The following is a 71,498-nucleotide window of genomic DNA, read 5'->3' as shown; positions in this document are numbered from 1 at the left end:
TCATTCAACTTTCACCGGCATTGTTGACGTTTCCGGTAGGAAACCCGGGATAAAATGTAGCCTATAGCCTTCCTCGATAAATAGACTATCTAACAGTGAAATAATTATTCAAATCGGTTCAGTAGTTTCTGAGATTAGCGCGTTTAAACAAACAAACAAACAAAACAAACTCTTCAGCTTTATAATATTAGTATAGATTAGTATAGATATTATTCATAACATATAATTTTTCCGTGCAAGTATTCATAAAATAAATAAATTAAAAACGAGTCGTTTGCTCAGAAAGAAGAGCCTTATAGAAAAACCTGCCACTGCGACGCACACAAAAATTAAAACAATGAAAATTCGATATCGCAGAAGCGAAATCTTTATTCCAATATTAATTGTAACAAAAATAAATACGTTATCTACAACAATGGATCTATTTTATATTTACATGAAAAATAGTCAAAATGTACCTACTCCTTATGTCTATAGTTTTAAAGACCATTTTCTAATGGTCCCTTTTACATCTGACTCCTCGATCAAAGGTGAAGGTATAACATCACAAATAAAACCATGTATTCATGTCTTTAAGAGGAAAATTTCAAGACAGGGTCTTATTTTGTCCAAACTCAAACTCATTTTGCGAGTTACAGAGTTGAAGTGATGGTACTTAGGACATTCTATATTTTTGAAGTGAAAGTCCTCAAAAAAGGTACAACTTTGAGACACAGGACCAAAGGATTTGAAAATTATTTAGTGATGCTTGAAATGTCCCATAATAATGAATGCATATTTAATTTGAATTGAAAAGAAAGAATTAAATCTAGAAGGACACGACGCACGCGCAGCCTGCGCATGCGCCATCACATCGTCTATGAAGCGGACGTAGGATTCACGATATTTATTTGTGGTTTACGGCTTACTCATCAGCACTCTTTAATGAGATTGTGTCCATGAATCCTGTTAATCATAGAAATATATCAATATTTATTGGAATTTAATAACAATGTCTGAAATTACATATAACATTACAGTGAATACATGGCTTTATACAAACGTTTTGTAATTTATAAATAAGATACCTATAACCTTACTTAGTAGTATTCACCTCCAGAATGGTCGGTCAAAATGTTCCTCAGTTGAGATTGGAAGATATCCTGACCACAAAACAAGTGGACAAAATTATAAATAAGTTGCTGAATAGTGGTCAAGAATGGAGTGTAGTCAGCTCAGACGTCAGGCAGGCTGCGGACGGTCTTACTGGATTTCTAGCAGACCATTTAAGGGTGACGATGCATCTGAAGTCTGGAGATCAAGAGGAGACTATAAGGCTGTTCCTGAAGCGGCTCCCCGTCAACAATCAGCCTAAAGCAGACTTTATTAGCAGCAGTAACTATTTCAAGCGAGAAAAATTTGGCTGTCGACTTTTAGACGAAATAAGGGTGATGAATGGTTCGTATTTCTCAAATTTTGTTGTCTTTCTACTTACGTTTATAAAAATTAAACTAATTTATCATTTCTTGTTACCAGATCCCCATCCATGGTGCCCTCAACCACTAGTGTACAGCGATACTCTTATTGTAATGGACGACCTCAGCCCTCTGGGCTATACAGTCCGCCCACAACTGGACACCTTGGACCTTCCACACGCACTCGCCACCGTCTCATCCATCGCTCGCTTCCACGCAGCCACCTCTAACTACGAGACCAGAAAACGCTTCACCGATGACAAAGCCTGGACCTTCGCCAAAGAATACCCACAAGTCTGCGACGAGCCAACATACAAAGACTCCCCATGGCTCCGTTGCGCAGCGAAACTAACCTATAATTTCCTCAAAATATTCTCCAAGAAATACAACAGCATTCCTAACCTAGAATCATTATTATTGAAGCGGTATGTCGAGGCTTGCAACAGTCTTCAAGAGTACGAGGGTACGCTCAACACTTTGATACATAAGGACTTATGGATGAGTAACATCATGTTCCGTTATGAAAAGGGCGCGCCAGTCAATGCTGTCATCATAGACTATCAACTGTTACGGTACGGCCCCCCAGCGTTCGACCTGAATGTGTTTCTGTACCTCACGACTACGAGACAATTCAGAGAGCAATACGAGAAGAAGGTCCTGTCATATTATTTTTCCGAATTCATCCGTAGTCTTGAGAACACCACCAAAGAAAGACTTGAAATTTTAGGTTATGACGAAGCGGAATTTTTGAGATGGTGCGAAAAGAGTAGGTTATTCGGAGCGATGATGGCAATAACAAACTTCCCGTATGTACTCATGGATGCTAAGACTGCTCAGAAGGCGTTTGACGACCCGGAGACGTACGAAAAATATCGCGATGTAGACAGGACAGAGCCCGTCGTGGCATTCTGCTACAAAAACGATGTTTACCGTGACAGGCAAATCGAAATCTCGGAGGAATTCGTCGAACGTTTCGTGGAAAATCCATTATTTGTTTAATTTTTCTTTTTCAAGATCCTGGTTTTCAATCAGGTCACTGTTTAAAAGTAACTTATTAAAAAACATACAATAGGCCGACAAGAAAAGTCAGAGACAGTGTTTTCATTCAAAAATACGTCATTTTTACCCACGACGGAACGGACGGATATTTATTTCAACGACACTTGTAACTCTCTTTGTAGACTTGCTATATATATATTGTTAATTAAAAGTGAATAAATAAAAATATGCCACGATCGTAAGATAATATGAGTGACATAAGTTGTTGTCTTATTTCATCAGTACACTACCTACATACCTACTTCAGCAGATAACTACAGGGTGCTAGTTGATATGCATAATATTATTTTAAGAAAGTTGGACTTTATGGTTTTGCTCTGAAGGCAGTGAATCTAATTAAGATATTGGTAGTCCGTTCCAAATATACATACCTTTCCTTCGAAAAATTACAAACAATGACTAGCTAGGATACTATCGGATATTTTTTTTCTACATCGGAAATTACTGGCCCTTTTGGCAACGAGATTTACTTATAGGACTAATATAAGCAAAATACCACTAGGACCACTCCATCTGTTTCCCTTAGATGTCGTAAAAGGCGACTAAGGGATAGCTCACAAACTTTTGGATTCTTTTTTTAGGCGATCGGCAAGCAACCTGTCACTATTTGAATGTCAATTCTATCATCAAACCGAATAGGTGAACGTGGCCTATCAGTCTTTTCAAGACTTTTGGCTTTGTCTACCCCACAAAAGACATAGACGTAACCAGATCATACTTTTAATTAAATTTCATAGTGGGGGTCGTACGTACTTACCAGGTTTATGTTCTGTTGAGTTTTCTAATATTCTGTAAATAGTTGTATTAAGTAGATAAGATCTGAAGTTATACTACTCTGTCAAGAAAGTAGCAGGAAAAGATCAATTATACACAAACTGTTTGTTATTCATCCAAATTTATTTTATCACCTTCAAAATATGCTCCTTTAGAAACGATACACTTACGCCAACGAATAATCCAATCATCAAAACATTTTTTAAACGCTGTTTCCGGAATTGAGGTCAGTTCTCGCCGCGAATTCTCTTTTATGTCTTCTACCGATTGAAAACGGGTGCCACGAAGTGGTAATTTGAGTTTAGGAAAAAGAAAAAAGTCGGCTGGAGCCATATCTGGTGAATATGGTGGTTGCTCGATGGTATTTGTTGAGTGTTTGGTTAAAAATTCGTTCACAATGATGGCCTTGTGCGAAGGTGCATTATCATGGTGCAAAATCCAAGAATTTTCTTTCCACAAATCTGGCCTTTTTCGTCGGATTTGCTCTCTTAAACGCCGCATAACACTCAAATAATATTCCTTATTTACCGTTTGACCTTCCGGCAAGAATTCCGAGTGCACAACACCGCGATAGTCAAAGAAAACAGTCAACATGACTTTGACTTTTGAACGACTTTGGCGTGGTTTTTTCGGTTTCGGTTCAGTTGGAAGGCGCCACTCCGAAGCTTGTTGACTAGTTTGCATGTCAAACTCGTAAACCCACGTCTCGTCACCAGTAACAATGCGTTTCATGAATGTTGGGTCGGAATTGACTCGTTCTAGCATGTCCTCAGCGACTCTCATGCGATTGAGTTTTTGAAAAAAATTCAGGTCTTTTGGGACTAGCCGAGCGGCAACATGTTTCATACCCAAATTATTAGTTAAAATGGTACGGATCGACTCGTGAGATACAGAAAGTTCGGTGGCTATCTCTCTCAAAGTTGAATGAGGATTTTCAGTCACTATTTCCTTCACTTTTGCGATGTTAACTTCAGTTGCAGACGTTGATGGCCTACCAGAGCGAGGCAAATCTTCCATCACATCTCGACCGCTTTTGAACGCTTTGTACCACTCATAAGCACGAGTTTTTGATAAAGTCGATTCACCGTAAGCCTTCTGTAACATTTTCAGTGACTCCGAACACGATATTCCATTGGCAATGCAAAATTTAAGACAAACTCTTTGTTCGATGTTTTTATCCATTATGAAATTAGCAATACACACTAGATATGATATAACTAAAAATAGCACTGTATTTAATGTAAACAACAGATGCAACTCAAACTCCGCGCCAAAATGGAAAACAGTTGTGCCAATCTAACAACAACAAAAAAAACAAAAATTTGAATTTGGAACCATAAATAAATAATCCATTCCCGATACTTTTCTGACTGAATGTATATGTCAAATAATTAAATAAAATGGTCAAGTGTGAGCTGAACAAGAGTTGCAGGTACAATACATGTTTGTTTTGTTAGCGCACTGGCAGCTTATAAAAAAAAGTTAATTTTTAAAAGATGATTGTCAATTGTTTTTTTTTTTCACATTACCCACACAAAAGTTAAGAGAAGTTAGAATTCGCGTTTTTATTTTATGTTTATTTCAATGTCTTAAGTTTTATTTTACAATATATTACCTTTACAAATAATAGTGAGTTTTTAATTAACCATTTGGTCCATCCGGAACCGGATGAACTGTGAGTAAAAGTGCAAAGTAGTGGTAGTAGGTGTTGGTTACAGACTTAGCGGAATTCGTGAGTAAAAACACTTATTTTCTAGTTGAAAGACTGCAAATATTGTTTCAATCTTACAATTCACAAGGACCTTTTCAGTAAAATCAGTTATAAAAATTAAAGTGAGCAAGAACTTTGTACAATATTGAACTGTTTTAACTTAATTTCTAGAAGTGATATTGGACTTGTATTTTGTTTATTCCCAAACTTTGATGCCGTGTAGTGAACATTTTTAAGAACATTTTTGCTATCTTCTCTCTTTACATATCTACTTACTTAATTTGTGAAATTTATACATCATGGCTGATAAGAAAACTAAACAATATGTTACACAAATTATTCAAAATTCAATTAAGATTGAAAAGTTACTTACGAATTCGAAAAAATGTGCTATAGACAAACGAACAAGAGGGTTTTTAGATTCACGTATGGAGGCGTTACAGGATTATTGGACTAATTATACTAAGATTTATGATACTCTTTCTGGTCTTGTAGACGTTGAAATTTTAGAATCGGAACATGGCTTAGACTTGGAGAAAAACTTCGAGCAAACTGAAGAATGTTATTTGGAGTTATTATCTTGGCTTAAGGATAAGTTATATGAATTTAAACTTGATCAAGGTGAAACCTCGAATTCTCACACTCACTCTGAAAGTCCTAAGATGAGGCCAAAGCTCCCACCGATTTCAATACCTCAATTTTCAGGCGATTATGACCAGTGGATGAGTTTTAGAGACTTATTTCGCTCACTGATTCATGATAACAATCGTTTGACTAAAATCGAAAAACATCATTATCTTAAGTCTAGTCTATCCGGAGAAGCCGAACAACTGCTGAAAAACTACTCGCTTACTGAAGCTAACTACGATGATGCTTGGAAAAAATTGAATGATCGATATGAAAACAAAAGAATGATTGTCAACAATATCCTCACTCGATTTTTGAGTCAAAGGACATTGACCTCAGAGTCCGCAAAGGGTATAAAAGATCTTTTGGATACCTCAAGTCAATGTCTCACGTCCCTCACAAACTTGAATGTCGATTCCTGGAATGCAATAATCGTGCACATATTAGTCTCAAAGTTAGACCTTGAAACTCACAAGCTTTGGGAACAATCTTTAGAAAATTCCACATGCATTCCAACATATGAGGATTTAATCAGTTTTCTCGAAAAACGATTCCGAGCTATGGAAATGGTGAATATAGCACAACCTCCACTAAGAAGCACTCCAAAACCCGTTCAACATAAAGTAACTAACGTCAAAAGCTTTGCCACTGAAATTGATACTAGTTGTACTTACTGCTCACAGAACCATTATATTTGCCACTGTAAAGATTTTGCCTCTCTCCCTGTTACTGAACGTCATGTATTTATAAAGGGAAACAACTTATGCTTTAACTGCCTAGTGAAAGGACATTCAGTATTTAACTGCAGACAGAGTACAGTTTGCAAAAGGTGCAGACGACGTCATCATACTTTACTACATCTCACCGCACCTAAGGATGAGACGTCAATTGAACCTGATAAAGAGAAAGATACCCCAAGCTGCACCCCAGAAAACAGCACTACGCAGAAAACCTCCTGCAATATAAGTGTTATCCTGAAAGCTGAAGCAAACGATTCCCTGGTTATTCTACCTACTGCTATAATTAATGTTGAGTCACAGAACAGCGGTACTCACTCGTTAAGAGCTCTGATTGATCAGGGGTCTCAAGGTTCATTTATCTCCGAAGCAGCTGTGAAGTTGTTGAAACTTAACCGTACTCCAATTACAGGCAAAATCTCAGGAATCTCTAATACATCAGTGGTAACTTCAAAATCTATGGTCTCACTTACAGTCCATTCAACAAAAGATCACACATCAACCTTTAAGGTTAATGCCTATGTTTTAAAGAAACTCACTTCCTTGTTGCCTTCACGGGAATTGCCACAAGATACTTGGCCTTCATCTATGCAGTTGGATCTCGCTGATCCAAACTTTCACAAGCCAGGGTCTATAGATGTTCTTCTCGGTGCCGACGTGCATGCACACATTCTCCTAGAAGGCTTACACAAGTGTAATTCTCTTATCGCACTTAACTCTCGCCTTGGTTGGTTAATATCAGGCAGAGTTTCACAAACTGATTCAACAGCATACGAACATATAGTCGCTATGCATACTAAAGTTGAGAAGGATCAGTTACTCAGAAGATCCTGGGAGATAGAAGAGAAATTACCTCACAAAAACCCGACGACTAAATTAGAAAAACAATGTGAAGAACCCTTCAAATATACTCACACTCGACATGATGTCGAGCGATACGTCGTGCGGTTACCACCAATCCAACTGAAGAATGATCCACCCACAAGCCTTGATGTTATCAAACCTCTTGCTTTCAGTCGCTTACAACAGAAGTATAAACGTTTTACACATAAGTCTGATTTCAAGAAAGAATATAACAGATTCTTCAAACAGTTTGAATCACAAGGTCGTATGATGATGGTTCCTGAAAAGGAATTAGATGCACATAAGGTAAACTACTTACCTCACCATACTGTCCTTAGGCCGACGAGTCTAAGTACCAAGCTATAGCAAGTCTTAATATCTATTCCAAGTAGTATTCGACGGAAATGCTGCACCTGAAAAAGGAAAATCACTAAACGATGAAGTTACTATTGGATGTTCTCTTCAAAAATACACTTTTGGCTCGTGGTGGATTTCCATTAGAAAATGGTCTTCGAACACTAAAGTGTTGTATCTCAGAGTCTTGGCAGATGATTATCAAGTAAAGAGTCCGCCTTGTGACTGCAAAATCTAAGTTTGCCCCGGTAAAACCAATTTCTATTCCACGCCTAAAACTCTGTGGTGCATTACTCTTAGCTAAACTTGCCAACATGTATAAGACTGTTATAAATACAGATAAATAAATATATTTACACCTGTATAGATTTTACCATAATTTTGTCATGGTTGCGTAAAACACCAAACCAGTTGACTACATTCATTGTAAACCGCATATTTAAAGTTTTGTCACTCATATATAGTGGCACTACCAATGGCATCACGTTGGTTCTACAATATCGCTGATATCACATCACATGGACTATATTCCAGTGAATTTCAATAGTGAAAATTATGGTGAAATGGCACTCAAATTTAATACGATGAAAGTGAAATTAAATATATTTTTGTCGACATTCCTTTATTACCATTAGAAGCATAACACTAAAATCTTATCCAATGTTAATTGTATCGAAAATAATGTAATTTATTATTTAAATAGATTCTCAACCTACCCTTAACGTTTACAAGTTACTGCATATTGTTGTCGATTTTTTTATATTAATATATAGGATTATATAAATGTATAATTAATAAATTAAACATTTACTGAACCTGTTTATTTGACTACGAAGGAACTTTATGATGCTTTTAATCGTTGTATCAAAATGTCACAATCCATTTTCTTTGGAAATGAGATCTTTAAGTTGTTATCAGCTAACCAGGTTGAAAAACTTAGTATTAATATTTACGCTTAATCAATTTATTGTCGAAAGTATTGTTCGTGTAGAAGTTCATCTACTTTATGTATATATTCTAAAGCATATGAAAATCCGTATACCCTTAAGTAATTATTGCACTTGTTTTTGAACTTATTGTTACAAATGCTTATTTGAAATGTCTGCAAATGGGACATCAACGAACTTTCAATTATACGATAGTACACGACTGCCACTAGGAAAATTGCTTTTGGGACATCTTTCAAAAGCACTCAGGGTTAGATGGCATAACAAATGTTGTAACATTAAAGTACAAAGATAGTTTTCACGAGACCAATCGTAAAATTATGCCCTTTGCCCTAAGATGAGCCTAAAAGTCAGTAGTTTTATATTTTCTTTGTTAATTTCACGTTAGATTTTTTATTTTCTTTGTTTACACAATTTTAAGGACTTAAGTCGTCCTTGGCCGCCGGAATGTTTGTTTTGTTAGCGCACTGGCAGCTTATAAAAAAAAGTTAATTTTTAAAAGATGATTGTCAATTGTTTTTTTTTTTCACATTACCCACACAAAAGTTAAGAGAAGTTAGAATTCACGTTTTTATTTTATGTTTATTTCAATGTCTTAAGTTTTATTTTACAATATATTACCTTTACAAATAATAGTGAGTTTTTAATTAACCAATACACATCAGATTAGTCACGTCGGATTTTTAATATTTAAACACACATAATATATTAATAGTGCCGTGTGGTTCCCGGCACCAATACAAAAAAGAATAGGACCACCCCATCTCTTTCCCGTCCATGTCGTAAAAGGCGACTATGGGATAGGCTTACAAACTTAGGATTCTTTTTTAGGCGATGGGCTAGCAACCTGTCACTATTTGAATCTCAATTCTATCATTAAGCCAAATAGCTGAACGTGGCCATTCAGTCTTTTCAAGACTGTTGGCTGTGTCTACCCCGCAAGGGATAAAGACGTGACCATATGTATGTATGTAATATCTTATTGTCAAGACTTTATCTTCCAGAATAAGAAAATGGAGAAGCGTGATCTGTTTTTCTCCATGATAAATTTCCTTAGCGCCAAAACTGGGTCTTTAATTCACAAAACAAAAGAAAAATATCCTCAAACGGATCCCTAAATATACTTGACGGAAATTAACAATAAATTATTGTATTTAACGTCTACAGTCTATACAAACAACGTAGATTCACAATTGTTATTTATGTAGTGTTAACAAATTATTTAATTATGAATTAAGTAGGTACATATGTACGTGTATCAAAAAGAGACATAACCAATTTTTATAACCGGTCCCAAAATTCTGTAAAAACATATTTTGTGTTTGCTTAATACCGTGTCTATATGCAAATAAAGATAATGATAAAACCAATTACGAAGGAGTGCAATCCTATCATATTCTGCCGGTAGTGTAGTTACTGTGCATACATACACGTCTATATACGTTGCGGGATAGACACGAGCCAATAGACTTAAAAATCTTAAAGGGCCGCGTGTAGCTGTATTGATATTACTGTATGCCGGCAAAATATTGTGGTTCTTTTAGCTAGATAGATAGATAGATAAAAGCTTTATTCACCATCATAAAACATTTGTTGGACACATACTGATGATTCTGCCAGAACCGTAGATGAGCTGAGATAGACAGATATGTAAGATAGATTTTCTTAAGACAAATTTTAGAATAGGTAGCTAATTTGTGGTCCCTTTTGTATGACTTCTACAGACGACAATGCGGACTAATATTGTTTTGAAACAAAGCGTACACTCTTTAAAACAATTGTAACTTATTCCTATTCATGCTGATATGTTCTTGTGATAATTTCACCGCCACAAGTGACTTTACTGTATTAAGCTGTTGGAGCAAAGCAAATTAATTTCTGCAAATAAAGATATAAATTATCTATTTATATCAAGACAATTTCTGTTGAGGCTTTTAGTTATCGTCTTTCATACAAAATGGATGGGAACACTTGCTCTAAGCTGAAAAAACTTGAGGATATATTGACGGAAAAGCAAATTGATTGTATCTTGAGGAAATTTTTAGGTCGTGGGAAGGAATGGCGTGTCGTGAGGTCGGATGTGAAAGCCGCGGCGGATGGTCTCAGTGGCTTCCTGGGGGACCACCTTCGCGTGACCCTGGAGGTCTGTGGGGACTCCACGGAGACCGTGCAGCTGTTCGTCAAGCGGCTGCCGTATGACAACCAGCCGAAGGTAGACTTCATTGCTGAGAACAACTTCTTCAAGAGAGAAGCGCTGGTTGGACAGCTTCTTGATGAGCTGCAGAGTAACAGCGGTAGGTGGTTTTTGGATCATTAGATATTTTTCTCTTTGAGAGTAAATATGCCGGGAAAAGATACGGCACATATTTTGCGCCGTAGTAGAACGTGTTATTATTTAGGTGATTTATGATATTTTCATTACAGTCAAGGCATATAGGTACTTATTACATACTCGTATAACTAAGTTTAAATTTACCGAAGTTGCAAACAATTAGCATACAATTTTTTTATTTCATTCTGAATTTAATCTGGTATCGATCGTTATTTATATTTTCTTAGTTCTATCTTAAAACATAAATACTAAGTACTACTAAATGGTATAATCTACGATTTTAATGCAATAGTAGCCGCTCGATAATATACCTAATAAACTAGCTTCCGAAGTTACTAGTCTCAAAATAATCACCCCGGGCTATTGACCAATTCTACGTACGTTATGCCTATATTTTCTCTTCCATTTCTCAGCCCACCCCTGGTGCGTGAAGACCCTCATAGCTACAGACACGATAATCGTGATGCCGGACATGCGTCCACTCGGCTACTCCGTGCGGTCCCACCACGAGTACCTGGACGTCCCGCATCTGCTGCGCACCGCCGCCTCCGTCGCCAGGTTCCACGCAGCCACCACTAACTACGAAACTAAGAGGAGCAGCGACAGACCCTGGACTTTCTCCAAAGAATACGCCGAAATACTTATAGACCCAGCGTTCAAAGATTCTCCGTGGATGCGAGCGTGCGCCAAAGTCACAGCTAATGTCCTGAAAATCTTCTCAAAAAAATACGGTGCTACTTCAGATTTGGAGGCGAAAATAACTCAGCTATTCCTCCAAGCGTGTGCCAGCCTTAGAGAATATGAGGGGACATTAAACGTTCTGCTTCATAAAGACTTGTGGATTGCCAATATCATGTTCCGATACGAGAACGGTGATCCTGCAAACGCGTTGCTCATAGACTACCAATGTCTCCGGTACGGGCCTCCAGCCTTCGACCTGATGATACTGCTATACTGCACCACTTCTAGAAGCTTCCGAGAGCAGAACGAATTGAAAATCTTACAGCATTATTTCTCCGTCTTTTTGGAGAGTTTAGAAGACGCGACAAAGGTCAAGTTAGACAAGTTAGTGTACAAGGAGAAGGAATTCCTTCAATGGTGCGAGAGAGCTCGCATGTTCGGCGCGATGCAGGCGGCCGCCCTGTTCCCCTACATCCTGATGGACCCGGTGACCGCTCAGCAGACGTATGATGACCCCGAGACCTTCGACCAGGTGATGTGGGCGGACAGGACCGAGCCGGTGCTGGAGTACTGCCGACAGAACCCAGGGTTCCAACAGCGGCTGATGGAAGTCTTGGAGGAGTTCGCTGAGAGATATCTTGGTAAATAAAGTGATTTGAATTTGTAAAATGGACATTTAATTTTTAGCAAATCTCGATGATTTGTGTCTGACGCTGACGCCGTCACATACACAGATTGGTAAATATTTACCAAAGTTGGGTATTATTATGATTGTGAACTTTACCAATGAAATTAAAGTGTTCAATTGGAATTATACAGTCATGTTTTATTGTTCAATTCAGTGTAGAATGTTTTCTTTTCTTTGCAAACCATATTTAACTGGGAAAAAATAAATATATGTTTAAATAAAAAAATTAATAAAGAATGACTATTGAGCTCATTGTCGAAGAAACAATTCACAGTCGTTTATACATTTTTAAACTAATTGATAGGAGTGAAGGTTCACTATGCCGGGTAATTTTGTTACTTTTCAAGTAGATGAAATAAAAACCAACATTATATTCTTTATAAACTTTTATTGCGTTAAATATAGTATCCTTATGACATTGCAAACGATTGTCAAGGCTAACAGAGCCTCTTTTATAACTTACAAACAAGTACAGTCAGGTGCATTATAATGCTAATCTTATTCAATATTAGAAGCCTCTGCTGTGGTCAGATTCCTGTATTAAAATTTCTCTAAACAAATTATATTATAAGATATGCATGCTGTTATCATTCTTACTATGTTGACAAAATTACGCGTTAGTTTTATACAAAAGATTTTAAACTATTTGAATATCAATGCCATACCGCTGCACGTGGACTTTACTCTTTCAAGACTGTTGGCTCTGTCTATCCCGTCAGAGATTTAGACGTGATTATATGCATGTATTGTTAAACCATTAAGCGACCCAAATTAATGCAACTAACGATATTTACTCTTTTACGAATAACCTATACGCCCATACACATGCTACTCTCCTGACTGTACTTGCCTGCCACCCATCCCTAGTGTCATTTTCAGGAGCAAGACTGGTCACAAACATATGGTTTTTTTATTTTGAAATCTCAATAACATAATTACGAATGATGTTATGTGAAAACAACTGCTCTAATTCGGAATAAGGTCTTTTTTAAATTTAATATGTATGTAACACATTATTTCCTTTCCATTGTAAATATATCATAGTTCCGGGCTACTTCATGTATTTCGTCATATATCAAAAACATTAGCTAGCAGCCTTACAAACAAGACACCTTCGGCGCTTTTAACAATAGCTATTTTATTATTCTAACTTAAAGTTAATTAAAATTATAAGATAAACATAATCATTCTTTACTTTAACTAATAAATAAAATATTTCTAAGAAAAAATATTTCGAATAAAGCTTAAAATTGGAAGTTCCGTAGTCTGGAAGACGATACCTATACATTATTACAATATTTATCTACCTACAAGTAATTATTATATTTACAAATATAGATTCTACTACAAATATAATAAGGCACATACTGGCAAGCTTCATAAGATGGTAAATATTACAAAAAAAAGATCGTATCAAAATCGGTCCAGTTTCTTAATAAAAATACCGGACATACCCGTACAATATGGCGAATTTACATTTACTTAGGATAAAATTTTACAGCTACATATAGGTACTTATCAGATAATTAAATGGTCCAATTTTGGTCCTCAAAACCTTTGAAATAAAAGTGGAACTCAACTCAGCATTTGAGTCAGGTATTTGTAAAATAAATGCAGGAAGACATAATTACAACAATCCTGGAAGACTTACATATCACTTAAAATACGTCACAATATTACACTTGGTCGTTAGCTGTTATGTGGTCAATTTACCCAAATAACCACTTTTTTAACTATAGTTAACTTTTATTGGGTAATTCTATTCTCCTTTCTACCATCAAATCAGACTTTTTCTAAATTTAATACAGTAAAGGGTAAAGGACAAAAGGTAGTAAATAATCTTTTAAATGTTACGGTTAAAATAATAGTAATGAGTAATAATTATATAAATAAATGCAAATCCTAACGCAGTCAGTCAGTTCTGTAATACTGAGTTGACTAAATAAGAGAGCAAATTGCCTAATTAAATATGTATACTTTTTTTAAAATTCTCTGGATACCTTGTTTCTCGCATTTCAGAAATATCTGGATTTTTATCTTGTTTGTACCATTAAATAAAATAAGGCAATTAGGGTGTTTTACATTGTTTCTCGCATTAAAATAAAGCATTCTGGATGTTTCTCGCATTAAAATCAAAACACTTCACTACTCTTTCAAAATAAAGTTAACGTCGATATAAAACTTTAATGCTATTTGCTCTTCAAAATTGCTAACAACGCCATCAGAGATCAATCATTCATTTCCGTACAAATCAGCGGGGCAAGAATAGTAGCTGGCGGTTATTTCAAAATTCAAAAATTTTCGATTCCCTTTGAAATGTTATATTCTAAACAACGCCATCTATGTATAGAGTTCACGTACTAAACAGTGGCAGTACTTCATACTACGCAAAAGGCGTTATAACAATACTATACGCGATAACTTCAATATTTTTCACAACGCCGTGCCGTGTAGTTCCCGGCACCATTGGAAAAAAGAATAGGACCACTTCATCTATTTTCCATGGATGTCGTAAAAGGCGACTAAGGGATATGCTTATATACTTGGGATTCTTCTTTTAGGCGACAGTCTGACAACCTGTCACTATTTGAATCTCAATTCTATCATTAAGCTAAACAGCTGAATGTGGCCTGTTAGTCTTTTTAAAACTGTTGACTCTGTCTACCCCGCAAGGGATATAGACGTGAGGCTCTGTCTACCCCGCAAGGGATATAGACGTGATTATATGTATCTATGTATGTTTTGCACAACGCCATCTATGATCGATACGGTGAATCACGTCCCCGGCAGCGGCGGGGTGGGGGGGGCGAGCAGCGCGTTGAGGTTGGCGAGCGTGTCGGCCAGCAGCCGCTCGGGGTCGGCGGGCGGCTCGTACTGCTCGCGGCTGGAGGGGGGAGGGGGGATCGTCCAAGCCACCACGTGCTCGCGCCCGGTAGTTCGGGACGTACTAACCTGTGGGTAATAATAAATCGGAATTATATGGACAATATTGTAATTTGAAACTTGATTATTACATAGAACATTCATTCATATAATCACGTCTATATCCCTCGCCGTGTGGTTCCGGGCACGAATAGAAAAATAACAGGACTACTCCATCTCTTTCCCATGGATGTCGTAAAAGGCGAATGAGGTATAGGCTTATACATACATAATACATATAATCACATCTATATCCCTTGCGGAGTAGAGAGAGCCAACAGTCTTGAAAAGACTGGCAGCCCACATTCAGCTGTTTGGCTTTATGATGGAATTGAGATTCAAATAGTGACAGGTTGCTAGCCGATCGCCTAAAAGAAGAATCCCAAGTTTATAATCCTATCCCTTAGTCGCTTTTTACGACATCCATGGGAAAGAGACGGAGTGGTCCTATTCTTCTTGTTTTGGCGCCGGGAACCACACTGCACACGTATGTATATAATGTACTTGAATAGACTGAAGACATGATTTGTGCGTGTGTATGTATGTTTGTCTGTCTGTCTGTGTGTATGTACGTATAATTACACTCACAGAAAACAGCCTCCCGCTCTGCCAGGCGGCGCACAGCGCCCGCAGCACGGCGCGCCCCAGAGCCGTGTCGGGCAGCAGCGAGCGGCGCGGGAACCCCACCGCGTAGTACGGCGCCCCGGGCCGCGGGTGCTGCGCCGACTGGAGCCCCGAGCGGAACGTGTACGTCACCTGAGTTGGCATAATAACGATTATGGTATAAGGGAGAATTTTTGTCAATTCTATCTTTAATTTAATTTCTTGTGCTGTGTGGTTCCCGGCACCAATACAAAAAAGAATAGGACCACTCCATCTCTTTCTCATGGATGTCGTAAAAGGCGACTAAGGGATAGGCTTACAAGCTTGGGATTCTTTTTAGGCGATGGGCTAGCAACCTGTAACTGTTTGAATCTCAATTCTATCATTAAGCCAAATAGCTGAACGTGGCCATTCAGTCTTTTCAAGACTGTTGGCTCCGTCTTCCCCGCAAGGGATATAGACGTGACCATATGTATGTATGTATGTCTATCTTTAAATCAGCTGAAAGTGGCCTATCGGTCTTTTCAAGACTGCTGGCTCTGTCTACCCCGGACGGGATATAGAAGTGATCGTATGAATGAATGAAAGTATAGGAAGAACAGGTGGTCCCTCACTTGATATATTTTTCAGTAACGTATTTGTAAAATTATAGATAAACTTTCTGCAGTTCTCTATATATTTGTTTAATTTTAATGGTGAAGTAGTAATGGTGCCGTGTGGCTCACGGCACTTAAGAATAGGACCAATTTTCCCATGGATGTCGTAAAAGTTTACTGAGCGATAGGTTAATAAACTCTTTTAGGCAATGGCTAGCAACCTGTCACAATTTGAGTCTCAATTCTTTCATTAAGCCAAACAGCTAAGCATGGCCTTTCAGTCTTCATGAGACTCCTCTCCAGAATGGTGAGGCGAGCAACCGGGAGACTAAAGCCAGGAGGAAAAAGACAGAAGTGATCTTGGGCTCCAGGTAGCACTTAATCATAATTTTTTATTAGTATTTGTGCCGTGTGGTTCCCAGCACCAATAGAAAAAACAATAGGACCACTCCATCTCTTTCCCATGAATGTCGTAAAAGGCGACTAAGGGATAGGCTTATAAAATTGCGATCCTTTTTAAGGCGATGGGCTAGCAACCTGTCACTATTTGAATCTCAATTCTATCATATCACCAAATATCTGATCGTGGCCTACCAGTCTTTACAAGCCTGTTGGCTCTGTCTACCCCGCAAGGGATATAGACGTGACTATATGTATGTATGTAGGATACAACGTGGACAAGATTGAGTTAGACATGAACATATGATACGGAGGTAGGATACAACGTGGACAAGATCGAGTGATATGATAATCAATGAGAGTGTTACCAGTATGCAGGCGGCGTGCGGGTGGCGCGGGAGCAGCGCGGCGGCGGGCTGCAGGCTCCACGCCATGCCGCCCGCGGGCTGCGCGCCGGCCGCGGGCGCGGGCACCGCCGCCGGCCGACCGTACACGCGGCCGCACTGCAGGCATCTAATGTACAGCTCCTCCTGTGAGTACCAGTTTCTATATTTATATATAAATAAATAAAATAAATATATACGGGACAAATTACACAAATTGAGTTAGCCTCGAAGTAAGTTCGAAACTTGTGTTACGAGATACTAACTCAACGATACTATTTTTTATAATAAATACGTATATAGATAAACATCCAAGACCCCGGCCAATCAGAGAAAATTCGTTTCTCATCATGCCCTAGCCGGGATTCGAACCAGGGACCTCCAGTGACACAGACAATCGCACTACCGCTGCGCCACAGAGGCCGTCAATAAATACTTTATGACACATAAAACGAAATATAACAAAAATATATGACAGTCATTGGATTTAGAAGAATAGAAAAGATTTATTTTCAAAATTGGATACTAAGTATCACTTATTGACGTCACATAACTTAAATTTAATTATAAGTAATACCGCTTTCAAAGCGCATGTGTAGAAGATAGCGGCGGAACAAACTACACTGCAGCATTTTCATCGGACGTCAATTTACAAATATAGATCTCTTAAATCTAAATCGTGGACGAATGCACATTGTCGACATTAAAAAAACATGAATGAATGTAGAACTAATATACTTTATATTTTTCTATATATACTATATTTTTCTATATATAAATACTTGTAAAACGCTTTATGGCACACTAGCTGTGCCCGCGACTTCGTCCGCGTGGAATAGTTATTAGCAAAAACAAATTAGCCATCTGCGCGTGAGAGCCGCGCGGCGTGGTACCTCGGAGAGTCTACACCTCCCTCCCCGCGTCGCTCGCAAGCAACGCCTCATGTTTTGCGGCGCGGGTGAATTTTATATCGGTGTTATTTTAAAATTGTAATATCTTCTAAGATGTTCATTGAAATTAAGTGATGTCAAACACAATTATTTCACAAATCAACAATACATTTTTTGGATAATATATTAATAATATTACGTTGATACAAATCTTAACAAATAATGCATTAATTTCGACCATATTTTATTACCATAAAACGGTTGTAGTGAGTTAATTATAAAAGACATATACTGCCGTGGAATTTTTTTTAGATAATTTCAAGAGGAATAATTCTTTCATACATATATTTCAAAACGGTTCAAGATAACCTAATCTTGAACCGTTTTCGCAGCGCACGCAACCGAAGCCCTCAATGATGAATAATTTTCCCCGTTTTTATTTACAATTAAATAGTTGCAGCGTGATGTTATATAGCCTAAAGCCCTCCTTGATAATGGTCTATTCAACGCAAAAAGACTTTTTCAATTCGAATCAGTAGTTCCTGAGATTAGTGCTTCAAACAAATAAACAAACTTTTCAGCTTTATAATATTAGTATAGATATATATAAGTGATGACACAATTATATACATTGTTTTATAATTGAACAAATGTAATTGAGATCCAGCCGACCTGCCGCTCGCGCAGCGCCAGCAGCTGCCGGTTGAGGCAGTGCAGGTGCAGCATGTGCTGGCAGCCGCGCAGCGCCACGGCGGGCGGCGAGGCGGCCAGTGCGCGCGCGCAGGCCGGGCAGCGCGCGCCCCACTGCGGCTGCGGCGCCGCGCGCACCCACGCGCACAGCGCCGCCGCGCCCGCGTCCAGCCCTGCACGCACATATACATGTAAGAGTCTTAACTGAGTTACGCGCGTGCGCACGCTGAACTCGGTTTAGACTCTAACTGTTAGTGTTTGTTATAAAATATAGTATCGTTGAGTTATTATCTCGTAACACATGTTTTGGACTCACTTCGAGGCTAAATCAATCTGTGTAATTTACACACATACATAAATATGGTCACGTCCATATCCCTTGCGGGGTAGACAGAGCCACCAGTCCTGAAAAGACTGAATGGCCACGTTCTGCTGTCTGTGTAATTTGTCCCGTATAAATCATTTATACAATCATGTATTTAGCCGTTACGGGATAGGCAAAGCAAACAGTCTCCAAACACTGAATAGTCACGCTTGAAGATGAAATTGAGATTCAAATAATGACAAATTGCTAGCACATCGCCTAAAAAGAATCCCAAATTTATTAGCATTTTACCACCCTGATCCACAATCCTAGATGCTCCCTTAAAATGATGCTTACCAACAATGCTACCGTCGGAGATGGGGACCTCCTCCTCGTGTGTGGTGGGGGGAGGCAGAGTCGCGGTGGGGATGAACACGTCGTCACTGCCCGCGCTGCAGTTCAGCAAGGAGCCAGCCGAAGCTTGCTGGGGACAAATGTTGTTGACAACTTTAATATTGGTAATCACACTCATATCATATGAATCGTGGCTAGTGGAATGCCCACGTCTGGGAAGTTTAAATTTCTTCATGGGAAAGCAGTTGGCAGAACTTTTCACTTGCCGTGAGATCCGTACATACTTCTTTTGCTTTAACTAATTGAGTCTTAACTTTGGCACGCTACCCACCGTTAAGTCTCGTGAGCCTTAACTTTGGCACGTCACCAACAGTCGTCTCCATAACACTATTAATATCATTCTAAGCCCTTTTCGGCCAGTTTGTAGGCTTTTTTTATTATTATCTTACGAAGACGATTTTTTTTTATATTATCCCGGCTCTTCACCCGGGAGAGTGTAGGACTCGTGGAGTTTGCAGGCCCCCTGCAATCTGCTGTATTTTTGATAGTATTTCAATTACTACCTGCAAGCTGTCCTTGCTCTCGTGGCTGAGGTAGGTAGACACTGTGTCCACGCTGTGCCTGCGGCCGGAGCCGCTGTCGTCGGTGCGGGGCTCCTCGGCCGAGGCCAGGTCGGCGGCGCGCTTGTTGTCCGATGGCAGGGTCTGCGCCGATTTGGTGTGACCTGATGGTGATAAGTGATTATTTTGGAGGAACTATGGTCTATTAGTCTTTTCGAAACTCTTGGCTCTGTCTACACGTGATATATACGTGATTATATGTATGTATGAATGAACCAAAGACTGGTTGAGAAGTCATTGTGAGAAAAGCTATTCAGACGGGAGGGGATTTATATAGTACACAATAGTTATTACAGCGAAACACGCTAGTTAAGTTAGGCATATGTACTATCCTCCCTGTCTCCCATACATATAAAAGAGAAATCTAGAATAAAAAATGAAAATAAACTCACTGAAAATGTTCAAATTGTGCAATATCTGCCTCGCCAGCCCGGGCTTCCGCGGCGGCGACGCGCTCCTAGCGCCGCCCGAGCGCACCGCGGCGGGCGCTATACATTGCTGGCTCAGCGCGGAGTTGGCGGAGGTCACCGACTGCACGGACTGCAATGAATGCACGCTGGACCCCGTGTGCTGCTGTGGGATGCGGGCGCGGCGACCTGATGTACAATTTGAATTTCGAATGCTTTATTCTTTTTTTGGACTTTTTTTTTTTTGGAATATAATAAGGATATGTGGAATTCCCATTTCTATACAGGCTAGGATTTACCTGTACAGGTTGCGGAGGTCAGATAGGTTTCGCTTGGTGTAAAAAAGTGACTCACCCAATTTCGGGTTCATGGTCACAGGCATACTCCGGGATCCTCGTCAGAGAAAACATTAAGGACTAGGTGGTCCTAATCATAACCTAACTTAACCAAAAGAGATATTTACATACATACATACATACCGTCACGTCTATATCCCTTGCGGGGTAGACAGAGCCAACAGTCTTGAAAAGACTGAATGGCCACGTTCAGCTATTTGGCTTAACGATAGAATTGAGATTCAACTAGTGACAGGTTGCTAGCCCATCGCCTAAAAAAGAATCCCAAGTTTGTAAGCCTATCCCTTAGTCGCCTTTTACGACATCCATGGGAAAGAGATGGAGTGGTCCTATTCTTTTTTGTATTGGTGCCGGGAACCATAACACAAAGAGATATTTGATTGAAAAAATATATCCCTCCCGGAGCAGACAGCACCAACAGTCTTAAAATACCGATGGACGTTCAGCTGTTTGACATATTGAGCTTAAAATAGTGACAGGGAGTGGTCCAATTCCTTTTTTTAGTGGTGCTGGGAACCCCACATCAATAAGTCAAAAGAAAACTAATGTAATGGCGTTCTCTATTACTCAACGTTCAGAAATCATACCTGTGTTAGTAGCAAGTTCGGCCTCGCTCCTGGTAAGCGGGTAGGGCGGCTGCGTGCGCCGGCGCAGCAGCCGCACGGCGCCCGCCGCGTGCGCCGTCATGCGCGGCAGCGACGCGCTCCAGCCCAGGAACGACAGCGACTCCGCGCCGCGGCACCACGCTTCCTCCAGGCGGCATTGCACCTGCCGATTTAGATATGCTGACATTCAATACTCCCAAATAAAAGAATCGTATGCTCGTGATGCAAAGGCTTAGCATGTTCTTTTAAATGTCGACGCATTGACGTAGAAAAAAAAGAAGGCAAAGTTTTACTATACGGCAAAATGAAGCATCAATAGTATGCCAGTCCATTCTATATATGTATATACGCCTCACACGCACGCTCTCACCAATAGTGTGACAGTGGGCCGCCTATTATGGTCACGGCGTTAGTATAACTCGTGTTCATGCATCTGTAGTAAAACGTAGGAGACATGAGAGTATTTAACTTAAAATCGAATTTAATAGGAGATTATTAGATCAAAACAGGCTAGGGAAACCCATTTGTTGCCGTTCATTGTGCCCGGAAGGTTGTCAATGCGGGGCTGGTGCACACTGACCTCCATGGGCAGCGGCTCCACACACAGCTGGTCGCGGCCGAGGCGGCTCCACTCCCAGCGCACGCCGCGCCCGCCCGCCGACTGCACGCTGTAGCACGAGCGCCGCACCGGGCACTCTACGGTGCCGCCATCTACAAATACATTAGGCACTAATACTTAGACGACTTACAAGTTATGTACATTAGTTTGAATACTAACATCATTGATAATCATATTCTTTTCCTTCAAACGCTAGTCCCGGTTTCATCCTTATCTGTCTGGAATTGAACCACAAGAGCACTTTTGCCTATCATCCTGATTTGGGTAAGTCAGGTTTTTACGTGGAGTGTCTTCCATCTCACTTTCGCAACCTTTTGGAAACTTAACTTTACCTTTATGAATATGATTGAAAAGCTGTATCATTACTCTTTATATAAAGTGATCAACTTACCACCCGTATCAGAACATTGTGTAAGCGTTCTCAGATTGACATAATGCCCCTTTAGTGCGGGATCTGCGTCTGCCAACACGACGCGCGTGAGTTTCTTGGCGTGAGCACGCTCGAGCGTACGAGCCACGCCCGGCGTGTGCGGCAGCCACAGCCCCTCCGACTGCCACTCCCACACCACCACACAGTGCACCGATGACATGGCTGCATCACCTGCAATTATTATTAGAAGGTTATGGCAAATATAAATATATATATACGGGACATATTACACAGACTGAGTTAGCCTCGAAGTAAGTTCGTAACTTGTGTTATGAGATACTAACTCAACAATACTTTATTTTATAATAAATACTTTTATAGATAAACATCCCAGACCCAGGCCAATTAGAGAAAGTTTGTTTCTCATCATGCCCTGGCCGGGATTCAAACACGGGACCACCGGGGACACAGACAAGCACACTGCCACTGCTCTACAGAGGCCATCAATCGCAAAAGACCAAGTGGATGTAGCCAAATAAGGTGGACAGAACAGATACAAAAAACCTTGGACACCAATATTTACAGTGCTCTTCACTCGGACAAGGAGGGACTTTCTGGACCATGATCATCCTGACGAGATCATGACCCCTAGCAATGAGGACAGCAAGGCGAAGAGGCACAATTCATCCAATGTAAGATTTCATGCTGGTCTGGTAGCAATGAAAGACATGGTATGCACCAGTAACACCTCTCCCTATGCATATTGTTAAAATCAATCAAAGGAAAGGCTAATAAACTTGGAATTCTTCTTTTAGACAACCTGTCACTACTTGAACATAAAGCCATACACCTGAACATGGTCTTTCAGTGTTTTAGAGACTGTTAGTTCTGTCTACCTTTAAAGGGATATATACATGATTATATATGTGTAAGTATAAAAAAGTTACAGCTTTAATTCTAGTTTTTCTATTTTTATCAGTTAAGAATAATGTAGAGTGCCAGTTGCTTATTAAAATAATTCATCCGCGTGTCCATTATAAGTCCATAAAATGGCCATACAAACTTCAATCCCTCTTTCCCATCTTACCCTTTTTGCGATATACAGTAGCCTATGTCCTTCCTCAAGATAAACTCTATCTCTGTAGCAACTTTCATCAAAGTTGGTTCATTAGTTTAGGTGTGATAGCATAACAGACACTTTTGCATAAAATATTTTCTTTTTTTTTCACTCATAATATTAGTAGATTGACTGGCTCACTCAGACCGTTAAGAATTTTAATTATTATCTTCTATTTACACAAGAGTCATTTAAAAATGTTTATTTAGTATACTCATTACATTGCATTTAATGCCATTTGACTTGCTGAGTTTTGTGTCCATTCAATTGATCCCACGTCCTTCGGGTCACAGGCAGTGGGACAAAAACAAACTTGGTATCAACTGCAGAGTACATAATCAAATTACTTACTTATTTCTTTTAATAATAATGTCACCTACCTCGTATGGCACACTGGCAGTACAGATGTATCTATCAATTTTCGCTGTTTATCTGTTAGTGACGAGGTTGTCTTCATCTTATAACTCCTAATTGATAAAACTATTAATTGGCGACAGCGATCACGATCACTTTCATTGGTGTCGAAAACACAGCATCACACAACTATGTAAGCAACTTATTAAACGTAGCGAAACTAACGTATTGGATCTTAGTTTTGTCACTGTGATTAGCTTAGTTTACTATGTTATTGATAAAACAACACAAAAATACATAGTTTAAAACGAAAGAAGTAGAAAAGTGCCACAAAACAAACATAAGACCAAACCAAACTCAAAAACGAACGAACTAACACGCACGAAACGAACAGTCAATTCAGTCAGTAGAATAGAAGACAACATATTATTGCCCACTATAAATTAAATTTGGCCACACTCACTTACTCAAAAAAAAATGACGGCAAATTTTGGCCCCCATTTTAAGCGATTAATGTACTACAAAACAAACCCACTAACATATAGCTGCCGTGTTATTTTTTTAAACTGATTATAAGTCCCATGTAAATTTTTCATCTTAGAAGATGAAATATTTTCCTCTATTTATTTTTAAGAGGGGTCCTCTTAAACAGAAATAACCAAAGTTTATTTCTTTGTTATCTTTGCTCGGGTTTTCTCCTGAAATTAATCTTCTTGAAATATCTCGTATATTCTCATAAGAGTCTGGAGAAGGTTATTTTCTTTAATTCAAGCTCAAACTCAAATATTTATATAAGCATAACTGTTTAGACAACATCCAACAACAACTGGTAGAAACTGTAATTCCCGTGGGATTTGCGAAAAATCTATATTATGTAGGTACATAGGCAACCCGTAGGTTACGCTAAATTTGTTGCTTTTTATAAGTGGCGTTTAATTCGTTGCGTTTTGGATGGTGCAAATTTCGTCAGTTTTTTTGTTGACGGCGTTATATTCGTCGCTTCTAGTAAATGACGCTTAATAACGCGGGCGAAGTTGCTGGTACAAATTAGTTTTATAAATAAAAGCGGTATTTTATTGACATAAGATTAGGGATTGATATTTTTCAGAGTTGGTAATTTCAAATCTGTCCTACCTATCACTGTCGGACCAGACAGGACTGCTGCTCCGTGCTGCGTGCTGTCTTTATATTATTTCTTTTTTCTTGGTTGAAATTAATATCAAGATCTTCGTGAATAGCAGAAACGATTTCGCGAGTTATTTAATTATATACAAGACCAAATGGCTTATAACAGGCAATGTAAGTAACATTTACCCTGTTTTACTCCCTTTTTTAGTAATATTGTTACCTACCTTGCCGGAACCGCTTGACAATTTGATTGATTTGGCCTTATCCAATTCTCAGAAAGAAATAAGTATAAGGATATATCTAAATATTTACACATAACTATCATCGATGTGTAATTTCAGTATATTTTCAGTTTATTAATTGTCTAATTCTGCATAGAATAGTTACCTACCTACTTCAATGAGAGTGGATGTTGAACGGAAATACTTTGTAATCTTCAGATAAAGCACGGCAGTCTGGCCGCTACAACACCCCAGGACAGTTCGTACCTGCAGAGGTAAGATTCATGTTTATTAATGAGCCACGTTTAACCATTTTTAGCATTTTACTACACTAGTTATAGAATTTATGCCCTACATGCATATAGTAAGCTGGTTCAATTTATAATTTTTAAATATTAAATCCCCTAAATACCAAAAAGTATGGTAAATAGACATAAATACAATGTTTATTACATGAATTACTTGTTATCACAGCTATACCAGAGCCCTGTTGCCCTGATCCTGGCCCTTCACAGTCGTAAGCTTCCCTCGGAGTGCTTAAACCCAAGCACCTGCCAACCATTGTGATGAGAGATCCGAGTGACTAAGCTCCATGATTTCTCATGACGATAGGTTCCCACCAATGGCATTGCCTATTAAATTTCAATAAAAATTTGGAAAGTATTGCCTGTGGTGTGATGTTGTGAAGGTGAGGGCTAGAGGCTCCCCGAGGAAAGCTGTGGGTTGAGAATACACTATGACCACGAAATGATCATTTCGTGCGCATAAGGGCTTCTCTAGACTAAGTAGACAGTAAGCTGGCCCGAGTCCCTAACATTGCGAACGCCCCTGAGTTTGTAGCTGAATACTGTGAGAACTACAACATGGGATGTTAATGAAGCTGCAACTTCATGGGCTGAAGCAATGGTAGGAATGTGGGTGATGGGTGATGTGTGCCCACCGTCACTGAGAGACTGCAAGATGTATGGTTATTGAAGAATTAAAGCCTAATATTTACTTGACAAATTATGCTGATCGACATGCAAGAGAGACATGAGATTATTAGAATAATTTGATTTATTGACTTGATCATATCATACAATGTATGCTTGAAACACAGTTTTCTGTGCATAAGCAAATAGTTAAAAATTTCTTTTTAAAAGAACTTGTATAATCACATTGTTTGTAGTATCTTTGTAGCCAAAACCACCAGGCTCTGAGTGTATTAATTTTACATCATGTAGATCCCCATTATTTGCCCGGTAAATATAAAGGTCTAGAGTGTGTGAGTGTGTGGATGATGTGAGGTGTGCCACATGGCCCTCTCGGCTGAAGCGCGGAGGGTACCGGGCGAGTGCCAGCGGCTAGCGTCGAGACTACCCAGACTTGCAGCCCTAGTGAGTATCCAATAGTACTTATTTACTAGTATAGTAATTTCTTTGATATAATAAATATTGATTTCACCAATTTTCACAATAATAATAAATTTTCACCAAATGACAGGTTTATTTGAAAAAGCAAAGTCGGCACCTACTTTGGCTATTGAACACAAATGATAGTTATGAAAAATCATTAAAAAACTATATTGGAATTTATCGTGCTTTATTAGATGAAAAAGGTGAAGAAAATTATTCACACAAATAGTTATATTACAGAGTAGTTAAGGTTAAAATGTTTGCACTGTGCAAACTTGTATGAAAACAATAATTCTTTTTTTTTTATAACAACGCCATCTAGCGCAAATCGGTAGAACAACAACAACGCGGTCAATACATACCACATTGCGTGTCCTAATACCGTAAGTTCTGAGAAATTACTTCGATGGCGCTGTTTATAAACAAAATAGGTTTGTTTTATGGGTTCTTAATAATTACTTTATTGTTATTAAATTATTTTGAAAGATATAAAGTGAAGTGAATATTCTGTAAAAATTTTATGATTCTACCTTTAACCGTCATTAACACTTAGAAAAAAAAAATACAAAAATATATATAGGTTCCTGGTTTAACCTAGGTGTGGAACCATGAATAGATGTTTTATTTTTTATGAAGACTTCAAAATTTTATGAAGTCTTACATGTGTGCATATTTTAAGATCATCTTTTTGTCCTAACCAAATGTAAAAGTTTTATTTTTCCTTGGGTAGACCCCTAGGAAAAATTAAACTAATACATTTCACACCTCGTTACTACCCAAGTAGGTAGAGACATCTTTCCACTTGCCGCGATCCCTGCGTACTTCTTTCGCTTCATTTAGATAAAACTCAATCTCTCATATTTTTATGGAAGTCCAAGAGCTAAAATTTAATATAAATATATATCACTAAACAAAACTTTGACGGCCTCTGTGGCGCAGCGGTAGTACGCTTGTCTGTGACACCGGAGGACCCGGTTTCGAATCCCGGGCATGATGAGAAAATAACTTTTTCCGATTGGCCTGGGAATCTTGGATGTTTATCTATAAAAGTATTTATTATAAAATATAGTATCGTTGAGTTAGTATCTCGTAACACAAGTCTCGAACTTACTTCGAGGCTAACTCAATCAGTGTAATTTGTTCCGTATATACATATTTATCACTAAACTCTGTGCCACCAGAGCCAACAGTTCGGGCAGCAGCAGCCGCAGCCGTTTGGCCAGGAGCCGTTCCAGCAGTACACTCCTCAGCCGCAGCAGAACCTGCTACCGCCTCAGCAGAACGTACAACCGGCGCAGCAAACCGTGAATCCTGTTCAACAGAATATGAATCCTGTTCAACAGAATATGAATCCTGTTCAACAGAATATGAATCCTGTTCATCAGAATGTGAAGCCCGTGCAAATGCAACAGAATATACCGAATGTCTCTAATGTTCAGCCGAACTCCAATATGCCGCAGATTAAGGTAACTGTTTAACTGATTTCTTATTTGTAAATAACATACATACTTATTACCACGTCTCCCAGATCCTCCCATCCCACAAAGCCAACAGTCTTATATATTTTATCTTATCAATATTGGTTTATTTTTGATTGTACCAATTATAAGACAAAAATTAAGAAGTGATTTCTCTATTTGGGTAAACTAAGTGAGAAGATAAAGGTACATCATTATTTATGTTCAATGAACAGGGGAGTCTTGGAAGCTCTCATTTATTAAAAAACAGTTATCGTGTCATTTCTTAAGTGGGACAGACGGAAATCGCTTCTTGTAAAATCCTGACTCTCCCAATCCAGGATCCATGGTCAAAGTCTCCTCTCCAGAGTAGTGAGGATGCTACCGGGACTAAATCCAGGAGGGAGAAGGAGAGGATGTGGCCTGGTGCTACGTCGCTAGTCCGTCGCTTATGAGTCCCAAGTTTATAAGCTATACTGTTTGCAGACGGACTTGAAAGCTGAGCCGGACACTGACGTGATGATGGAGAGCGTCCAGGAGGAGGAGGCGGTAACCAGGCCCGCTTGGATGAAGAGCAAGATTCCGGGGAGTGAGTTGTTATTTACTGTACCAAAAGATTTTCCCATTTCCATGAAAATTTCCCCAAAATAAGGGTCAGATAATTGTACAACATTCTAGCAAAATCGGTCTAGCGGTTGTGGGGCCACCAATGCTAAATTATTAGTGGCCGGCTAAACATCACTAACACCAGTATGTTATTTGAATAAAGTAAATGCCGCGTGGTTTCCGGAACACAGGACCACTCCATGGATGTCCAGGACCATAAAAAAAAAGAACCAATAAAAAAAAGAATAGGACCACTCCATCTTGTTCCCATGGATGTCGTAAAAGGCGACTAAAGAATAGGCTTATACTTAAAAACTTAAACTTCGTATTCCTCTTGTAGGCGTTGTGCTAGAAAGCTGTCACTATTTGTCTCTCAATTCCGTCATAAAGCCAAACAGCTGGATATGGCCTTTCAGTCTTTTCAAGACACTGTCCACCCCGCAAAGTATGTATATAAACGTGACTATATAATAATACATACATACGATCACGTCTATACGTACGTTACGTACTTTAATGATAGAATTGAAATTCAAATAGTGTCAGGTTGCTAGCCCATATCATTAAGCCAAATAGCTGAACGTGGCCATTCTGTCTTGTCAAGAGTAGGGCTCTGTCTACCCCGCAAGTGATATAGACGTGACCATATGTATGTATGTATGTGCTAGCCCATCGCCTAAAAGAAGATGCCCAAGTTTATAAGCCTATCCCTTACTCGTCTTTTACGACATCCTTTGGAACGAGATGGAGTGGTCCTATTCATTTTTTTTATTGGTCCCGGGACCCCACACTAAAATATATAATTAATATGTTATAAATGAATTCCAGTGAAGAAGATCAGCAAGCGGGAACGGCGCCGCCGCCAGAACAACCAGCTGCGGCGGCTCATCGCGCCCAAGAACGCGCTCATGGTGCTCAACGAGTGGATGTTGAGCGAGCAGATCGCGAACGTGAGCCGTCCGCATTGTCTCCCCCCGCCTCGCTGCAGTCCCGAGGGGCTGGTGCGAGTGTCACACGTTACCGCTAGATGGCGCTGATTGTCACACGATCAAGTTATCGCGAATTTGTATCGATTTGCATTAGCGCCATCGCGTTACCGCTAGATGGCGCTGATTGACACACGATCAAGTTATCGCGAATTTGTATCGGTTTGCATTAGCGCCATCGCGTTACCGCTAGATGGCGCTGATTGTCACACGATCAAGTTATCGCGAATTTGTATCGATTTGCATTAGTTCCATCGCGTTACCGCTAGATGGCGCTGATTGTCACACGATCAAGTTATCACGAATTTGTATCGATTTGCATTAGTGCCATCGCGTTACCGCTAGATGGCGCTGATTGTCACACGATCAAGTTATCACGAATTTGTATCGATTTGCATTAGTGCCATCGCGTTACCGCTAGATGGCGCTGATTGTCACACGATCAAGTTATCGCGAATTTGTATCGATTTGCATTAGTGCCATCGCGTTACCGCTAGATGGCGCTGATTGTCACACGATCAAGTTATCGCGAATTTGTATCGATTTGCATTAGTGCCATCGCGTTACCGTTACATGGCGCTAATCACACGATCAAGTTATCGCGAATTTGTATCGATTTGCATTAGTGCCATCGCGTTACCGTTACATGGCGCTGATTGTCACACGATCAAGTTATCGCGAATTTGTATCGATTTGCATTAGTGCCATCGCGTTACCGCTAGATGGCGCTGATCGATTCACATAGAAATTCGCGTTTGCTTGCTCGTGTCGTTTGATTAAGTAAAACTCGTACTAACCTCTCCGGTTATATCATCACCACTTCTGAGAGCCCAGGGTGCGCGGGGTACCTGAATAATAAATTGGACAATTCCAACTTATATTCTTCCTCCTGGCTTTAGTCCCAATTGCATCCTCAACACTCTGTAGTGGACCCAACTAAGGGATAGGCTTATATATTTGGGATTCTTATTTTAGGCGACGGGTTAGCAACCTGTCACTATTTGAATCTCAATTCTAGCATCAAGCCAAAAAGATGAACACGGCCTATGAGTTTTTTCAAGACTGTTGACTTTGTCTACCCCGTAAGGGATATAGACGTGACTATATGTATGTATGTTAAATTTCTCCTAAGCGTAACAAACACTTACCTATAAACCGCAGATAATTGCGGACAAACATACATATGAACATACAGATCAAATCCAAGTGAGAACCATCTTTTTTATTTTAACAGAACTTCAAAGTGGAGCCGGCACCAACCACTGGATATTACAAGAACTCGAACAAGAACAGTTTCTGTGCGGACCTGACTCTCGACGGGCAGACGTACAAAGGATATGGTGAGTCAAATGTTCTTATGTTTGTTTGTTTGTTTGCTTGTAATATCTTTATTGCATAGAAATTTACACAGTTACAAGAAAATAGTAAGTACATAGTTATAAAAGAAACAAATCACTTGTTGTTCGCCGTGTGGTTTAAGGAACTTTAGAATAGAACCAATCTATATCTTTTTCCTATTGATGTCATGAAAGACGACTTAGGGATAGGCTTATAAAGTTGGCGTTCCGGTGAAAGACTAGTTTTGGAGTAGTCTATATCTAAAATAGTAGTGCCGTGGGGTTCCCGGCATCCATTTAAAAAAAAAGGACCACCCCATTTCTTTTCCACGGATGTCGTAAAAGGCGACTATGGGATAGGCTTCCTAATTTGGGATTCTTTTTTTAGGCGATGGGCTAGCAACCTGTCACTATTTGAATCTCTACCCTGCAAGATATATAGACGTGACGTTCAAAACTGGTAAAGCTTTTTCTTTGACAAAACTTTGAATCAGTGACTGACAAATTGACAAATTGAATATAATGTTGTGAATGCAGGCGAGAACAAACTGGCGGCGCGCAACGCGGCGGCCGAGCAGGCCATCCGCGACCTCATCATCAAGCGGCTCGCGCGCGCCAGCAGCGACGGCAACTCGGACGGTAAACACGCACACACAGACAGACACACGGACACGCACACACACGGACACACACACACAGGTACTTACATACCCACACATACCTATATAAACACACACAAACATACATACACACATGTAATCACACATATACACACAGACACATGGTCACACAAATACACATATACACACACGTACATAAAAACAGGTTACTGGATAAGTTAGAATTATCTTTTTATGAGCAGTAACTTTAATTCAACTGATGTACTTTATGATATGCAATAAAGATTTTTAATTGAATTGAATTATGATACTAACAGCTGTTGCTAGAACAGCTGGTGTCGTGTGGTTCCCGGCACCAATAGAAAAAGAAAAATATCACTCCTCTTACCCATGGATGTAGTAAAACGCGACTAAGAGATAGGCTTATGAACTAGGTATTCTTCGTTTCGGCCATTGACCAGCAACCCGTGACTATTTGAATCGCAATTCTGTCATCAAGACAATCAGCTAAACATTGCCTATCAGTGTTTTCAAGACTTTTCAAGGCTTTGTCTAAACCGCAAGGGATATAGACGTGACTATACATATGTAAGTCTATATTCCCATCATGTCTCCAGGTGTGGAAGGCACCGACAGCGAGGAGTCCCTGCCAATGATCCAGATAGCATCGTTCGCTCTGCACAAGCTGTTCTCCGAGTGGGAGTACGAGGGCCACAAGGTGCCTCAGATCAGGCCGCTTAGCATTTCTGTGAGTATATACATCCTATAGTATTTATGTCCTATTTTATGTCTGTGTCAAGTGGTTTCCCCAGAATAGAATCACTGCATTTATTTCCCATGGATGTCGTAAAACTAAATGAGGGTGTACCTTAGGGGTATTATTGGTGTGAAATTGAGTGACAGGATAAAGAACAGTCTGTTAAGGGAATGTAATGATGTTAAAGAAGATATAGTGACAGGAATAGAAAATTAAACTTGGAAAATGAAACTGAAGAGAGTTATGAATGTGGAAAAATCAAAATAAGTATGCAGAGATCGTGGCAAGTGGAAAGATGTAGTCTCTGCCTACCCATCCGGGAAAAAGGCGTGATTTTATGTATGTCTAGAAAATGGAATGCCAAGATAGTTTACTCAATACTGATTGGAATCGTAAACGGATTGGTTAGGCGCTAACCCAATCTGTGTTATTTGTCCCTTATATATTATACATTCAGTCAGAAAAGTATCGGGAATGGATTATTTATTTATGGTTCCAAATTCAAATTTTTGTTTTTTTTTTGTTGTTGTTAGATTGGCACAACTGTTTTCCATTTTGGCGCGGAGTTTGAGTTGCATCTGTTGTTTACATTAAATACAGAGCTATTTTTAGTTATATCATATCTAGTGTGTATTGCTAATTTCATAATGGATAAAAACATCGAACAAAGAGTTTGTCTTAAATTTTGCATTGCCAATGGAATATCGTGTTCGGAGTCACTGAAAATGTTACAGAAGGCTTACGGTGAATCGACTTTATCAAAAACTCGTGCTTATGAGTGGTACAAAGCGTTCAAAAGCGGTCGAGATGTGATGGAAGATTTGCCTCGCTCTGGTAGGCCATCAACGTCTGCAACTGAAGTTAACATCGCAAAAGTGAAGGAAATAGTGACTGAAAATCCTCATTCAACTTTGAGAGAGATAGCCACCGAACTTTCTGTATCTCACGAGTCGATCCGTACCATTTTAACTAAAAATTTGGGTATGAAACATGTTGCCGCTCGGCTAGTCCCAAAAGACCTGAATTTTTTTCAAAAACTCAATCGCATGAGAGTCGCTGAGGACATGCTAGAACGAGTCAATTCCGACCCAACATTCATGAAACGCATTGTTACTGGTGACGAGACGTGGGTTTACGAGTTTGACATGCAAACTAGTCAACAAGCTTCGGAGTGGCGCCTTCCAACTGAACCGAAACCGAAAACACCACGCCAAAGTCGTTCAAAAGTCAAAGTCATGTTGACTGTTTTCTTTGACTATCGCGGTGTTGTGCACTCGGAATTCTTGCCGGAAGGTCAAACGGTAAATAAGGAATATTATTTGAGTGTTATGCGGCGTTTAAGAGAGCAAATCCGACGAAAAAGGCCAGATTTGTGGAAAGAAAATTCTTGGATTTTGCACCATGATAATGCACCTTCGCACAAGGCCATCATTGTGAACGAATTTTTAACCAAACACTCAACAAATACCATCGAGCAACCACCATATTCACTAGATATGGCTCCAGCCGACTTTTTTCTTTTTCCTAAACTCAAATTACCACTTCGTGGCACCCGTTTTCAATCAGTAGAAGACATAAAAGAGAATTCGCGGCGAGAACTGACCTCAATTCCGGAAACAGCGTTTAAAAAATGTTTTGATGATTGGATTATTCGTTGGCGTAAGTGTATCGTTTCTAAAGGAGCATATTTTGAAGGTGATAAAATAAATTTTGATGAATAACAAACAGTTTGTGTATTATTGATCTTTTCCTGCTACTTACTTGACAGAGTAGTATATATGTATTTGTTATGTCCAGCAATCGTCGGACGCGGAGACGGAAGCCCCGGCCCCGAGCAGCGCCGCGCCGCGCCCGCCGCCCGCCAAGAAGCCGAAGGAGCCCAAGGAGCTGCCGCTCAACGCGCCCGCCATGCACCCCGCCATGCTGCTGGGCTACATGCGGCCCAACGTGGAGTACAGGGAGCTGCAGGTGGGTGTCTCTGCTGCCACAGCCTGCTGCTGGCTACATGCGGCCCAGCGTGGAGTACAGGGAGCTGCAGGTGGGTGTCTCTGCTGCCACAGCCTGCTGCTGGCTACATGCGGCCCAGCGTGGAGTACAGGGAGCTGCAGGTGGGTGTCTCTGCTGCCACAGCCTGCTGCTGGGCTACATGCGGCCCAGCGTGGAGTACAGGGAGCTGCAGGTGGGTGTCTCTGCTGCCACAGCCTGCTGCTGGCTACATGCGGCCCAGCGTGGAGTACAGGGAGCTGCAGGTGGGTGTCTCTGCTGCCACAGCCTGCTGCTGGCTACATGCGGCCCAGCGTGGAGTACAGGGAGCTGCAGGTGGGTGTCTCTGCTGCCACAGCCTGCTGCTGGCTACATGCGGCCCAACGTGGAGTACAGGGAGCTGCAGGTGGGTGTCTCCTGCCACAGCCTGCTGCTGGGCTACATGCGGCCCAGCGTGGAGTACAGGGAGCTGCAGGTGGGTGTCTCTGCTGCCACAGCCTGCTGCTGGCTACATGCGGCCCAGCGTGGAGTACAGGGAGCTGCAGGTGGGTGTCTCTGCTGCCACAGCCTGCTGCTGGGCTACATGCGGCCCAGCGTGGAGTACAGGGAGCTGCAGGTGGGTGTCTCCTGCCACAGCCTGCTGCTGGCTACATGCGGCCCAGCGTGGAGTACAGGGAGCTGCAGGTGGGTGTCTCCTGCCACAGCCTGCTGCTGGCTACATGCGGCCCAGCGTGGAGTACAGGGAGCTGCAGGTGGGTGTCTCCTGCCACAGCCTGCTGCTGGCTACATGCGGCCCAGCGTGGAGTACAGGGAGCTGCAGGTGGGTGTCTCCTGCCACAGCCTGCTGCTGGCTACATGCGGCCCAGCGTGGAGTACAGGGAGCTGCAGGTGGGTGTCTCCTGCCACAGCCTGCTGCTGGCTACATGCGGCCCAGCGTGGAGTACAGGGAGCTGCAGGTGGGTGTCTCCTGCCACAGCCTGCTGCTGGCTACATGCGGCCCAGCGTGGAGTACAGGGAGCTGCAGGTGGGTGTCTCCTGCCACAGCCTGCTGCTGGCTACATGCGGCCCAGCGTGGAGTACAGGGAGCTGCAGGTGGGTGTCTCCTGCCACAGCCTGCTGCTGGCTACATGCGGCCCAACGTGGAGTACAGGGAGCTGCAGGTGGGTGTCTCCTGCCACAGCCTGCTGCTGGCTACATGCGGCCCAGCGTGGAGTACAGGGAGCTGCAGGTGGGTGTCTCCTGCCACAGCCTGCTGCTGGCTACATGCGGCCCAGCGTGGAGTACAGGGAGCTGCAGGTGGGTGTCTCCTGCCACAGCCTGCTGCTGGCTACATGCGGCCCAGCGTGGAGTACAGGGAGCTGCAGGTGGGTGTCTCTCCTGCCACAGCCTGCTGCTGGCTACATGCGTCCAGGCATATGCCTGGATTGGGTGAGCCAGGTTTCTGATGTCTGCAATCTTTGCGGGTATTTGATCGATCATGGTGACACATTCAGTTGTCTGGATGTGCAAGTTTCCTCGCGACGTTTTTCCTCACCGTAGAAGCGTCAGTTTAGAAACTAATGTATATAACTGTGTCATTTGCACATACCCGAAGTGGGATTCGACCTTTTATTTGCTTTTCCTTAAGTCGCTTTTACGATATCCATGGAAAAGATATAAGAGTGTTCCGATGCTTAAGTGCACCATACGGCTTTAATCATTTTTCAAATATTAACGATATAAATACTTGTGTATCAGGTGGAGGGTGACCGGCCTCAGAACATGGTGTTCACTGTTGGAGTGGAGGTCGAAGGGTCCACTTTTGTTGGCAAGGGTGAGTGTCGTCTTAATTAGATTTAAAATCTTAAAATAAATTTAATTTATTTGGTACAGAATGTGCAGTGTTTGCTGCACAAACGGCAGCAGATCGGTGTGCCCTTGAGAAATAACAACTATATAATGTAACTAATAACTAGAGATCGGAATAGGTAGATTGATTTTATGTACTTGCATCATGAATTACCATAGAAAGCATAACATGGAGAAGCCTCTTTTCCGGGATTCCATTTCAGTACTTACACTTACAGTAAACTACATTGTCCGCGGGTAACATAGGACTACAATTTACGTGAACGAAGTCGGGGGAAAACAGCTACCACTAATATATTCTTCATCCCACTTGTATAAATTCCGGAAAAAAATCTTAATTATTTACAAATCTCGCAATCCCGAACGGAGGCATGTCCATATTAATATATACGTTTCAGTTCATTGACCCCAATTCAATCTACCTATTCCGATCTCTGCTAATAACTTAAAAAAATACTATAAAATCTTGAAATAACTTGTGAGATAACACTACATGTCTTTCTTGTCGTGACGCATCCACTATTCATTTATATTGTATTTTATTATATTCATGTATGTTTATTTATTTGATATTTGTTTTTTATTATAGTATGTTTTAGTATAGTAATCAGTAAGTTTATGTAAGTTTATATCTTAATAATTATGTACACAACCCCAATGCCTCTCTTTGCACTTTCGTGCTTACACGTGTCCTTGTACTGAATTTATCTTTATTTAAAGTTTTATTCTTATTTTCTTTGATAAATGTATAAATAAATAATAAAATGCGGGTAAGGGATAGGCTTATAAACTTGGCATTATTCATTTATACGATGGGCTAGTAACCTGGCACTATTTCAATCTCAATTCCATCTTTAATCCATATAGCTGATCGTGGCCTTCCAGTATTTTTAAAACCGACGGCTCTGTCCACTTGAGGTAAAGACGTGATAATATGCATTGAAAGTAATTAATTAAAAAAATTAATAATAATAATAAATAAATAAAAAAAAAATAATGTTGTCGTGTAGCATCGAACAAGAAGGAGGCGCGCAAGGCGGCGGCGCGCGCGGCGTGCAGTGCTCTGTTCGGCGTCGCCTTCCACGACGTGTGCACCGCCAACGCGCCCGTCGCGCCCGCCAGCGCCAACACCAACACCAACACCGCCAACACCAACACCAACACTGTGTAAACACACATACCTACTTACAATATTATGAACAACTACACACGCCAATAATGAAAACTGTCGTTATGAATTTCGACATTCGTAGCTTTGACAAAAGAAAATATGTTCGGCTAACACAAATAGTGTTTTGCAAAACAAGCCAACACACATATTGTACATTATATATCTTTGAATCTCAGTTATATTATTAAGCCAAACAGCTGAACGTGCCCTTTGTCTTTTCAAGACTGTTGGCTCTGTCTACCCCGCAAGGGATATAGACGAGACTACATGTATAAATGTCATGTAGATTACATCAGAGTTATGTTGGTCAAGCATATAGTTGTAGTGTAGTGTAGTGTAGTATGTTTAATCGTAGCTATGAATGTCGATATTAAGAATGACAGTCACCAACAATAATACAAGCTCGCACTGACTACTATTCTCATTAAAATATCTGAATTGAAATTACTTTATTTGAAATATCACCTTTTGTATAAACGACGTTTAATGAGCCATCATTTAATAATTAAGACGCGTTTTGTTCGCGTGATTAGAGGAATATGATGTTTATTTTTTCTTAATTGAATCTAAAGTGTTCTTGATGAATTACTAAAGTTTCACCATTCATTGCGACCGTTTACTATAAATAATATAATACTTAGTTGTATTGAACGTTGTAATCTTCTGTGATGTGCAATTATCTCTTAAGTTGATTTGACGATATATAATACAACGTTTACTTTTAAGTGATCTCGATATAGAATTTTGTAGCATTTAGTTATAAGTTATTTCATTTATTATTATAATTATAATAAATATGTATACACATTTTTACCACAGATGTATGGAAAAATTGTATACATTGAGCTCGTTTATTGTACTATTTGGATGCTTTTTGTGTCCCTTAGATATAGTTTAAAATAAGTCGAGCGTTCTCAAGAGTATATATTATTTTAGTGATGGTAAATATTGTATATTTATTCTAAACGAGTTGTAAAATTTATAATTTTCCCTCTGCATGTACCGTACCAACACGTTTTCTAAACGTATGCAATAAATATATATTTATTGCACTATATTGCGGTCATGATGTAACTATTTAGTTTTAAGTTTATTATTTACTTAAGTTGTGTATGTAAGACTAAATATTGATGTTTATTCGAAGGTAAAGACTAATAAAAACATATTAATAAATACATTGTTTTTTTTATAATATACTAGCGACCCGCCCCGGCTTCGCACGGGTGCAAATAAAAACCTTCCTCTTGAATCACTCTACCTGTTACAAAAAATCGCATCAAAATCCGTTGCGTAATTTTAAAGATTTAAGCATACAGACAAACAGACTAAAATAGCGACTTTGTTTTATACTACGTAGTGATACCTTTTGTAGATATTGTATGTTCCTTTTTTATTTTCTGGTTAATTAGGTTTTGCGTATAGCTTCACCCGTATAGAACTATAACTAATAGTAAAAAGTAGCCTCTCTTTTATTGCGCATAACTAACCGAAATTCTTACAAAATTCATCAAAATCGGTTTAGGGTTTCAGAAGTTCAATCGCAATAGACAGACTTTAGCATTTTTATTTAAGTGTCGAATGGTGATAACTTAATGATCTACTTAATTCCAACTGATATTATAAATGCGAAAGTAAGTTTGTTGTCTTTTCACGCGTTATCTACTGAACCAGTCTTGTAAATTTGCGTATTCTTTTGTAGGTAGAATTCGCGCGTGTAGAATTGGCGCTATATTTGCGTGCGTTGGTAGCGCTGAAAGGTGGTTAAAGGTAGTTGTGAATATGTTAAGAACAAGCCCGCCGCGACTCGTTTACCCACCAACTTCACCCACCGGTGGGTCGACGGGCAATTTGTGTTTATCCGTGCACCCACTAATTTATGACGGGAATATTCCACTTGTCGTCTTGCCGTGTGGTTCCCGGCACCAATACAAAAAAGAATAGAACCACTCCATTTCTTTCCTATGGATGTCGTAAAAGGCGACTAAGGGATAGGCTCACAAACTTGGGATTCTTTTTAGGCGATAGGCTAGCAACCTGTCACTATTCGAATCTCAATTCTATCATTAGGCCAAATAGCTGAACGTGGCCATTCAGTCTTTTCCAGACTGTTGGCTCTGTCTACCCCGCAAGGAATATAGACGTGACCATATGTAGGTATTATGTATCTTTTGAGGATTCGCTTTTTTAGGACTGGAAAATGAAATGCGCTTGTTAGACATTACTACGTTTAATAACATCTAGAATGTTCGTTTCGGAGTTACTACAATAAACCACGATAAATAATAAGTAACACAATACACTACAAATTAAATAACACTTAACAGATTTAGTTCGAGTATATTTTCTTTACATGTCAAGTTATGAACTGGTATTAAATGAAAAATAAAATTATTTATTGCTTCAGACTCCTGTACTGTACTGTCAAAATATTTAATTAAAATTTGACTACTGAGCTTCTTCCTGGCTTTAGGCCCCGTTGCATCTACACCACTCTGGAGAGGAGCCCGGGGTATGCCTTTGACCATTGACTACTGAGCAATCCTAGATAAAATTTTGATATAATTTATGTTTTGGAAAGCTTTATTCAAATTTTTAATTCTTTATTATGGGACATTTCAATATCACTTAATAATTGTCATATCTTTTAGTTTCACATTGGTTTACGTCAAATAAAAGCCGCTTCCAAAGCATCAGTGCAAAAGAAGCGGTAACAAGCTGCACTGTAGCATTTTCACGTCAACTACACAATTATCCAATCTTAGAATAGAAATGTGGACGAGAGAATACATTTTTATGATTAATTGATTTAAACGAAATTTAAATAAATAACATTTGAAGTACTTGGAATCATTTGGCAAAGAATGAAAGAAACATTTTATGGAGAACTTGAATGGAGGAGTGGAACATACACAGGAGTCTTAAATATTTATCCTACATTTCAATATTTAGGTCACATATGAATGTCTCTATGTCAAAAATTTAATTAAAATATTTACCACTTCCCCAACTTTCTTAACCAAATTTCTGTGCCTTTTCTTAACCAAATTGCTACCCTCGAATTTTTTTTACTAATGATGAAGCTTGTGTCTTTTGATGAGACTGTTGGCTCTGTCTACCCGATAAGGGATGAAGACGAAATATATGAAGAATAAGATAACCTGAAACTACAGCTACTCAGTCTTAGCGAATCTGAAGAACACTATAAATAGTCATGGTGCTTATCGACTTGACTTGTATGACAATTTCTATTTATTTATTTATTGGCTTTTATTTATTTAATATCGAAGTTACGATTTGTGATTGGTGGAAGATAAAGGGAAACCAATTTTTATTAAACTACAAAAAGTTATGTTTATTATTTAAAAAAGTTTTGCCAACAAAGTTTTGAAATTTACATAAAAGTTATGTTGACTTGTTGACGTTTCAGCTTTTGTATCAGACTAATAATTATCCATCTTGGCAAAAAAAGTTACGAGAAACCATGAGAAACATGTGTAAAAGTGATTGAAATATCAAAGATAATCAACCTTTGTTTGAGTCTCCATAGAAATCTATTGATTCAGATATGACCAATACATCAGAATAACACAGTAAAACTTATTAACTACAACAGTTCAAAAATATAAAACAACTATAACATTAAAACATATAAGTATAACACAACGTATAAAACAGAAAAAAGAGACTTAAGTATTTATCAAAAATCTAAAATTACAAAAAATACTTTGAGTTGGCACATTGTTGTACCCCGGACAATTCTTAAGACCTATGTACTACCTACAATATATTTTGGACGTCACAATGTTTATCAAATTGTCAGTAATGAGAAACGCTTCAAAAGTCCGAAAACGGCCTTCGAGTCGACTTTTCTTATAAATACTGTGTCTGTCCTCTACCTATCTAAATATAATTTTCACAAAGAGGTAAATCCCCCTAATCTACAAAAAATTCCCGAGGGGCCTAGTAGTCTATGCTGCTAGTGGACGATAAAAGTTGAGAGGACCACCTACAGAAGTCTATAGGTCCACATTGAAAGCGGGCTCTGCAGTAGAGCCCTGTGCGGGGGCTCCTTCCCGCCGACCAGCAGCAGGTGCAAGCGAGACTCGCGCCGCGCACTCGTGGCTATCAGCTCCTGCATCTCCATCGCCGGACCCACGCCGGAATCCGGCGTCAGGGCTATTCCCAATGCCCTCACATCAGGACCCAGATAATGCGGATTACTGAAGCCCAAGGACGCGCCAGACAGCCGGTTTACGCGCTCGGCGCTCGCGTAGTCCGACGTGGACAGGTCTGCGTCGTCTTCTCTGGTTATGATGGTCGCGGCGTCCCTCGTGAATCTCACGGACGCGGACTTAGGAAAAGCTCGATTCTTCCTCCGCCGCGCCGTCTCTCTCTTAGCTTCTTCTTCCTCCTCAGAGTCCAGATAAACCAGCTTCGCCGCCTCGGTGGGCGACAGGACGGGCGTCGGGAGGACCATGTCCGCGAAGTCCGGCACGGAGATGGGTTCGCGGGCGACGTCGCAGCGGTCGGGCGTGTCGGCCTCGCGCGGGCTGTCGCCGCCGTCGGCCGGCTGCCGCTCGTCGATGGCGTACGCGGAGTGCGACTTGGCCAGCGCCGCCTCGTGCCGCACCAGGCTCTCGGTGGAGTCGCGCTCGGCCGCCAGCACGCTGTAGCTGCAGCGCGCCGCGCGCCGGATGTGCACGGACGACAGCTTGGAGATCTCCCGCATGAAGCCGGCGCCCGCGTCCCCGCGGCCCGCGCCCGCGCCCGCGCCGCCCGCCTCCGCGCCCGCGGCCCCGGCGCCCGCCGTGCGCAGCCGCGCCGGCACCAGCAGCACGCAGCTGTCCACTCGCGGTGACGGCCATTTCAGACCTTGGCTTATGCGCTCCCAGGTTTCACTTGCTGGAAAAGGCAATCGAAAATTATGTTGAGAACATTCTGTGTGGAAAAGATTAGGAGAATTTGTAAATTTTGTAGAGAACTATTGAGTTTACCGAAGTGAAACCTCCAGAGTTCGTTGGTGGGGTGACCGTTGGCTTCTCCTCCGAAGATATAGAAGTGTGCCCCGGCGCGAAGACCAGCGTGCCCGCTCCTCGCGCTCGGAGACAGTTTGGCCGGAGTACGGACTTGTGTCCAGAGACGAAAAACTGTGGTAAAATAAAATTACCTTATAGTAATGGCAAAAGGAAATCATCATATTGAAATTGGAAATACGTTGTATGTTATGAGGCGAGGCGCGAAATGTCATAAGCATGGAGTGAAATATGTGTACGAGTATGAAGAGAAGGATGGTAGCCCAAAGTGTGGTCTTAAGAAAATCAGCAGGGAGGTGACATACTGGTGTCGTAGTGCCAGAGGTCGGCGCAGTCCCTCAGGTCGCACTGGCCGCCGTGCACGTACAGGCGGTTGTCGTGCAGCGCGGCCGCGTGCCGGTGCCGCGCCGGGCCCGCCGCCGTGCGCACTTGCTGCCAACTCTCCGATTCTGGAACCAGGCAGGTGGTTGGTTACACCGCGTTTATTATTAAAAGTACTTGTTCACAATATCATCATCGTAAAAACATCTGAAGTCAACCTTGAACCATTGTTCCATCTAGATTCGAATGTAACAGCGTGCATCCAGCGCTTGTATTGGGTACTTTCAGTATAAACTAACACTAGGTGGATCAAACCCGTGGACTTTATAAATGACACAAAAAAAATAAAGCAGATCCACCCGTTCTCAAATATCCGAAGCTGAGAACCACTGTAAGTATTACCACTAATGTCATATTCTATCAGAAAGGACACTTACCATAGTGGAATGCCCATAGTTCATTCGTAGAGCCTCTCAGATCTTTGTACCCGCCGTATATGAGCAGGCAGTCTTTCAGCGTATGAGCCGAATGTCCCCTCCTCCCGCGAGGTCCAGCTCCTACCCCCCGAGAGTCCCGAGGTGCTCGTCTGCGGAGTGTCGCTGTGAAGCTGCCTTGACCAGGAAGTTTTCTCCACATTTGAGTCTGGAAAAAAAAAACAGTTTGATGAACTATACCTACCTATGTTTATGTTCAAACATAGGCGAACGCGTTCACGTTAGGAAGAGCAGCCAAAAATACGTAGGTTTACTCCACTCTCTACTATACTATCTCTTATATACTATCTACAAAACTTCTTATTTTAAACGTCATTATTATTTCTTGGGAAACGGTTGTCGTGTGTTTAACATCGAAAAAGCATTACTTTTTACCACTTTGCATTAAGTTGCATGTTTCTTATATGACCAAAGACTGGTAACAGTCACGCAACCCTTGACGTACGTTTGCTATCTATCTAAGAACCTTGCCTTCTATCTGACAATCAAACCCTGTAAGCTGAACTTGTGTGCTGACACATTGTGTTCCTGCAGGGCAGGGGGAAATCTTACCTCTGTGTCATATATCCAGAGCGGCGTGTCATTGGCGAGCGCGCTTTCCCCCCCGAAGACATACAGACGCGCCTCGTGTGCTGTCACGCTGTGTTCCTGAAGGGCAGGAGGTGGCTCGCCACGGCACTCCAGCCGCTGCCACTCCCCACTCGCTGGGGATAAAGAGTTGGCTTTCGGATTAATGACTTCTCAACTTTTGAGGTGATCAGCCCTAAGGACGAACTGATTCAGGAGTGTCAACTTTGGACAAATATCTAATACGCCTAGAAAAACATCCAAGGACGGACTTTTTTGGTAAACTGACTCACTGCAATCTCACCCGTTTAATCTCTGTTTAAATGAAACTTTTGGCCTTTAAAAACTACAACATCGTAGTTACCGGATTTTCGGAAATCACATCCCACGGTGAAAATAGAGTTAAAACTTGATCAATTATAATTATCTTAATTTTCTTGAGTTAAACGTACCCGAGGCCATTGTCAGAGACAAACTTTTGGTTCATTGCCAAAATTTGAACGTTGTAAAGCTCAGTAGTATATAAGCATAATACTCCTACCTATCTAGAATGGAATACGAAAGTCTTGGATCTGCCAAATTTGTACAAATACAACTGCTGTTACAACATTGCTTTGTGAATCCGCCAGCCAGCAGAATAGCCAGCTTTGACAGTTTTAAACGAGTTACGTAACAATCACCAAACTTTGCATTAAATCTGCCGAAGCACCCTCCACTTGAACCGTCACACTCAGCGCTCTTTAAGAGCTCCTTCAATCCGCTGCATTCGGTAATTGGGTCGAGAGAAGTGGACCAATTTGGATCGACATTTTACCACGTTTGTCGACTAATTATGGTCGCAAGATTGATGATGTAGATTTAATGTTTGAAGGACAAGCAATGTGTGGTATTTTTTGCATATTTTTGTAGGATACCTTCGGGGACCTATCACTTGATCTAGCTGACGTTCAAAATCCAAATCAAAGTAGCGGAGACCACAGCAATATGTGAGAAAGAAAATATTACAAGTTTTTTGCCATGATCCAGTATATGCCGTGTGGTTCCCGGCACCAATACAAAAAAGAATAGGACCGCTCAATCTCTTTTCCATGGATGTCGTAAAAGGCGACTAAGGTATAGGCTTACAAACTTGGGATTCCTTTTTAGGCGATGGGCTAGCAACCTGTCACTATTTGAATCTATTAAGCCTATTAAGTCAAATAGCCATTCAGTCTTTTCAAGACTGTTGGCTCTGTCTACCCCGTAAGGGATATAGACGTGACCATATGTATGTATGTATGTATCCAGTATATCATTGCAGACACAAGACGTAAGTCGCTTTGTGTAAGAATTTAGGCTTACTCAATCCAGGTCATGGTCAAATGACACACCCGGGTTCTTCTTCAGAGAGAGGTTAGGATGTATCTGGGATTTGCGCTTAGAAATAAGATATATCACGACTTTATCCATAAAGAGGTAGAAGGAGCCAACAGCTTGAAAAAGACTGAAGAGCTACCATCAGCTGGATGGCTTAAAGATGAAATTGAGATAGAGAAAAATGAAGTTGGTTTTTTTGTAGTTGATTAAATGATATGAAGAGACTTACCAAGACAGTACCTCCAGAAGTCCCGCAGCGGCACGGAGCCCCCGGCGCCCCTCCCCCCGAGCACGTACACGTACCCCCCGAGCAAGGTGGCAGAGTGTTTCCCTCTAGCGCACGGCGCCAGCCCGCTGCCCACGCCGCTCTCCACACAGCTCCACATGTCGTCTGGAACGGGGAGATGAACTGTCATCTGTCATATTTTACAGATTTATATTTGCCGTGTGGTTCCCGGCACCCAATACAAAAAAAGAATAAGACTACTTCATTTCTTTTCCATTGATGTCGTAAAAGGCGACTATGGGATAGGCTTTTTAAGTTTGGGACCTGTCACTATATGAATCTCAATTCTATCATAAAGCCATAAACTTGAACGTGGCCTTTTAGTATTTTCAAGACTGTTGGCTCTGTCTACCCCGCAAGGGATATAGACGTGATTATATGTATGTACATATATGTAGAAGAAGATCATCGGTGTTTTTTAATACCTTAACGCTCTACGATTAATATGGATGCTCCGAATTTCATCCTTTATGAAGCGGCTCGCCCCGGCTTAGCACGGGTAACAATCTTCTTGGATCACTCTATATTTTAAACTCTAAGCACATATAAGGACAGATGCGGGAAGCAACTTTGTTATACCATGTAGGTACTATTACGATCTATGTGAATTTATATGATCAGAAATAGTAACAAAAATATGAATAAATAGTTATTCATCAAGGAGATCTAATTTTTATCAAATTTTTTGTAAGTACTCTCGTATTCCAGAACCGTCCACTTATCATAAAGTTTTCGGCAACCCCTTACGAACCCTCCAAGAAAGCGTCAAAGATTTCGGCCCCTCACTACCTACCCTCAACTACAGCATATGCAGCCAAATGAAAGGCTCCCCACACGGCGCTGAGCGTCCCGAGGGCGACTTCCGCGCCCCATAAGCATTGTTTATTGGGAATTTGCTCCCCTCACCTCGAGTTAGCGTTTACAACGTGTAAATATTAGGAGGATGCAGTTTGAGAGCCGGCAATAATGGATGCCATGTTGAATAATGCATTTGTTGAGTTGGTGAAGGTGAAAATGACTCTTGTGATAAACTTAGATGGCGTGCTTACTCCAAAATACAATTCCATTCGTAAATTTAGAATAGTTTTTTTTTATTATTAAATAATTAATATTAGTTTATATTATTTAATTAGGTATATTTATTATTAGTATAGTTCAGAAATTGTAATAGTTATATTTGATTTAAATAAATGTATTCCATTCGTATTGAACGTTAAGATATTGAGAAGCTGCTCTTCTTTCATGTGTATGTGTATTATGGATAGAAAACTATTAAGTCTTTTGTCGGCCTCTGTGGTGCAACGGTAGTGCGCTTGTCTGTGATATCGGAGGTGCCGGGTTCGAATACAGACTAATTTAGAATAATCCTATGGAAGTTTAAAATTTCCTGTTAAGTTTATAAATTTGCGGTTTCTGTTATTTTTCGGTGACATATATGTTTATTTAAGAATTATCATTCTATCTTAAGCATTCATTCATGATGATTTATTTTACAGGTCACTAGCTGTCCCGGCAAACGTTGATTTGCCATATAAATAACTTTGAAGTAATTTCTAGTTAAAAAAAAATTTTAAGAGTGGACAATCCTTTTCACTAATGGGTATGAAAAATAAATGTTGGTCGATTCTCAGCCCTACTCATTATGCTCACTAAATTTCATGAGAATCGGTCTAGCCCTTTCGGAGGAGTACGGGAACGAATATTGTGACACGAGAATTTTATATATAAGATTAATCTAGTTCTGATTTATCATGAATCAGAATCAAACACTAGTTTCACCTTGCTCGTGATCTCAATGAAATTAACGGTATCTGGATGTAGATATTAATATCAAAATTCCATTTCCATTTAGGTTACCCTATAAATAAGTATTGCCTTAAAAAGTTTGTAGTTTTGTGGTTATGTTCGTAGTTTGATAAAATATGATTCCTAAGATCGACTCCGCGCCGTGACCCTCCGGTCGCTGCTCCAATCTCAAGTCCAATAAAAGCATCACTGGGGGCTTATCGAGGCAGCGATAATTTATATTAATAGGTTTTTCCAGCAGCAAGTAACTCACAAGGATATCCGTCGAGACTTGGGGTGAGACATGCTGTCTTATACGCGTTGGAAGCCAAACAATCTGCTAATCACAGATATCCATTATGTGTAAGTAGACTTAAAATTCTAAATTTATTTATTTTTCTTCACAAGCTACATAATAAAGATGTACCTACGTCCTACATTTATAATTACTATTTTATTTATTATGTGTTATTTGTGGTCAGCGTTTATATTGTGATATTTAGACTAAACAGAGCCTGCCTGAAAGATATATATATATATATAATTTCTTTGACCACAGTGCGACCATTCGCTGATTGCATAACTAATAGGGGTGAGTAGGGAGTAAACTCCTCCCATGACTCGGCTCGTATTACCGGCGGGTTCACGATTATTGTTAAGTGAATAATTCCTGCAAAGAAAGAGAAATATATATATGTATACTTAGTTATGGACTTGGGTCACCTAATTTCAGTAGTATTTAGAGATAAAATGCGTAAGCATTAAAATAAACAACGCAGGTGCAAGAGGTCATCTGATGGAGCTCGACCCTCGTTGCACCCTTCGTTTGCCCTGTCACCTGTCCTCGCACCCTCTGTTGAAACAATGTCACCAAAACGCGGGGCTGGTCTTTTGTGGTCGCGTTAGATAAAAAGGGTTAATGCGGCATCGTCGCGAATTGAGTCATTTGCAGCGAATAGTATATTTACAAATACAATGTCTTTTTTTTGTCTTTTGTTTTCTAGGAAATCTCTATTTAAAACAGTAGTATTTCTTAGTATCCGTATGAAATTTATTTGACTGTCTGTACATACCACCAAAAAGCCCTTTAAGTACGGAGATAGGTATTACTATTAATACTTAAGAATATTAACAACATTTTATAGAAAGAAAATGATCAAGTAGACTTACAACAAATGTATTACTAGTAATACTTCAGAATATAAACAACATTTTATAGAAAGAAAATGATCAAGTCAACAACAACACGGCAACGATATTGCTTCAACTCAAGGTTCTTCCTTATTTTCGAAGGCGGTACCCTAAAATTTAATTCATTTCTTCCCTAGGTTTCATTGCATTGATAGGCAATCTAGTTGTGGCGAGTATCCAATCAATGCTATGAATGGGCCAGCTCATGTGAGTCCCTTTATAAATTGAGAAGTGGCAGAGACCAGCCTCCCGGAACGATCAGCTGGGGGGAGGGAGGTGATAATTTTTTGCTTAGTTTAATGTTTGTAGCGCAATAAAACATAGAACACGACTGATATTTTAAGTATCTATATATTGGTATTCAACTGCTGAGCAAAGGCTCCACAACATTTGATGCTCATGCTCCACAACAAATATTGCGAAAAGGAATGTTTTTCCGCCCACCTTTTTTAACTTTTGTAGCAGGTAATAAGTACCTATAAAATTTGAATTGCTTTAATTTAGGCGACGGAATCGTCAGTTGTTCTTCAATTCGAAACTTAATCTGAAATATTCGAACGTTAAGATCTAATCAAATACCTATTTGAGTATGACGGATCAGAGATCAAAACATAAATGCAACCATAGATGTAGACATACAGATGATAGCTACAGGTGAACAGCGTAGGTAAAATGAATTTAAAACGAAGTCAAATTACCTACCTATATAAAATTTAAATGAATATTAATAAGTCTTTCAAATATCTAGAGTATACTTATAAAGGATTCCGCTATTGATTAATGCTTCCACTTACGTCGTCCGCAATTTACTAATGCGATTTTTTACGTCGTTTCTCATAACTTTTTGTCAATGGACGGTGGGGTGGGAGCCTCCCAGATAGCCCTGGGTGTGGGTTTGGGGTGCGGGGTGCGGGTTGTTATCTCGTCTCGCCGCTTTGCGGCTAACGAGCAGGGGCATTGGATATGGTTTGATTAAAAGCTAGGTTCGAATCCATACTAAAAACGAACGATGAAGTAAAAATATTTTTGTTGGTACTAAATAAGTTAATAAGAACGTCACAGACTTACCACGGATTATGCAGAAATGTACATTCGACCATAGTACGCTATCATACTTAAAAATCTGAATAATATTAGTAGGTACCTGTACTCTCCAAGGAGAGCTTACTTTAGACACGCAACGCCTACCTAAATGAAGAAGAGATGACTAGGTAGATATGTATGTTTTTAAGAAGAAATAAAAGATAGAAAAATTTAAAGTCAGCATCTAATTTTTGTATACGTATAAAACAAACAAAAAAGGTCTTTTGTCCGAAATAAATGGCCATAAACGGTAAGAGTGCCTAATGTTAGCTAAAACAAGGATTCAAAAGCAAGAAATTAAATGTTTTGAATCTTAGCTATCGTCTTCAGACCAGCCTCTTGTTTACATGTACCCCTCCAGCTAAAACGGCCGCAATGAAACGAAATTGCACCATTTTCCGCTTCTACGACCGCCGTGCATACCAATAACAACGCCATCTATCGTTATCGCGGCGAGTCTTCCTTGCAAAGCTTATCACTATGCAAAGCAGAGAAAATTTACGTTTTGAAAAGATTGAAACAGTAATTTATATAATTAGTTACGTGCTTCATTATATTCTTAAGCAATGGAAATAATTTTTTAGGATGGTAATTTTGTAAGTTCATTCCTTAGTTAAGGATTCTGGAAAAGGACTTAGGGTACATTTCATTTTTCAAAAAACTATAGGTTGGATTGTATGGGATTTCCGAAAAACGAGTATTCTTTTGTAGATGGTGCTAAATTCGCACGGGCGAAGCTGCGGGCAAAAGCTAGTTATAAAACCCTAACATTTAAGTGGCGCTTTCTCTTAGAATAGAATCTTTATTTTCTTACCACATTGTTTCAAACACTATCACGAATTGATTCGATATATTAAAAAACGAAAAAGGCAATGTATTCATCGAACTACAGCATAAGGTAGTGTATGTTGTAGAGGCTTAGTATTTTATATGTAAAGTGGTAAACCTTATTTGAAGCCAGCCCAGCTTGTCGCGAGGGCGGAGGGCTGCCAACCGGATTTCCCGCCCGTCGCGTGCGGAGCGGGGTATTTCTTGCTCTTTTTTTTAAAAAAAAAAAACTGTTTGCTGTGTTGAAAAGCTTCTAATAATAAAAGAAAAATATAAAAATATATGCTTGCAATATTTTTCCAGTTAATAATATTAAAGTCACTACTTTTATTGTTTGTTTGTTCTCTATATTGGCCAACGATTTTTTGATAATATTACTTGTGTCAAAATAAAATTTGATAAACCCATATATTATTCCGATTTCAAAAGTCATAAACCATTTTTAAGTTTCAAATAAATATTTTTAGAGGTAAGTGCCGTGTGGTTCTCGGCACTAATAAAAAAAGAATAGGACCACTCTTTCAATCGAAAAAGGCGACTAACGCGAACTAGGCTACTACTGACTAACTACTGATTAATCGAAATAGGTGTAAACTTAGGATTCTTCTTGTAGGCTAAGGGCTAGCAACCTGTCACTGTTTGAATCTCGGCTAAACAGCTGAACGTGGCCTTTCAGTCTATTCGGGAGAGTCTATCGGCTCTATACCCCGCAAGGGATATAGACGTGATTATATTATGTATGTAGGTAATAGGTAAACTTTTGTATTTAGTTCAATAAAAGCGAACGATCGGCAACTAAAATATGTTATAAAAACAATTTTCATAGTCATTATAGGTCTTCACATAAGAAATGTATTTTACCAAAGGTATCTTGGCAGTACTCTGCCAGCCCCCACCTTACAAGTTACAAGAAACGAAATAAATTATTCGTACATTGAGAACATGATTGTAGATTAAACTATTGATTTGTTTTGTGAAGGGCCTGCCCCACCGCAGTATTTCAAATATTTTGATATTACTTCCCTTTCAACGCGAATATCACATTCACACCAGTTCCTACCTTAAAACCTTTAAAATAGAATTGACATTAAAAAATCTAGCTTATAGTTACCCCTACGGCAGGAATGCTTTTACTGGACAGCGTTATTCAAAAGTGAGCATTATTTCTTTATTAAAACGGTGTTTATTGCGCACTGACGTCGGCCCTGTGGGGGTTGAACGACCCCGGCGTTGTTATGCAATGTCTGTCTGTCTGTCCGTCCACAAGTCAGGAACGGGTCTACATGTTGCTGATCGTTATTTATTGGAGCTATCGCCCCCGCACTTCCTAGTTGCCGTGTAGTTTACTGGCGCGTGGCGTTGCGTCTCCTACAATTAGCAGAGATTTGCATTGTCAAGGGTTCCTTACCTAATTAAAAAAAAATGGAAATCTTCTAGTATCACTTCGTTGTCAGAAATATATTTTTTATTGTATACGAAGTGGACAAAGAAGCAAGTGAAGTCCACAATACTAACGGAACTCGTTGCGCAAGGACAACTCGCGCTTGATCGGTTTGTACTCAGATGGGACATTTTAATCTGACGGAAAAATGGCAGATACAATGAAGCTGAAAGATTGGTATGTAGGTAAAAATGTTTGACCGTGCATCGCGGCCGGGTCGTAATCAGGCGCCAACAAAGGCTGCCTTGGAGATTTATAGCTACGAGATCAGATTAAATCTGTCACAGCTTTTTCAACTCATAGTAAAGACTTTAAATCCCCAAGTTCTACAAAAGCAATTTCGTTTCAATTTTCAAATTCGTACACAGTTTCAATGAAATTTGGCAAGTTTCATCAAAAGTCTACATTTACTTTCTTATCTGACATCTCGTATCTAACATCATTTACGTATCGTTATTCATAAATATTATAGTATAGTACAAATTGGAGTACTGTATTTTGACGTTTATTGAATTATGTTAATATAACGTTACTTTCATAATGATTGAATTGATAACTAGTCATTTAAAAGCAAATATAAAGAAAATTTAAAAGAAGTCGTTATTTCTGAACCAGGATAGGACTAGTAAATGTTGTTCATATTTCCATGATTCCTTGCAACAGCCGCCCTCCCTGTGACGCGAGGGCTGACGTGTGGGTCCTGTAGGGACCGTGTAACTAATGGCTACACCGCCTGAACATTTTGTACCCAAATCCTGGCTGACAGTTGGACCTATTTTTAGAATTATCTGTGTGAACAGTTTTAGCATAAAAACTTAGATTTAAAAAAAAAATTACTGATTCGCTATTTTCCTGACAAACAATATACCTAGTACCTAAAACGGAAATATATTCTTTTTTATAAGTCGAAATGTGCAATTGGGCATAAAAATCAAAAAGATACCATGTAATAATGTTTTGTGTTTAGGTTCGTATTAAGTAACCATTTTGCACGCTCAAGACCACAGCTCCACGTTGGGCGCCAAATTATTGTTATCGGTATCTATAATATAACATTTGTTATTGTTATTTTTTTTTAAATGGAACATATATTATCACGTCTTTTATATGGGCAGGGGTTTTATAGGGATAGACAGAGCCTACAAACTCAAAAAGACTGGAAGGCTACGTTTCTGGGAGTAAATTACATATCTATCAAAACATTGTAGGTGAAACACTTATGAATATAATTATTTTCATCCTCCACGCCTCCATTTCCGCCTCATATTGGGCGCCACAGATGCAAACACGATTTTGTTTTTATTTTTTATACATTCTTTTGCGTTGCAAGATTTTCCTATCATACAAACAATCATGAGGATCAGACATCTAAATCAATTACAAAACGAGAAGATCGCATTCTCAACTTGAAGAATGCTGACAAACAGAATAAACGATAACATAAATATTTTTTAACATTAAATCTCAAAGCCAAATAGCTGAACGGGGCCTATCAGTTTTTTGCTCAGTTATTTATTCATTGTCATATAGTTTGGATAGTATAGTTTGGATAAAATTTAGATATAAGAAACTGATGTAGTTATGTTTTAACCTAGCACTCATTCTCTTTGTTAAAACTTACTTTTGATTATCTGTTTAAGACAAAACAAATAATTAGGTATTGTCATTCACCTTGTGATTGTAGAGAAAAATAAAGAAATTTTGATAAAATACCTCGTTCACAACGATACAACGGAATCTCCCACAGTTAAACCAGCTAAGTAAATCTCGGCACGCGCCGCTTCCCCTGCCACCGGTCGCAGGCAAACAAACTCACCAGGCCCTCAGCAGCTCAGCATCCCATTCATTTGTCAACAAACCACAACGTTCATTCACTAAAATTGATTCGTTTTCGAACGAGTCCGCTGTTCAAATAAAGAATCTTTGTTTTTGTCGCGAGTGCGTTGAACCTTGAGGTCGGGGTTCGCGGCGACGCGCCAGCAACCGAGGCCACCCGGCGACGCACTGAGGGGCCGCCGCGGAGAGGAGCGTTTCTGAACGCAAGCCTTCCGTAACGCGCAGGATTGAGTTTCAGGAGATGAGTGAGGCTGTTGTTTAGATAGAATTTACTACAAACGTCGGTTAAGTTTAAATTGAAAAGGTGCCACATTTTCTAACGCTTAACATAAATAAACTTAACATAAATTGACAACTAATGCAGATACAGTTACTTGCTAAACAAAAGTGCAGTGCAAACAAGAAAAGTGTTTAAAAATAGTTTGTTAGCTTTGTAAAAAAAGTGCGAAGCTTGGGGTGCACACGAATTTTAATTGATTGTTTTGAAACATTTCAGTTTCGATACTTGCAAATATCGCAGTGATTTTGGGTCATTACAATTGAACCTTTAGAAGCAAAGTATATGATTATCAAAAATAACTAACTTTTTGAATAACAAGTTTGCAGAGATCCCATTTTTCAGCACTTTTACCCTGAAAACTAGTTGTGTAACGCAACGTGCGAATGGCAGTGGCGCGGCCGGTCACTGAACCTGTTTCATTCAGCTATCGGGCCCTGAAACTGGTGCCACACCTTGTTGGTTTATAGTTTGGTTCTTTTATAAAGTTAGTAGCTGTTCCCTTTTAGGTAACATACTTTTATTTTTTATTTATTTATTTAAACTTCATTGCACAAAATACATATGTATAGCACAATTGGCGGACTTAATGCTAGAAGCATTATCTACCAGTCAACCATTGGGTCTTACAGAGAACTTAATGTGGGGTTAAACTAAATAAATATATTTATACCTACACAAAATATAAAATAAAATAATTATAATATACATACATAAAAACTACAATAGATAAGCAATATACATAAATAAGTAGGTGCAGCGATTACCAAAATGAGTGAAAAGGCGATATTAAATTCCCTCGCGACTCAAGAAAAACCCGTATACCCGCGATTTGAAACTAGAACGACTTGGGGATGTCCTGATGGACTCGGGAAGTGAATTCCAGAGCCTGACAGCCATAACAGCGAAAGAATTGGAGGCAATACCTGTACGGTGAAAAGGGATAGCAAGAGTTAACTTATTTACTTTTATTCTTAACCCCTTTCATTCGGCAAAAATAAGGCGCGCCATTTGGTGACATTATTTTCTAAGATTATTCTCCAAAAACATTTCATCCAATCTAAGTTTCTATCGACGGTATGAGATACTAGGCACTGTAACAGTAAGTTACTTATTACTAGTAATCTCAACACAAGTTGACATCCCAAACCACTAACCTAACTAAGATTAATCTATCTTCTTTCCTACCATATTTAATTTTGCGAAAGCTCTATTGATATTAACAGCTTTTTGACATTGTATCAGAAAACGAATATATTTAAATTCATCGATGGTTAATTTGCATATTTAATAATTTATTCTTTAAATTTCGAGGAAGCCCGAAGGAATGACATAGTTTCAATTTTTCAAGTTATTTATACAGGAACTTAAACAAAGTTGTATTGTGTAACTTAATTAAAAATATGTGGGCCAGTGACGTTTCTGAACGCACTTCCGATCGATAGGCGGGAAAGCGAGGAAAGCGCGGGAAGCCGACGAGTCGCCATCTTGCGGCGCGTCGCCTTGACAACCGAGCGGAATTGTGATTTTTTAAACCTTTTGTCTATTTTTCACTATGAAAAGCACGATGCGATTTACGTAATCGATTGTTAGGCTGAAAATCTTAGAGAGCAATTATTATTCAAAGACACAAATAGCCCTTCGGTAATAAAAATTCCTTCGTTCAATTAAAGCGTTTGCATCACAAAAACAATTAAATACAGATATTCTAAGCACGGAAAGACAGGTAGACGTGGCATGGCGAGAATTTTAAGAGTTACCTTCAAGGTACTCATAAAAACCCAGGTGTGAAATTCGTGACGTGTACACGTGTACTCCTTACGATATATTTACGATGTTGGTAAAGCCGTGGGGAGACGAAGCTGATTTATCGCCAGCACTTGCGGTTCCTGGGCGTAACACATACACATACACATACATCATGGCGTACTGGGCGTACATCATGGCCGGGGATTAGTTCAGAACTTTGAGTAGTCAACTGAAAGATGTAATTCTTTTTGTTGTACAGCTGAATTCGGCATTTCAGTTCTTTTTGGATGTAGTCGTGACTGTGTATGTTCTTTTTGTGTTTCTACACATTCAGTCGATAGAGTGTAACAACAGAAAATAATAATTTTTCGTACACACCAATAGGTACGTTGTTCCTATTTATATCGAAGCAAGAAATCAAAGACCAATCACAAATGGCAATGGGAATAATTTGATTTTATGAAAGAAGTTTATTTTATAGTACTTAAAACGTGTTACGATTTGTTGTATAGTTCAAATTCTTATATTGGCGTAGAGCACATAGAGCATCACTCAACTCCAATGTGAGTTATCCAGATAAACATGGATGTAATAGAGTTGAGAGTCTGCGTATAACGATGTTGTGTTGCACTTAGTATTATTACTTATGTGTTAGTTTAATTTTTTCAAGAGGCATTTGTTTATCAGGCTAAGGGTCTTTCAAAACCCCACTGAACATTATCCGTGTTGTCGGTCGCATGATCCGGGACCAGCAAGGAGGCTGATCCCCTGTCTCTTGTTAAAAAGATTTACGATCTCTCATTACTGTAGTCGAGGCACTGATATATCACATTAGGTAATTAATTACTCTAGGGACAGTTTCAAACGTAGTTGGGGTTGGTGAGGGAATGTGTCGGAAAGTAACACCACGGTGTAGGTACACATTTTCACAAGGAGATAGGTAGGTATGTTAATTTTACCTAATTAGTACATATCAATTGAGACGAACAGAATAAAGTCTCGTTTAGAGTGATTCGGGCAAGACGCGCCGTTAAACAGCGCGTTCCAAATCTGTTAGCGTTTCTTTGCAAAGATCAGGCACCGCGGCAGTGTTAGCGTCGGCGCGTGTTTCACGACCGGCGCGTTTGAGCTGCGTTATTATGAAAGAGGGTTAAGATTTATTAAACGCGTGTTCTGAAATCAGCCTTACAGACAAGATTGTTAAAAGAACACACACACATACACAGCAGTAGCTACCTTCTATTTATTAAAAGGTAGGCAGCATCCTTTTGCTTCTTTTGGCCTTGGCGAGGACACCCCCGTGCCACTAGATATAAATTGAGTTGCTACTGATTAGATTTCTGTGGATGTCGTAAGGCTATCATAGCAGAGTAAGAGTTATGATAAAAAGAAATAAGTAATTTCAGTAAATGTACACATATTAATTTCTTGCTGTAAGCAAAGCTCAAAGGGTTGACACAAAACTAGGACAATGCATGAATGTATTAAAACGGTCGTGACACGCAAAAATGCAGGCTTTGAATTTGATGTACCGTGCACGGAACATTAGCCCTGTAACACAGCTAGTTAAGCGATAAGATAAAGGAATTTTATTTGATGAAGACATTTTGTTTACACACATAAGGCATATTCTTTGTATATAGACGAAATTAATTTTCCTTTCCAGCAGAAACTCTTCATTCACACTTTTCAACTTGATCAGATTCAAGGTGCAAAATTAAATTGAGGTACAAACATTTTTATTGACGTGACCTACACGCTTTTTTGATCTTGCTCACTGCAGATCTCGGGCACATGTAACAAAATCAAATACCAAGAATTCATTTGTCATTATGACAGTCAGACTTGTGGAGACTATAATTTAGTGGATCACCAGTATTATGGCGTTAGTAGAAAAACTAATGTAACGATAGTTCCGTTTTGCGCCGCGCTGAATGGGGGCCGAAATGGGTCAGATGGGGAGTGAACCTGGAGGGCCAGTAGGAAAATTAATGCTAATGTAATATAATGACTGTGCCCTAACCAGAACAGGTGTGTTTTTGGTCATTTATATAAATAGTGCCATATGATGCAGAGGTTTTGTTGTAGGCCACAAAAAAAAAGGTATTACAAAAAAGAATGAAAATAAAAAAGTGACGATCGTCAGACGAATTCATAGCAAATTTTACCATGTGATCTATACTAATATTATAAAGCTGAAGAATTTGTTTTGTTTGTTTGTTTGTTTGTTTGTTTAAACGCGCTAATCTCAGAAACTACTGAACCGATTTGAATAATTCTTTCACTGTTAGATAGTCTATTTATCGAAGAAGGCTACATTTTATCCCGGATTTCCTACGGGAAACGTCAACAATGCAGGTGAAAGTTGAATGAGTCGGCCATCTGCGAGCTTTCCACGCGAACGCTGCGCAAACCAACAAAGATATAGTAAAACAATGTACTAAAGATGTGAAGTACTCATTTTTTGCCACAAAAAAGTCCGCGAGAGCATATATCTATCTCTTAAGGTTTACTTACAATAACCACTTTTATGTTCATTTTATAAGATTATTTTTTCACTATAAACATAAGTTATTTTGAAACCAATTTTCTTTAATTCAATATTAATCCTTATCCAAATAAATATGTTTATTACTTTCGGCTTTTCATGTAGACTAAAATTGTCATTTAGGTGCAGTATATAAATCAGACGAATAGGTTTTGAGATATAGTCGTTATAAGCAATTTGCAGCGAAACATTTAATACGGCGAACCAGCGTTCTTTCTAATACGCGTGACCGCCTGACCACTCCCCCTCACCCCGCATCTTTCGATCGCCCTGCTCTATCCTACTTCCTACATATAGATAGGTATCATTCTACTTATAATACTTCCTTTGTATGTTTGTCTGTTTTTACCTCTTACCTACTTTTAAACTGGTTATGTCTATCTTTTAAGATTGTTGTTGATTATGAGTATTTAATTGTAAACACAACTGTCTTTGATATCACTTAATTTCAATGAACATCTTAGAAGATATTACTATTTTAAAGTAAAGTAAAGTATCAGCCTGTAAGATCCCACTACTGGGCAAAGGCCTCTCATCTCACTATACGGTCTCCGTTCCGTCGCGGGTAATGATGTGGGCCAAGTCGCATAACAATTAGCAGCTATAATTGATAAAGCCGAGGAGGATGTTTGCAAAAATAAATATGATGCCCAAAATAACTATTCCACGCGGAAGAAGTCGCGGGCACAGCTAGTTGTATATATTTTAATATTTAAAAATGTAGGTACAACTTAAATGTTATGTGTATATATGCCTATTTGTGGAAATTGAATACAGTTCGATAAAAGTACAGGAAAAGTGAAGTTTTAGTTGTTTTGTTAATACACTTTCACGTATAATACCATTTACCAAAGACTAAGTGAACAGGTTCATTTCTAAGAATGAAGGCGTAAAACGTCCTAATTTAAAAACATTCTGCCTAGTTAGAAATAGTTTTAAAGAAGTAGGTAGGTCAAAAAGTCTATTTAATTAGGCTTAAAAACATGGTTATGTGTGGGTTGAACCCGTTGAGTAAGTGTTCCGTATTTACAAACTCATTGGTAAACAATATTTTTGTAAAGAAAAGTTGCTTTCTTTTAAAAATAAGTATTTATTTTAAGAGATATTATATTTTTTCGCTCATCGCTTGCTCATCGGAAATTATCTTATTAGTTTTAATTCTCTTCTTAAATTCTAAAGCTGTACGAAATATTTATTACAGGTGGGAACTAAGTATACCTAATGTTGTTTTCCAACTGATTAGTGATCCTTTGATCTCGTGCAATGATCGGTAAAACACAGATGAACACCATCATGAATAGGCAGCTATCGTTGCCTATCTACCAATGTCATACATAATTAATCAATCTACACTAGCGAATGTGAAACATCGTGTTGCAAAACTATTCTAGCATTCAATAAATTAGCCCGCCATTTTTATTCGGAGGTGACAAAGTGATAGTGAAGATTCGATTTGGTTGACTGGAAGGTAACACCTGTAAAATACTTTAATTAAATTTTTTCAATTTCGTCTTTGCTAGGAAACCAATTTGAGATTTAGAGCCGATAACTAAAATAAAATATTTTTTAAGTTAAAACTTACCTATTTGTAGCTTTTTATATGTATTTCAGAATTTCCACTGCTACTTTTTAGCGGGAAATTAAACGTCATGTTGTAAATAGGTATATAATTTTTTATCGACTTTTTCTAATTTATAAGTGTGGATTATTAATTATAAAGTTATCGTGTACAAGCATGAGTGTTGGAGAGTGTTAAAATAACTGATTTAGTGATTTTTGATGTTGCCCCAAAAAAATCCGATAAAGGGCGAATTAAAGAACACCTATTACTCGAGCACTATAGGTACATGTAAGTATTATAAATATTCTACAACGAGAACTGACTCAAACTCGACATTGGCTAAAATAAGCCCGTGAAGAAGTTTGATTTGCTACAAGCAAGAAAAGAAAAAAAAACACTAATGAAAAATGGGCGCAAATGAATTTTTATTTTCGATTTAAACGAAGGTATAAAAGGCAGACTTATTTTTATTCATCTTTATACATCCTAATAGAAAGGCAGCCTTAAATCACTTGGACGAGGACAAATTGTGCGATTTGGGTAACAGCAGCTCACGCGTGTCTATGCATATTTGATGCCACGTTGCAACCCTCAGAATCCCGACATATTTTATGGGATGTCTCGAGTTCGTGCCTGGGATCGTACAGGAGGTGCTGTGTGGAGTGCCAGTTGAATGGTAAAACATTAGGCAGATTTGTAAAAAGATACAAAAATGTATGTACAAACATACATACATATATACATATGGTCACGTCTATATCCCTTGCGGGGTAGACAGAGCCAATAGTCTTGAAAAGACTGAATGGCCACCTTCAGCTATTTGGCTTAATGATAGAATTGAGATTCAAGTGACAGGTTGCAAGCCCATCGCCTAAAAAATAATCCCAAGTTTGTAAGCCTATCCCTTAGTCGCCTTTTACGACATCCATGGGAAAGAGATGGAGTGGTCTTATTCTTTTTTGTATTGGTGCCGGGAACCACCAACCAACAAGGTTTCTCTCTAAAGCACGCAGACAAACATGATAACCTATGGCGGAACTTGGACTCTGTACATGAAATCTCTTTTCTATCAAATTGTAAGGTAGTAAATAGTAGTTACCTACATAAACATAATCGTTTGGGTTCTAACATCCGCACCTGCGCTTCATCGTCGAAACGTCTTTTACCAATATCATATTCAAATTATGACATGCAGATATTATTAATAATTTATTCATGATGATTGAAACAAAGTAAATATCTGCCAAACAGACCTACCTAATGTAGTTCCATGGGGCCCCATAAAAACTGCAACATTAGGTACATTTGTCTAGTCTTTTGATGAGTACGATATAAATGATATATTTATAGTTCCTATCTTATCCTATCCCATCCCAAATTGATTTGTTTTATTCCTACCTGAAGACCTGTGGCTTAACTGTCTCGTACTTACAGGAAAATCATGATCATGCATATCTTATCCAATTGAAAATATTTGAAATATTTGCCGGACATGAAATCATGGAGTTACGAATGGAGTGGCTTTTTTGTTACTGGTATCAGGGCTCCCATCGGACCCACAGATTATAAGAACCCGCGGATATAAATGTACTTGCCTTGATCAAATCGGGGACGTCTTTGCCTAACGAGCTTGCATGAAGAAAAGAGAAAAAAGTATGAGGGATGGTTGCAAGTGGAAATATGTAGTTTCTGCCTACCCCTGCGGGAAAGAGGGGTGATTTTATGTATGTACTTCAAAAACCTTACCGCATGGTTCTTTTTCCTTCATGAAAGTATTGGATTCATTGTTTCTTTCCATTTCCATTTTTTCCTTAAAACAATCGTCTTTATGTACATGTACACTGTACTTTATATTTTTACCTCAAATGTTTTTCTTTCACTGTCAAACTGTCACTATCAATGTCAACGCGACATTGCGCGAATGTAGATGAGCGACTTGGCGAGACGAGATCAACTTTCTTCCAAGAAAATGTTCGAATTATTGGTTTTGTAAATGTTTGTTCAAAAAAACAACGTTTCCATTTAAATGTCGCGTTAAATATATTATTCCCGGCACAAAAAACAGTTCGTACGAACAAATGAGGTGAGTATTATTAATAATAGTAAACCGTCCATCAGCTGAGCTCGGCATCCGTCGGGCGTCGGCTAGCAAACTGAGCTGACGCGCAAAAAACATAGATTATCAAGCGGTGTTCTTGTGATGTTATGTGATGGTGGTGAATTCCAGGTAGTGTTCCATGAGCGCGGACGGATTGAGAATTTGGAAACTGCGGAGGCACGGAGTGCGGCGACATGACAAGACCGGGCCCGCCCAATGAGAACTTGCCGACTGTATGTTCCATTCATTATTTTGATTCAATGATTTCTTATTTGACTAGGATACACAGACTACATTTGTGTGATTTTTATCTAATATTTTTTGCTGTCAGTTTCCTGCTGTATGCAGGATGTACACTCATGTGTTGTAGATTTAAATTTTTTTATGTAAATTTATTATTTCTCTCTATTTAGTTTATTTGTAACTCTTGAGTATTGGCATTTCACCAGCTTGTCTGGAAGAAGTAACTTCATCAATTTTAATAGGCAACAAAAAATATTAAAGTACATAATATTTATAGACTAATGTTATATAAAGGCAATATTAAATAATTAAGAAAACTTTTAAAGGTTGTTATTTATTTTTAAATTTTGTTTACAATTTACTTGCAGTGGTTATTCTGGAACACATAACTTGTAGATAGTTTTTTTACATTTATCAATTTTATTACTTAAACCTGAAGAATATTTAACACCTTTGATTTATATATTTATTAATTTTTTTAAACTGTGGGCTTATTTTTTTTATTTAACTGGTACTTTGAATAAAACATGGTATGCTAAATATGACAAATAGATAACTTTTGATTTTAGAATCTTAAAAAGTAATGCTATTATCATTAATTATCTCTTTGCATTCATATTATTTCTGCGCAAGTGATGCTTCGCTTTTGTTTTCAGAGCTGACTGTTAGTTTGCCTCATGCCGAGACATGTCCATATTCAAAGATTGTGACAGTGTATGTGTTTCTGTGTGTAGCAAATTGTTTGTTTGTAGTTGTGTAAATTCCTTCCTTATGCCATAAAATTTTAGATTTAATATCATGTAACTATTTTAAGACATAGGCAGGACTACCTCTTTCCACTTGCCACTATCTCTGCATACAGGAAGTATGCAGAGATAGCTTGCGCTTGGCGGTTTCGGGTACTTTTGACCTTAAAAGTAACTAAAATTGTGGTATTCCGTTGATCTGATAAAAACCTTATAAATACATATATTTATATAATCATGTCTATATCCCTTGTGGGGTAGACAGAGCCAATAGTTTTGAACAGATTGAAAGGCTGTGGGAAGATAAGGAGTGGTTCTATTAAAAAATGTTGGGAACCATGCGGCACAGCATGGAAGCAATAAAACTTAAAAAAACTATGTAGTAACATTTAGTTAATACCCTTTCTTAAGACAGCGGGGGTAAACCCATGACTAGGTTCTCACTTGCATGAGTAAGACTTGTGGTTTATTGTTGATAAAAGTTAAGCATAGGGCTGAAATATTTGTGATCACAAGATAAAGTTACATGAATGATTAATTTGTTCAACCTACGTGTGAAACACTAGATATTGATAAGGTGCAACTTTCATTACTGTCATATCATACAATGAGATAAGATAACATGTTTTGGAATGGTAACAACATAACAAAGGACTCGGATATGTTTACTTTATTTATTTTAATATTTTTATTTATTAACACTATTTATTAACTGACACTATTTGAATGTCAATTCCATCATAAAGCCATACAGATGAAGGATATAGACGTAACTGTATGAATGTATATATTTTAATTATTATCAGTACACAACCCAGGTAGGATTTGAACTTGTGTCCTCCATGCGCATTCAGAATTTTTTTTGTCGGCCACCATACCACTCTTCTTAAATTTAAGAACTAACTCTTGTCGGTACAGTAAATTGGTCTTCAATTCATCTCTTTTCTCTATATTTTTTTTTATTGGTTGGTATTTTGTATCATTTCCTATTTGCCTTAGTTGATCAAAATATTTTATTCTTACTGCTCACATAATAATATACATAAAATTTTGCAAAACTAATTGTAGGTACCAAATGGGTTTCCCTTACCACCTCTAGTCTCTGTCTGCTGTCCATGCTAGCTATAAGCGTAATGATATATGTTGACATGTTGGGCGAATGTCTCTTCTTTAATATACTCCAGCCCATCACCACTTCTTTCATAGTAATAAATAACACCTTGGTATTTCTGATTGTTCTGAATTCTCTGTTCCTGTATGCTTGCTACGTATGTACCTATGCATCCATGAATTTGTGTGATCCTCCTGTTTTCACAGCTCTGTCTGTGACTAATCAAGAAATGGCGAGGCGAACCTGCGGCGAACTACATGCATACTAAACAGTTAAATATATGGCAAATTTCAGTTTACTCATTCTCCATCATTCCATGGCGTTTATCCTGGTTGGTCCATCTCCAGGAGGGTTGGAAGGAGTGGACTAGTCAGGTATTCACATGCAGTGACTCCCATTGGATCTCCATGGCCCTGTTAACAGAAAAATCTAATCTAGATTGGATCAAGGCAATAAGTGAAGATGCTTATACCCTTTCTAGGTAAAATTGGTGGTAGTCGGCGATGGCGGCGTCGGCAAAAGCGCCATCACTATCCAGTTCTTCCAGAAATTGTTCGTGACGGACTACGACCCTACCATCGAGGACTCGTACATACAGCATACCGAAGTGGACGGACAATGGTGCATCTTGGATGGTAATGTTGCTTTTATAGATGACTTTTTATTTGCAGCAGGGGCAGCGTTGGTTATTTATCCAGGTCTTCGAGTAGCTGATCATGGAGGTCTACGACTCCACCATTGAGGACTCGTGCACGGTGGACGGACAATGGTGTGTCTTGGATGGTAATGTGATCATATACTTTCATTTCATGGATAGTTGTCTCATTGCAGCAGGGGCAATGTTCTCTTTGAATCCAGGTCTAGTAGATCTGTTCTTGACGAACTTCGACCACACCCATTATGAAGTACTGGCATCACGTAAAGTTTGAGAAAAGAAGAGTTTTTTATGCAGAGTTACCGGTATAGATTGATCTGTCAGATTAAGAACTAGCTCGTAACAAGCAAGCTTACATCCACTGATAAAGTGTTTTTTGTGTAAGTAGTTTTATTTCTTGAGACTAACATTTAATTCAATGACCTCTATTTGTTTACAGTGCTGGACACGGCCGGGCAGGAGGAGTTCAGCGCGATGCGCGAGCAGTACATGCGCAAGGGCGACGGGTTCCTGCTCGTGTACTCCGTCACCGACAAGCAGAGCTTCGAGAACATTCGACATTTCCACACGCAGATCTTGAGGGTCAAGGATAGGTGAGATGACTGTGTTGTCCGAAAAAATGGGCGAATTGAGAACCTCCTCCCTTTTTAAAGGCGGTTAAAAACTGACGTAATGAGTCATAATTCAAAAAGTAAAAACTCATAATTCAACCTTCTTCAAAACAAAAATTTACAGATTATATACTTATATAATCTGTAAAATTTCAGTTTTGAAAGAAGGTTGAATTATGGTTTTTTTTTAAGAAAATTAGGGATAAAATACCAGAAAAATGGTGATGACTTGTCTTCTATAAGATTTAAATCCTCACTATTTGATACATTAAGGCTCAAATAATGCTTATTGACTCTTAGGTTAATTGGTTAGTGGAAACATAGTGTACTATCCTCAGGGAGACGTACCCGATGCTGGTGGCGGCCAACAAGGTGGACCTCGTGCACGTGCGCGCGGTCTCCGCGGACGAGGGCCGGGCGCTGGCGCGGCAGCTCGGGGCGCCCTACATCGAGACCAGCGCCAAGGAGCCGCCGCTGAACATTGACGCCGCCTTCCACGAGGTGAGAGCGGCTGGTGTGGGCGCGAGGTGCTGCGACACAGGTGTGAGGTGCCGGGAGTGAGACACTATACTATACTGCAGCTCGGGGCGCCCTACATCGAGACCAGCGCCAAGGAGCCGCCGCTGAACATTGACGCCGCCTTCCACGAGGTGAGAGCGGCTGGTGTGGGCGCGAGGTGCTGCGACACAGGTGTGAGGTGCCGGGAGTGAGACACTATACTATACTGCAGCTCGGGGCGCCCTACATCGAGACCAGCGCCAAGGAGCCGCCGCTGAACATTGACGCCGCCTTCCACGAGGTGAGAGCGGCTGGTGTGGGCGCGAGGTGCTGCGACACAGGTGTGAGGTGCCGGGAGTGAGACACTATACTATACTGCAGCTCGGGGCGCCCTACATCGAGACCAGCGCCAAGGAGCCGCCGCTGAACATTGACGCCGCCTTCCACGAGGTGAGAGCGGCTGGTGTGGGCGCGAGGTGCTGCGACACAGGTGTGAGGTGCCGGGAGTGAGACACTATACTATACTGCAGCTCGGGGCGCCCTACATCGAGACCAGCGCCAAGGAGCCGCCGCTGAACATTGACGCCGCCTTCCACGAGGTGAGAGCGGCTGGTGTGGGCGCGAGGTGCTGCGACACAGGTGTGAGGTGCCGGGAGTGAGACACTATACTATACTGCAGCTCGGGGCGCCCTACATCGAGACCAGCGCCAAGGAGCCGCCGCTGAACATTGACGCCGCCTTCCACGAGGTGAGAGCGGCTGGTGTGGGCGCGAGGTGCTGCGACACAGGTGTGAGGTGCCGGGAGTGAGACACTATACTATACTGCAGCTCGGGGCGCCCTACATCGAGACCAGCGCCAAGGAGCCGCCGCTGAACATTGACGCCGCCTTCCACGAGGTGAGAGCGGCTGGTGTGGGCGCGAGGTGCTGCGACACAGGTGTGAGGTGCCGGGAGTGAGACACTATACTATACTGCAGCTCGGGGCGCCCTACATCGAGACCGCCGCTGAACATGAGGTGGAAGTGGCTTACACATTGGTGAAGGTTCCTTACTAAAAAGCATGGTGCATAGATTCACGTGCTACTGCGCCCATGAACCAATTATCAATGACTTCTTTCTAATTAATGTACATTAGTTTGATAGCTAACCTATGCTCTTACACTGATTAAACTAGATGTGTAACCATGATCCAACAAATAAAGGGAAATGGTTCTTCTTCTTTTTGCTGTCGATCAAAACTTTTGTAGGCTTTATCAAAGGCCTGTTAGCACACCAAAAAAAGGCTTAGAAGCAACGCAGTATGAAAGCCTACTGCACTGACCTGATTATAGAGTGCTCTGCTGCTTATAAATTATATTTTATCTTCCACTGTATTATTGTAGTGGCATTTATCACTTCGTTATTGTATTGGATTAATCTTCAGTCTTTATGTTGTGATGTTTTTACGTAGATGTGAATTTGTTGTAATTTATTTTGTTGCAATAAAGCTTATTGTATTGTATGGATTCCAGTTGGTCCGCATCATCCGTAACCACCCCCAGCAAGAGGACAAGCAACGCCGCCGCAACAAACTAGGCAAGTGCGTGTTGCTGTGACACACACACACAGACAAACATACATTGGAACAACTCTACATTGCACCACAATGGCTGCGCGCTTAGCAGGTAAAGCGGTATGTTAATGTTGCATTTATGTCTCGACATCGATTCGCAAGGTCCAATTTTTTGGTGAGATTAATTAGTCTTAAAAATGGGGATTCCAGGTGTTAATGAAAAACTTCCATGGAAAGGTTCAAAGAAAGAAAGTAATATGTTTAAGTATTGGTAACATGCACGCAAAAAGAAAAAGAAAAATATCGAATGACGTATACCAAAATGGCGACCATTTTAAGCAGTATCATCGCGCAAACTACGCTTCTGGTCCTTCTAGAAAACCAAAGTTTATGTAATAATATCGGTTCAAATTAAATGGTTTGCTGAGACTGAGGTTTACAATAAAACTGAAGTATTCAGGGATGGCATTCAATGTTGATCAAGCCGTCTGCTGAAGTAGAGATCTGCTTGAAACACCGAATATATTTGTATGTTATTTAATGGTATTCGGTACCATACAGATTTTGTTACAGTTCTATAATTGCTCGAGACGTTTCTTTACGTATATAATATATAAGTAAATTTGAGATTAACGTCGCACAATATATCGTTAATTTTTCATTAAAAATCAGTTTTTGAAAATTGATAATAGTTAACTTAGCGAATAATCTTTCGAGGCTATTTACCAAAGTCGCACATTTGTTGCACACAAACTCACCCATAATATAATTTTCTAATAGAACACTTTCTAAGGCGATAGGTATGTCATTAAAATTGATTCTTAACCTTAAGATGTAAGGTATTTAAAATCAAATTATATCCACCATCGCCTTAAAAAGAGGTGAGCGATATGATCGCTCGGTTGTTCAGTATTAATATATGTTTTATTTAAATAATGCATAGCATTTGTTAGTTGTATAAGTTTAGTCGCATAGAAATATCAACTTACAGCAAAAAGTACAGAAATTTTTCCTCATGACCGAAATAGAAATGTATTTTTTGGTAAAACAGTAATAATTTTATTCTGTTATGAATTTTTGGAAAATCAAATGGCCATGCGGCTAAACAGTTGTAGGGTGTCATATAGTCAGCACATTGAGTATAATATTCGTGTAATCGAATTTAATGTTATGTGATAAGGCTTGTTTACACGGTCGTAGTAGCTAAGCGCTTCGTATCTTATTGTTAGCAGTACACTTGATTGGATATTTCGTTCACACTTGTAATAAGGTACAGTTCCATGGAACTAATGATAATGTTTACATCATTAGAATGAAGGTTTATAAAGCTTTCTTTGAAAATAAGAATTCTCAGATGTTCTTAGACATAGACATTTAATTTTTAACTCCCAAGATTGCTCTTAATTTTTTTTTAATATTCTTACGTAAGCAGAAACTGGACAACAGCTTGTCATTCCATAAACAATGACTGCCAATGCATTAAGCATGTTTAATTAAAATGGAAAATACTCGGGGGTCGGGGATTATACCAGTATGTTTTATGTTTACTAAGCGCTTAACTGCTAACTTCGTGTGAACGAGGCATTAGTCTAAAGCCTAATATTAACCCCAGCATAATATTTTGTAACGAAGTGTTAGTATATACGAAAACATTAAAGATTAGTTTTTCAAAAGGCGGATAAAAGTTATCTCTCAGATGATTCGCAATACGGATAAAAATAAAAATAGCTATTAGCGAAAAATCACCATTGACACTAGGTGCCTACCCTTGTATTTGGACCTATTGTAATTTATCTATTAGGACAGAATATATTTTATCAGCCTATTGAAAAACTAGCGCTAAAATGTATTATTATTTATTTTAATTGTAAGTTTAACATGTATTCATGTATACTTTACGGTAATTGGCTAGGAATAAAAAGAACGGTCTGAACATTTCAAGCAGATGTAATTGAAATAGCGTTGACGTGCATTGCATAAAAGATGAACTGACAATGATTATGAGCCCATTTTTTCGTAAATTTTAAAATTTGCTTGTTGTAATTTTTGAAAAATCGTGAATTTGCCCTCTCGGTGCAAACGTAGATGCACGTCATTTTATTTTGGTAACCAAGTACGTTTATTCGCAAACGCAAAGCATATGTTTTTGTCTTTTTCTATCTTTATGGTTAACTATAGCGCCACCTTCAAAAGAATACAGGTTTTTCGCGTATCTCACGGGAGTTATAGTTTTTACCGGGATGAAAACCCTATGTCATTCTCCAGACTTTATTATATATACGCGGAATTTCAAGGGCGTTAGTTCAGTAGATAACGCGTGAAGTAACAACAAATAAACTTATCGCATTTATTATGTCGAAGTTAGAAAGAGACGGAAGACATGCCTTGTCAACGTTTGTGAATAATCCTTGTGGTTCCTTCATGGCTGAAGTTGAAATGTTTTCGTGCATTGAATTATATATTTTGTAACCAAAGCATTTAAACCCTAGTCTATTTGTACGAAGACTAAGTAGTAGTTACGCGTAAATTAACGAGACGAAGGAATTGATCTTGTGAATAAGTTCTAGTAAATATTACACTAGGTAAAGCCGGTTCATTCCCACGGTTCATCTGAAATGGACGGTGAAAACTTAAAATTTTAAAGGATATACGTCTTGTTTTGTAAATGTATTTTTGAGCTATCCACAGGTGATCTGAGATGGAGAACAAATAAAGAAATACCACCGCCTTCGAATTATCTGTGGGTCAAAGTCGTTATGTTGGGTGCCCTAGAGTGACGCATGGGAATGAGCCGCGAGTAAGCGCGTTAAGTTCGCACGTGATAGGCAGTATTTTTATTAAAACTGGGCAATTTTTAATACACTGGCAACATTGCAGGAGCTACATAGTTGACACATTTGAAATAAATGTACCTGATGAAAAATATAAAAGTATCCTATGTTAGAACGCAGGTATTTAACTACATATGCGTAACAAAATTTCACTCGAATCGGTCCAGCGGTCTTGCTGTGAAAGCGGGACAGATAGACAGACTTTCGCATGTATAATATTGGTAAGGGATTTACTCATGAAACTATCACAATATACGTTCCATGAATACAGCATACAACAAATATTACATCACGACAATGATTTTTCCTTGTTGTGAGTATAGAGTTTTGTCATAATTGACAGCAATTATTGTTTGTGCCCGTATTTAGTTCTGCAAGGTTTTCAGCGTATAACAAGTTGCCCTGTGTAACGCCATGACCCGAACATTTGTACCTCTAGATAAGTGCTTCCCTCTCAAAGTTCACATTAGACTCGAGAATGGCGTGATCCGCCATTTTTGCCACAATAAATATTAACAATAATAAAATAAATAGCGTTGTTATAGAAACTGGTGTATTTTGTATCGACAATTGTGAGATTTACCATGTTAAAGTTTATATGTAATGCCACATTAATATTTCAATTGTTTTCAGACGCAATTTGACAAATAGAAGACCGTTGTGTTTGCATCAAAAGTGACCTGTCAAACGGAATTATTATATATTTAAATTAATTTTATTATGAATCTATTTTTCATACGCAAAGACCAATTGAAGAATAGTATGACGCTAAATTATTAGAGCATAATTGAACAAAATAGTCGCATTCTGGACTCTATATTGGCGATTCTGAAAAGTTGGTTGTCAGAAAATGCAATTAGCATTAAGTCCGCCCGTTGTATCAACATTGTTTGTACAATAAAGTATAAATAAAAATATAAACCCTTTTAGCTTGCGTGATCGTCCATGGAACTGTTCGTGGAAAGATTACGAATTTTACAACTACAGGAGAAATTATAGATTTATTTTTCAAGATTCAAATCACAAAAAAGTCCAAACAATATAAATCTTGTATTCGAAGGCTAGGTAGAGTTGATCGTATCCAATAAAATTTATTCCTGTTTATAGGAAATCCTTCATTTACTCGTAAAAATGTAAACGCAACCACGCTGTTAAATATTTAATTACTTGCTCGTTTGTTTGTTTGTAATATATTTATTGCACAGAAATTTACAGATTTACAAAAAATAGTACAAACATTGTTATAAAACTAATTGATTTCTGATTATTTTCAATTGCTCTTTGACAGGTCACTTTTGATTTGTACGCTTCATGCGTATATACATGAAATAATAAATAAATAAAAATAAAATACGAGAAATAATATAATCAATGTAAAGCTGTATAAAATTCGCTCAATGTGCGGTACACGGTGAGCCAGTGATACAACTTGTAGAATACGGTCGAATTCAACAAATTACCGGGACGTCTCTTGGAAGCTATTTATGTACTTA

The 71,498-nt window shown here is 39.3% G+C and overlaps 6 protein-coding genes across 9 annotated transcripts; 4 read left to right on the top strand and 2 right to left on the bottom strand.

Annotated features, from left to right (window-relative positions):
* The first annotated feature begins 1,076 nt into the window (after positions 1–1,076).
* LOC106142321 (uncharacterized) lies at positions 1,077–2,714 on the top strand. Its single transcript, XM_013344042.2, has 2 exons — positions 1,077–1,437; positions 1,516–2,714. Exons 1-2 carry the CDS (start codon positions 1,101–1,103, stop codon positions 2,451–2,453), a joined length of 1,275 nt encoding a protein of 424 aa, XP_013199496.2. The 5' UTR covers positions 1,077–1,100; the 3' UTR covers positions 2,454–2,714.
* Positions 2,715–10,329: 7,615 nt separating this feature from the next.
* On the top strand, positions 10,330–12,333 carry LOC106142331 (uncharacterized). Its single transcript, XM_013344053.2, has 2 exons — positions 10,330–10,800; positions 11,252–12,333. The coding sequence occupies exons 1-2, from the start codon at positions 10,464–10,466 to the stop codon at positions 12,166–12,168; spliced, it is 1,254 nt and encodes a 417-aa protein (XP_013199507.2). The 5' UTR covers positions 10,330–10,463; the 3' UTR covers positions 12,169–12,333.
* An 864-nt stretch (positions 12,334–13,197) lies between these two features.
* LOC106142317 (protein deltex) lies at positions 13,198–24,187 on the bottom strand. Its single transcript, XM_013344037.2, has 12 exons — positions 23,823–24,187; positions 22,347–22,556; positions 21,917–22,047; positions 21,319–21,499; positions 20,361–20,564; positions 19,912–20,072; positions 19,352–19,478; positions 18,673–18,863; positions 17,096–17,257; positions 15,718–15,885; positions 14,896–15,159; positions 13,198–14,861 (listed from the first exon to the last, which is right to left on the bottom strand). Exons 2-11 carry the CDS (start codon positions 22,543–22,545, stop codon positions 14,983–14,985), a joined length of 1,701 nt encoding a protein of 566 aa, XP_013199491.2. The 5' UTR covers positions 22,546–22,556; positions 23,823–24,187; the 3' UTR covers positions 13,198–14,861; positions 14,896–14,982.
* Positions 24,188–24,937: 750 nt separating this feature from the next.
* On the top strand, positions 24,938–38,460 carry LOC106142326 (uncharacterized). Of its 3 annotated transcripts, XM_060947274.1 has the most exons (12): positions 24,938–25,095; positions 25,365–25,420; positions 25,620–26,521; positions 27,721–28,005; positions 28,483–28,585; positions 29,431–29,552; positions 30,823–30,928; positions 31,463–31,564; positions 32,163–32,293; positions 34,100–34,270; positions 36,023–36,098; positions 37,144–38,460. In XM_060947274.1, exons 3-12 carry the CDS (start codon positions 26,441–26,443, stop codon positions 37,302–37,304), a joined length of 1,338 nt encoding a protein of 445 aa, XP_060803257.1. In that variant the 5' UTR covers positions 24,938–25,095; positions 25,365–25,420; positions 25,620–26,440; the 3' UTR covers positions 37,305–38,460. The 3 variants fall into 3 exon arrangements, with proteins under 3 accessions (XP_060803257.1, XP_060803258.1, XP_060803256.1); XM_060947275.1 differs by lacking the exon at positions 25,620–26,521; XM_060947273.1 differs by having other exon boundaries at positions 25,365–26,521.
* A 2,348-nt stretch (positions 38,461–40,808) lies between these two features.
* On the bottom strand, positions 40,809–61,567 carry LOC106142328 (uncharacterized). Its single transcript, XM_013344049.2, has 7 exons — positions 61,407–61,567; positions 45,305–45,466; positions 43,705–43,856; positions 43,096–43,300; positions 42,643–42,786; positions 42,299–42,451; positions 40,809–42,206 (listed from the first exon to the last, which is right to left on the bottom strand). Exons 1-7 carry the CDS (start codon positions 61,462–61,464, stop codon positions 41,311–41,313), a joined length of 1,770 nt encoding a protein of 589 aa, XP_013199503.2. The 5' UTR covers positions 61,465–61,567; the 3' UTR covers positions 40,809–41,310.
* Positions 61,568–61,587: 20 nt separating this feature from the next.
* On the top strand, positions 61,588–70,608 carry LOC106142329 (ras-related protein M-Ras). 2 transcript variants are annotated; one of them, XM_013344051.2, is made up of 6 exons: positions 61,588–61,743; positions 61,888–61,991; positions 64,340–64,493; positions 64,953–65,106; positions 65,463–65,625; positions 67,134–70,608. In XM_013344051.2, the coding sequence occupies exons 2-6, from the start codon at positions 61,953–61,955 to the stop codon at positions 67,215–67,217; spliced, it is 594 nt and encodes a 197-aa protein (XP_013199505.1). In that variant the 5' UTR covers positions 61,588–61,743; positions 61,888–61,952; the 3' UTR covers positions 67,218–70,608. The 2 variants fall into 2 exon arrangements, with proteins under 2 accessions (XP_013199505.1, XP_060803140.1); XM_060947157.1 differs by lacking the exons at positions 61,588–61,743; positions 61,888–61,991 and adding an exon at positions 63,423–63,522.
* Positions 70,609–71,498: the final 890 nt, after the last annotated feature.

This window comes from Amyelois transitella, chromosome 13 (genome assembly GCF_032362555.1).
Source record: "Amyelois transitella isolate CPQ chromosome 13, ilAmyTran1.1, whole genome shotgun sequence".
NCBI classification, from domain to species: domain Eukaryota; kingdom Metazoa; phylum Arthropoda; class Insecta; order Lepidoptera; family Pyralidae; genus Amyelois; species Amyelois transitella.
The sequence above is the reverse complement of the archived record's forward strand: the minus strand, read 5'-3'. Positions and strand labels throughout refer to the sequence as shown.

Coding starts and splice junctions, on each gene's coding strand:
- LOC106142321 (XM_013344042.2), top strand. CDS start 1,101: ATGGTCGGTCAAAATGTTCCTCAGTTGAGATTGGAAGATATCCTGACC. Junction 1,438..1,515: donor CGAAATAAGGGTGATGAATG/GTTCGTATTTCT, acceptor TCTTGTTACCAG/ATCCCCATCCATGGTGCCCT.
- LOC106142331 (XM_013344053.2), top strand. CDS start 10,464: ATGGATGGGAACACTTGCTCTAAGCTGAAAAAACTTGAGGATATATTG. Junction 10,801..11,251: donor TGAGCTGCAGAGTAACAGCG/GTAGGTGGTTTT, acceptor TCCATTTCTCAG/CCCACCCCTGGTGCGTGAAG.
- LOC106142317 (XM_013344037.2), bottom strand. CDS start 22,545: ATGTCATCGGTGCACTGTGTGGTGGTGTGGGAGTGGCAGTCGGAGGGG. Junction 22,048..22,346: donor ACAATGTTCTGATACGGGTG/GTAAGTTGATCA, acceptor ATGTATTTGTAG/ATGGCGGCACCGTAGAGTGC. Junction 18,864..19,351: donor CTCCGACGGTAGCATTGTTG/GTAAGCATCATT, acceptor ATGTGCGTGCAG/GGCTGGACGCGGGCGCGGCG.
- LOC106142326 (XM_060947274.1), top strand. CDS start 26,441: ATGGCCCTCTCGGCTGAAGCGCGGAGGGTACCGGGCGAGTGCCAGCGG. Junction 26,522..27,720: donor TACCCAGACTTGCAGCCCTA/GTGAGTATCCAA, acceptor CTGTGCCACCAG/AGCCAACAGTTCGGGCAGCA. Junction 30,929..31,462: donor GCAGACGTACAAAGGATATG/GTGAGTCAAATG, acceptor TTGTGAATGCAG/GCGAGAACAAACTGGCGGCG.
- LOC106142328 (XM_013344049.2), bottom strand. CDS start 61,464: ATGGAAATGGAAAGAAACAATGAATCCAATACTTTCATGAAGGAAAAA. Junction 43,857..45,304: donor CTTCTGGAGGTACTGTCTTG/GTAAGTCTCTTC, acceptor CTTTATCCCCAG/CGAGTGGGGAGTGGCAGCGG. Junction 42,452..42,642: donor CCTCTGGCACTACGACACCA/GTATGTCACCTC, acceptor ATTTTACCACAG/TTTTTCGTCTCTGGACACAA.
- LOC106142329 (XM_013344051.2), top strand. CDS start 61,953: ATGACAAGACCGGGCCCGCCCAATGAGAACTTGCCGACT. Junction 64,494..64,952: donor ACAATGGTGCATCTTGGATG/GTAATGTTGCTT, acceptor ATTTGTTTACAG/TGCTGGACACGGCCGGGCAG. Junction 65,626..67,133: donor TTGACGCCGCCTTCCACGAG/GTGAGAGCGGCT, acceptor TATGGATTCCAG/TTGGTCCGCATCATCCGTAA.